Source organism: Delphinapterus leucas, chromosome 9, assembly GCF_059928025.1.
Source record: "Delphinapterus leucas isolate spDelLeu-1000000601 "Yukka" chromosome 9, BTC_Dleu_Yukka2, whole genome shotgun sequence".
Classification (NCBI taxonomy): domain Eukaryota; kingdom Metazoa; phylum Chordata; class Mammalia; order Artiodactyla; family Monodontidae; genus Delphinapterus; species Delphinapterus leucas.
The window spans coordinates 65,174,252-65,246,340 of record NC_143137.1 but is presented as its reverse complement, the minus strand read 5'-3'; the positions used below and the strand labels follow the sequence as shown (position 1 = coordinate 65,246,340).

Here is a 72,089-nt window from a genome sequence, read left to right as displayed (position 1 = left end):
TTGGGATGCTGTTCTTCAAGATTCAGTATATACTTTAAACCAAAAGCCATTATATGGTTATATTTTCTCAAAAGCTAGAATATATAGGGCTGGATCCAAGGTATGGGAATAGGGGTAGACTCTCTCATCATCACTCCTACTAAACCACTTGGGGAATGTTTGCTCAACTCTCCCACAGCTTTAGGTTCCACTGGATTAGAGGCACTGGTTTGGGAAGGGGTATGGGATGGAATGCTTCTATCAAGGGACACAGCAAGTGTTTGTTACTAAACCTACAGCTGTGGTTGCCACCTGGACATTTTGGTACCAAATGACAAGCAGGCAAAGAGAAAGTTACTATTCTGGGAAGAGTAATGAGACCTGATTATCATAAAGAGATAAGGTTGCTACTAGTAACAGAGGCAGGGAACAATGTGTCTGAAACTTAGATGGTTCTGTTGGATGTCTCTTTCTGCTTCAACATCTCCAGTGGTAACTGTGAATGGACAATAAGCCATGCACAATCAGTTATCACACTGGTAAGGAAAAAACTCACAACTGTGATGCTAGATTGATATAAAGAATTTTAAGATACTGAGAAAAAAATAAGTTTCTAAATTCAATTGAAATTTAAAGAAATTTAATTGTTATCCTTATTACTTTTCAGTATCATTATTATTATGGAATATGATTTTTTAAATTAGAAAATGGGTTATGGATAATGTACAACTAAAATGAGATAAAGGTGTATATACAAATCCACTTTCCTTTAATACCAGAACTTGTTTGAAAAGCTACAGCGTAAGAGTCTTTAATTGAAAAGTGAGAAGTTTAAGCTGTTTGTTAGAGAACATCTATTTCTAATTTCAAAGGTTATTAAAATCAATTGAGGAACTCTGTTTCCCTATATCCTTTCATTCCACTTCATAGCACTCATATTGAACCCCACAGGGCTTGGACAATCACAGCAAGTTGGTTATTATGCAGCAACATTTTAAAGTCTGTTGGCTTACTGTGTAGCCATTAAGAAGTTTAATTTTTTTCTAAAGTAATTTTCATATTTCTGATTAAACCTTCCCATGAATTTATTTTTGTGGGACAGGTCAGAGATGTATGATAAAGTAAACTAAGCCTAAGAGGAAACCTCATTTAAACCATTATTTTATATTTTATTTTAACACATTTAACTAATTTTCTCCTGTGTGATGCAGTAATTTTTTTTAGATATTCACTTATGTTTTGCTTCCACTGTTATGCTGGCTACCTTTTGCGTGTCTCTGCAGATACCTTCTCCATCTTTTTCCACGCTGTTCTGTGCCCCAGGGTGCTGAACCCAGGAGGCATCAATGATTCCCTTGCAAACAGGCTTAGGCTTCAGCCAATGAAACAAAGCCAGGAGATAAGAGTGAGTAGGGAGAGTCACGTAAAGATATTCATTCTTTCATATTTCATGTGACATCACCTCTGGTTGTTTGTGGTCTGCTGACACACCACCTTTTCTATAAACTTCCTTCTCCAGGATCTGATCATTGTTACCTCCCCTGGCCTCTTTCAACCTAGGTCCAGTAACGTCACTCTGATTGTTAGTTGCATGGACATAGCGTATCACCCCTTGATTTTTCTAAACCATGCTCTCCCCATCGTAAAGAGTCATTTTACTAAACTCTCCTTCTTGGCCAAGTTGAACCCACATGTGTGTCTTACCAGGACCCTGACTGATGTAATTACTGTAAGTATATTTCTCTTCCCTACAACAAAAATCTAGAAAAGTTATAAAGCCAATAATTGCTTTTGAATTCATAACTTATAATTACTGCACTTAACTCCCTTAGACACTGACTCCTTCACTTATAAATCCAAGATGGATGACTGAAGTTTTTCCTTTACAAACAATATACTTTTTTTCCTACTTTCTCACATCATTTTTATGGTCAATTTACCTTGAGCTCCATTTTTGTGCTTCTCTCCTCCCATCCTCTACTTCCTCCAAGTGAACCAAGGATCTATACATACTGTATTTTCTCATTACATCAGCCCTCTCTCCAGCTAAAGTCTAGAATGACAAACTCTTTCAGTCTGGAAAAATCTTAAGCAGTCTTCAAGTCGTACCTTTAACCAGTGCTCAAATGAACATGATCAGTTTATCTACTGGACGTTTTACCAAGTTATCTGACTTAATATCCTCAATTAATGTCTATTTTCCGTCTGGCTTGCTACTTTTCTTGAATGATGAATGGTAGCACGATCCTTATCAAACTAGAAACTGTGTTCATCCCCAACTTCTCAATTTTTTCTTTCTCTGACATTTAATAATAATGGTTATTACAATGATAGCACCAAGCATGTATTGATTACCCTTTATATCCAGGCTCTAAAATCAGTATGCCACTTAAATTATTTTATGTAACATTTACAATAACAGCTAATATTTATTAGGAAATTATATTTATCAGATACCACACTAAGAGTTTAATTTGTATTAGTTCAATCTTCATAACATCATTTTGATGTTAAATATTATCTCCATTTTTCCCAGGTGATACTGAAGCACAGTGAGTTATATAATTTCCTAAAGTTAACACAGATCATAGCTGGCATAACTTGAGTGCAGGTAGTTTGAATTCAAAAATCATGCTATTAACCACCACATTTTCTTTTTTCTAACTCTTTATGGGAGAAATATTATCCAATTTCACCGATGAGAGAACTGATTTCCAAAGATACTTAATTAACTTGCCCGAGATTATACAACTAGTCAGAGGGGAACATAGGTGCAACATACAATTCTTCTTCCAAAATTCCCGGAAACATAACTTTCATTAAAATTTGCTCGTAGGTCCTCCAGAATTTTTTTTTTCTAAAATGTCCCACAAACGTCACTATTTGAACAAATTTGAATGAAAAAATAATATTTAAGGGCTATTTTTTAAATAAAAATTGTGTGTACAACTTATGTTCCCCAGATACCATAAGCACCATGATTTTACAGCTAGGAAGAGGAGCAGCAAGGATTACAACTTAGACTGTCTCACAGCAAAGCCCAGCTCTTTTACCTATTTTATGTTATTAACAAATCGTATAGAAAATAACTCTTTAAATTTCCCCTATTTCCTCTCCATTTCGATAGCACTATTGCCTCACGATTTCTCTCTTGAATTACCCCAGTAACGTCATAATTGTTCTTCCTTCTTCCTTCCTCATCTCTCCCAACTCACCACCCACACTATTTTTTAAATGGTTTTTCTATAATCAAAATTCAATTGTAGGGAGAGAATATTTGTATAGCATATATCTGATAGGGGACTAGTATCCAAAATATATGAAGAACCCTTACAACTCAACAATTAAAAGATAAATGACCCAACTAAAGCATGGACATAAGATTGGAAGAGATACTTTTCCAAAGATGATGTAAAAACAGCCAAGAAGCACATGAAATGATGATCAATATCATTAGTTATTCTGAAAATACAAATCAAAACCACAAGGAGACACCACTTTCCACCCACTGAGATGTCTGTAATCAAGAGGATGGACAATAACAAGTGTCAGTGATAATGTGGAAATATAGGAATTTTCATACATTGCTGGTGGGGATGAAAAATGGTGCCGATACTTTGGAAAGAGTTTCATTTTTTCAATAATTAAACTTAGAGTTATATTACCCAGCTATCCCGCTTTTCAGTAAAGATGCAAAAGAATTGAAAATATATACTCACAAAAAACTGTACACAGATGTTCACAGCAGCATTATTCGTAATAGTCGAAAGCTAGAAACAACCCGAATGTCCATCAATTAATAAACTGACAGACAAAATGTAATATATGCATAAAATGGAATATTATTCAGCTTTAAGAGGAATGAAGTACAACACGAATGAACCTTGAAAACACTATTCTCAGTGAAATAAGTCATTCGCAAACAGACACATATTGTACAATTCTATTTATATGAAATGTCCAGAAAAAGCAAATCCATAGAGCCAGAAAGTAGATTAGTGCTTGCCAGGGGCCAAGGGGAGGGAAGAACTGGAAGTGAATGTTAATGGATATGAGGTTTCTTTTGGGCCAAGCCTTTTACTATAACTATTATAATATGTTAGATTATATTACATATACTATATTAGTCAAAATAGACTTAGCAATGCTGTAGGAAAGAACCACAGTAAAATCTAAGAAGCCTAACACAATCAAAAGTTAATTCCTCATTAATGCTGCAAGAAAGATCTCATATTTAATATCATTTACTAGAGAGAGTTCAACTCATCAAACCACTGGTGAAATGTTAGCTGTATCAAACAGAGAGTAAAAGGAAAGACAGAACTGTTTTAACGATCCTTCCATTGATAGCATCCTCAGTAAAATATATATTTACAATATAGGCTATATTTTTGCCATTTGTTTTTTTCTTTTTAAAAAAATTCTTTAACAGATAAATTTACTTAAAGCCCTGAAAATTCATTGCTCTTTAATGACCTATAATGGCTTTTGTCTTCCTCATTTAAAGATGTTTTTATGCCTAATTAAAGATAAAACAAGCATCTCTCATGCAGTTAATTTTCATAACATTTTATGACCACAAGGAATAAAATTAAATTTTGTAGTCAACAGCCTAATTTTTGTGGTTTAGTAATAAAATTTTAGCTGTAATGGAAATATGTAGGGATTTACCTTATAAATAATCAAATGATCAAAATAATTTATAAGGACATAAAATAATTTAAGGACATTATTTTTTAACATAAAGAAATTCATATTTTGTTACTCTTATATATACCTAGTCAGTGAAGACATTACTTGTTAAGCTTCAAAAGTATTCAAAAGTCCTCAGCAGCTCAAATTTCAAATTTGCTATATTTCAAAAAAATTTTAATTATATAATAAGACAGATTTTGAAGGTAAGCAATACATTCTTAACAGTAGGATCAGTTTCTTGGGTAGACAAAATATGGATTGGCCTATATGATACAGCTTGAGAATGTTTCTCCAAGGACACTCCTACTTGCTACTCTGTCTTAAATTCCAATTAAAGATTCAGTCACTCAAATATTTTTTGATTATGTACCACTTTGTTCAAAGACTTGAGAATTCAACAGAGAACAAAAATGAAGACCTTGTCCATTTTCCTGAAACCTTAGTCATTCATTATCACCTTGATAAGGTTTGCCATATATATTCATTCTGCCTATACTATTTTTTTTTTTTTTTTTTCTTTTTTTGCGGTACGCGGGCCTCTCACTGTTGTGGCCTCTCCCCGTTGCGGAGCACAGGCTCCGGACGCGCAGGCTCAGCAGCCATGGCTCACGGGCCCAGCCGCTCCGCGGCATGTGGGATCTTCCCGGACCAGGGCACGAACCTGTGTTCCCTGCATCGGCAGGCGGACTCTCAACCACTGCACCACCAGGGAAGCCCTCGGCCTATACTATTATTAACTCAATAATTTTCTTTAAAGTGATTTATTTTACTTACATCTATAAAAGAAAGAAATCAGTTCAATACATTTTAAACAGGTAGCATTTGCTCTTAATAGGCTGTAATTGTAAGGAAATTAATACAAGGAAAACAAAACAACTTTATTAATTAATAGATTCCATTTGGTAATGGCTATGACCCTGATGATTCTGAACTTGTGGAATGCTCTCTCCTTATTTAAAGGGGGAAATCAGAAACTGTTTGAGAAGTCTTAAAGGCTACAAAAAAACCTGGAACTTTTCACATAATCAGAAGAATCACTGAGTGATTTATTTTTTAATACGATGTCTCAACACTCAAATTATCATCACTTTGGAGAACAATTTAATCTCCACTAAAGTGGGTTCCTTGGCTCTATGGATTTGTCCTCCTGAGAAATCTTTTTCTTAAATACAAAATATTCTGTTTAGATCACTTGTATTGTGAAAGTAACTCTGTATTTTAAGTGACCTCATAGGATAGGAAGTCTTCTGAGGTATTAAGACTCTTGAGTAGATTATAATGGAAGAGACCCACTGTGCTCAGGCCTCAAACCTCTGAGATTCTAATAAACGGGAAAAGTGGAAAGAGTTCAAAAGTAAGGAGAAGGCAGATTTAACCTTCTTCACAACTTTGCCTTTGAATCAGCTAGAAAGTCAAGATAGGGCAAATAGTAATTCTCATTTTCAATTTATAAAATGGTTTAGTTCAGTGAGTAATTAATAAATTCTTAAATAATTAATATATTCCCAAATTAAACTTCACTTTAATTACTTAACTGAGGTGTAACAAATATTACACCTGTGTGTTGTAAGTTTATTATCTCATTTGAGAAAACAATAAGTCCAAGCTGAAATTATTATTAAGGGAAAAAAAAACTGTCATTGGTGTGCTGGACAGTCTTTGTTTGCCCAACTAGAGATTACTCCTTATTTATTATCTCCACCCTACTCTGTATTCTGGAAGACTGAACTTGTGTGGATTACATTAGCAAGTTCCCTTGTCCTCTGACATTCTATTCAATTGGGTAAGCCCCAGAAGGAGGTTAGAGGAAAGGAGGAAAATGAAGTCTGAATGTGCTTTTTCTTCGACTTCCTTCCTGTGGGGTGAAATGGGTTGGCAAGCCCCTTGACTAAAGATCTCCGCTCCTGTCAAGGAATTCCTCTCAAAACAGACCTTTCTGTCTTTTTGCTCCTTCTGTTCTAAGGGTGGTATTAGTGCCATGATTCACTAGTCTCAAGGTACAGTACTACTTCTTGTGGTTTCCCTATTCTTTGTCCACATAGTTTTAAAAAACAGTCATTTTATTAAACACTCCTCAAAACACCCAATTTGAATTTATCACTTTTTTTTCCTCCTAGGCCCCTGACTACCTCAAACAGTCATTTATCTTCTCAAGAACTTTGATGGTTTGGGGCCAACTATTCACCACATAGAATTAATCTTTAATAAGAAGACCTAGTTCTTTTTTTTGTTTGTTTGTTTGTTTTTTGGCCATGCCACCTGGCATGTGGGATCTTAGTTGCCCAGACAGGGATCAAACCCACGCCCCCTGCATTGGAAGCGTCGAGTCTTAACCACTGGACTACCACGGAAGTCCCAAGAAGACCTAGTTTTAAAATGACATTTTCTTGTAATTATTTTATATTTCAGAGGAAACAGACATTCTGCATTATTATTTAACATTTGAGTTCTTGTCCTCTATTCCATTACATCTTACAGTCTTTAGGGAGAAAAAGGTTGTAGACTAAAATACAAAATTTCAAAAATAGCTAAAATGTTATATTATCTGATTGAAAATACGTATTAAAATAAAAATATGTTTTCTCTTGTAAGAGATACGTTTTTAAATTTTAATGACTGGTTTTGGCTACCGTGGAGTAGCTAGGAACAGATTTGAACTCCTATTGTGAATACAATAAAAACTGGAAAAAATTCTAAATTTAAAAAACAACAATTTTTAGGCACTGAAAAGCTACCACCCAGGGCTATCTATGATCCTTGAGAGAAGTGAGGAAGATGAGGTGAGCCCTGCACTCACTGGCTTTTTCACTGAGGCATTTTCCAAACTGTTGTTAGCCAGGAAAATAGAGCCCAATCAGACAGTACAGTCTCACTGGGTGAAGAAAACAAAGATCAGAGTTCAGGATTACATAGTCAGTGAGATTTGAGGATCAGAATACTAAAGAGAAAGAGGCCAACACAAGGAGGCCAAAAATATGCATAAAAATTTCCCTCTGGGACTTCCCTGGTGGCACAGTGGTTTAGAATCCACCTGCCAATGCAGGCCACACAGGTTTGAGCCCTGGTCCGGGAAGATCTCACATGCTGCAGAGCAACTAAGCCCGTGCACCACAACTACTGAGCCTGTGCTCTAGAGCGTGCAAGCTGCAACTACAGAGCCAGTGTGCCACAACTACTGAAGCCTGCATGCCTAGAGCCTGTGCTCCGCAGCAAGAGAAGCCACTGCAATGAGACGCCCACGCACAGCAAAGACGAGTAGCCCCGCTCGCCGCAAGTAGATAAAGCCCATGCACAGCAACGAAGACCCAATGCAGCCAAAAATAAATAAATAAATTTATTTAAAAATATATATATACCTCTGGTCATTGGCCAATACATAAGGTTTGCATGTTTATTATGAAGCACTGGGAGATATACCAGAGAATAGCTGTTGGGATACTGAAAGGTTGATTAGAGATTTTAGAAGCTGCACAGACTGGATTTTGGGCCCACTAGAACAGAAAGTCCATCACAAACAGGGCTTTTAGTCTAGGAAGGTCAGCCTTACAAGTGAGGACAAAAAACCAGGAGTAAGAATATAACCAGCATAGATCAGGGCCACACGTCCTTAAATTAAGTCATTCAAAGTAGGTGCTGGTAATTTACTGCTTGCCAGAGCAAAATATGACAAAATCTAGAAGAGTATATAATATAATCAAGAACTCCCACATACAAGAATTCACACTGTTTAACATAAAATTAAAAATTACTACACAAGCAAAAACAACAACAGAAACAACAGGTAATCACTTATATTCGAGATGTAAAATAGTCAATAGGTCCAGACCCAGATATAATTAAGGAAATGGAGTTGCAGAAAAAGACTTCAGAATTACTGTGAATAATATAATAAAGGGGGAGACAGACCTTCAACATGGCGGAACAGTAAGCCATGGAGATCACCTTCCTCCCCACAAATACATGAGAAATACATCTACATGTAGAACAACAACTACAGAACACCTACTGAACGCTGGCAGAAGGCCTCAGACCTCCCAAAAGGCAAGAAACTCCCCACGTACCTGGGTAGGGCAAAAGAAAAAACTGAGACAAAAGAATAGGGACGGGACCTGCACCAGTGGGAGGGAGCTGTGAAGGAGGAAAGGTTTCCACACACTAAGAAGCCCCTTTGTGGGCGGAGACTGCTGGGGGCGGGGTCGCGGAGATTCGGAGCCAGGGAGGAGAGCGCAGCAACAGGGGTGCAGAGGGCAAAGCAGAAAGATTCCCGCACAGAGGATCGGTGCCGACCAGCACTCACCAGCCCGAGAGGCTTGTCTGCTCACCCGCCTGGGCAGGCGGGGTCTGGGAGCTGAGGCTCGGGCTTTGGAGGTCGGATCCCAGGGAGATGACTGGGGTTGGCGGCGTGAAGACAGCCTGAAGGGGCTAGTGCACCACAGCTAGCCGGGAGGGAGTCTGGGGAAAAGTCTGGACCTGCCTAAGAGTCAAGAGACTTTTTCTTGCCTCTTTGTTTCGCAGTACATGAGGAGAGGAGATTAAGGGCACAGCTTAAAGAAGCTCCACAGATGGGTGTGAGCCGCGGCTATCAGCGCGGACCCCAGAGACAGGCATGGGATGCTAAGGCTGCTGCTGCAGCCACCAAGAAGCCTGTGTGCACGCACAAGTCACTATCCACACATCCCCTTCCCAGGAGCCTGTGCAGCCTGCCACTGCCAGGGTCCTGTGATCCAGAGACAACTTCCCCGGGAGAACGCATGGCGCGCAGCAGGCTGGTGCAACGTCACACAGGCCTCTGCAGCCGCAGGATCACCCCACATCCATACCCCTCCCTCCCCCCAGCCTGAGTGAGCCAGAGACCCCGAAGCAGCAGCTCCTTTAACCCCGTCCTGTCTGAGCAAAGAATACACGCCCTCAGGTGACCTACACGCACAGGCGGGGCCAGATCCAAAGCTGAACCCCAGGAGCTGTGTGAACAAAGAAGAGAAAAGGAAATCTCTCCCAGCAGCCTCACGAGCAGCAGATTAAATCTCCACAATCAACTTGATGTACCCTGCATCTATGGAATAACTGAATACAAAAAGAATCATCCCAAATTGAGACAGTGGACTTTGGGAACAATGATATATATATATTTTTTTCCTTTTTCTCTTTCTGTGAGTATGTATGTGTTGGCTTCTGCATGTCATTCTGTCTGTATAGCTTTGCTTTTACCATTTTTCCTAGGGTTCTGTCCGTCCGTTTTTTTAGTACAGTTTTTAGTGCTTGGTATCACTGGTGGATTTGTTTTTTGGTTTGGTTCCTCTCTTCATTCTTTTTTTCTTTTTTTTAAATTACTTTTAATTTTTTTTAATTTTTAATTATTATATTTTAATACCTTTATTTTATTCTATTTATTTATTTTTTCTTTCTTTCTTTCTTTTTTTCTCCCTTTTATTCTGAGCCATGTGGATGACAGGGTCTTGGTGCTCTGGCCAGGCATCAGGCCTATGCCTCTGAGGTGGGAGAGCCGAGTTCAGGACATTGGACCACCAGAGACCTCCCAGCTCCACGTAATTTCAAATGGCAAAAATCTCCCAGAGGCCTCCATCTCAATGCCAAGACCCAGCTCCGCTCAACGACCAGCAAACTACAGTGCTGGACACCCCATGCCAAACAACTAGCAAGACAGGAACACAGCCCCACCCACTAGCAGAAAGGCTGCCTAAAATAAGGTCACACATGACCTGCCCACCAGAAACACAACATCCAGCCTCATCCACCAGAACACAGGCACCAGTCCCCTACACCAGGAAGCCTATACAACCCACTGAACCAACCTTAGCCACTGGGGACAGACACCAAAAACAACGGGAACTACAAACCTGCAGCCTGCGAAAAGGAGACCCCAAACACAGTAAGTTAAGCAAAATGAGAAGACAGAGATACACACAGCACATGAAGGAGCAAGGTAAAAACCCACCAGACCAAACAAATGAAGAGGAAATAGGCAGTCTACCTAAAAAGGAATTCAGAATAATGATAGGAAAGATGATCCAAAATCTTGGAAACAGAATGGAGAAAATACAGGAATGTTTAACAAGGACCTAGAAGAACTAAAGAGCAAACAAACAATGAGGAACAACACAATAAATGAAATTAAAAATTGTCTAGAAGGAATCAATAGCAGAATAACTGAGGCAGAAGAATGGACAAGTGACTTGGAAGATAAAATAGTAGAAATAATTACCACAGAGCAGAATAAACAAAAAACAATGAAAAGAATTGAGGACAGTCTCAGAGACCTCTGGGACAACATTAAACGCACCAACATTCGAATTATAGAGGTCCCAGAAGAACAAGAGAAAAAGAAAGGGACTGAGAAAATATCTGAAGAGATTATAGTTGAAAATGTCCCTAATATGGGAAAGGAAATAGTTAATCAACTCCCGGAAGCACAGAGAGTCCCATACAGGATAAATCCAAGGAGAAACATGCCAAGACACATATTAATCAAACTATCAAAAATTAAACACAAAGACAAAATATTAAAAGCAGCAAGGCAAAAACAACAAATAACATACAACGGAATCCCCATAAGGTTAACAGCTGATCTTTCAGCAAAACTCTGCAAGACAGAAGGGAGTGGCAGGACGCATTTTAAGTGATGAAAGGGAAAAACCTACAACCAAGATTACTCTACCCAGCAAGGATCTCATTCAGATGCGACAGAGAAATTAAAACTTTACATAAAAGCAAAAGTTAAGAGAATTCAGCACCACCAAACCAGCTCTACAACAAATGCTAGAGGAACTTCTCTAGGCAGGAAACACAAGAGAAGGAAAGGACCTACAATAACAAACCCAAAACAATTAAGAAAATGGTAATAGGAACATACGTATTGATAATTACCTTAAATATAAATGGATTATATGCTACAACCAAAAGACATAGACTGGCTGAATGGATACATAAACAAGAACCATATATATGCTGTCTAAAAGAGACCCACTTCAGTCCTAGGGACACATACAGACTGAAAGTGAGGGGATGGAAAAAGATATTCCATGCAAATGGAAATCCAAAGAAAGCTGGAGTAGCAATTCTCATATCAGACAAAAGAGACTTTAAAATAAAGGCTATTACAAGAGACAAAGAAGGACACTACATAATGATCAAGGAATCAATCCAAGAAGAAGATATAACAATTGTAAATATGCACCCAACAGAGAAGCACCTCAATACATAAAGCAAATGCTAACAGCCATAAAAGGGGAAATCGACATTAACACATTCATAGTAGGGGACTTTAACACCCCACTTTCACCAATGGACAGATCATCCAAAATGAAAATAAATAAGGAAACACAAGCTTTAAATGATACATTAAACAAGATGGACTTAATTGATATTTATAGGACATTCCATCCAAAAACAACAGAATACACTTTCTTCTCAAGTGTTCGTGGAACATTCTCCACGATAGATCATATCTTAGGTCACAAATCAAGCCTTAGTAAATTTACGAAAATTGAAATCGTATTAAGTATCTTTTCTGACCACAATGCTATAGGACTGGATATCAATTACAGGAAAAAATCAGTAAAAAATACAAACACATGGAGGCTAAACAATACACTACTTAATAACCAAGAGATCACTGAAGAAATCAAACAGGAAACCAAAAAATACCTAGACACAAATGACAATGAAAACACGATGACCCAAAACCTACGGGATGCAGCAAAAGCAGTTCTAAGAGGGAAGTTTATAGCAATACAAGCCTACCTCAAGAAACAAGAAAAATCTCAAATAAAGAACCTAACCTTACACCGAAAGAAATAGAGGAAGAACAAAAAACCCCAAAGTTAGCAGAAGGAAAGAAATCATAAAGAAAAGATCAGAAATAAATGAAAAAGAAATGAAGGTAACAATAGGAAAGATCAATAAAACTAAAAGCTGGTTCTTTGAGAAGATAAACAAAATTGATAAACCATTAGCCAGACTCATCAAGAAAAAAAGGCAGAAGACTCAAATCAAAAGAACTAGAAATAAAAAGGACAAGTAACAATTGATACTGCAGAAATACAAAGGATCATGAGAGATTACTACAAGCAACTCTATGCCAATAAAATGGACAACCTGGAAGAAATGGACAAATTCTTAGAAAAGCACAACCTTCCCAGAATGAACCAGGAAGAAGTAGAAAATATAAACAGACCAATCACAAGCACTGAAATTGAAACTGGGACTAAAAATCTTCCAACAAACAGAAGCCCAGGACCAGATGGCTTCACAGGCGAATTCTATCAAACATTTAGAGAAGAGCTAACACCTATCCTTCTCAAACTCCTCCAAAATATAGCAGAGGGAGGAACACTCCCAAACTCATTCTACAAGGCCACCATCGCCCTGAAACCAAAACCAGACAAAGATGTCACAAATACGGGCTTCCCAGGTGGCACAGTGGTTGAGAGTCCGCCTGCCGATGCAGGGGACACAGGTTCATGCCCGGTCCAGGAAGATCCCACATGCCACGGAGTGGCTGGGCCCGTGAGCCACGGCCGCTGAGCCTGCGCATCTGGAGCCTGTGCTCCGCAACAGGAGAGGCCACAACAGTGAGAGGACTGTGTACCAAAAAACAAACAAAAAAAATGATGTCACAAATAAAGAAAACTACAGGCCAATATCACTGATGAACATAGATGAAAAATTCTCAACAAAACACTGGCAAACAGAATCCAACAGCATGTTAAAGGATCATACACCATGATCAAGTGGGGTTTATCCCAGGAATGCAAGGATTCTTCAATATAGGCAAATCAATCAATGTGATACACCATATTAACAAACTGAAGAAGAAAAAACATATGATAATCTCAATGCAGAGAAAGCTTTCAACAAAATTCAACACCCCTTTACGATAAAAGCCCTCCAGAAAGTAGACATAGAGGGACTTACCTAACACAATAAAAGCCATATATGACAAACCCACAGCCAACATCTTTCTCAATGGTAAAAAATTGAAACCGTTTCTACTAAGATCAGGAACAAGACAAGGTTGCCCACTCTCACCACTATTATTTAACATTGTTTTGGAAGTTTTAGCCACAGCAATCAGAGAAGAAAAAGAAATAAAAGGAATCCAAATCAGAAAAGAAGAAGTAAAGCTGTCACTGTTTGCAGATGACATGATACTATACATAGAGAATCCTAAAGATGCTACCAGAAAACTACTAGAGCTAATCAATGAATTTGGTAAAGTAGCAGGATACAAAATTAATGCACAGAAATCCTTGCATTCCTATACACTAATGATGACAAATCTGAAAGAGAAATTAAGGAAACACTCCCATTTACCACTGCAACAAAAAGAACAAAATACCTAGGAATAAACCGACCTAAGGAGACAAAAGACCTGTATGCAAAAAACTGTAAGATACTGATGAACTTAATTAAAGATGATACAAAAGACAGAGAGATATATCATGTCCTTGGTTTGGAAGAAGCAACATTGTGAAAATGAATATACTACCCAAAGCAATCTACAGATTCAGTGCAATCCCTATCAAACTACCACTGGCATTTTTCACAGAACTAAACAAAAAATTTCACGATTTGTATGGAAACACAAAAGACTCTAATAACCAAAGCAATCTTGAGAACAAAAAACAGAGCTGGAGGAATCAGGCTTCCTGACTTCAGACTATACTACAAGGCTACAGTAATCAAGACAGTATGGTCCTGGCACAAAAACAGAAATACAGATCAACGGAATAGGATAGAAAGCCCAGAGATAAACCCAGGCAGATATGGTCACCTTATCTTTGATAAAGGAGGCAAGAATATACAGTGGAGAAAAGACAGCCTCTTCAATAAGTGGTGCTGGGAAAACTGGACAGCTACATGTAAAAGAATGAAATTAGAACACTCCCTAACACCATACACAAAAATAACCTCAAAATGGATTAAAGACCTAAATGTAAGGCCGGACACCATCAAACTCTTAGAGGAAGACACAGGCAGAACACTCTATGACATAAATCAAAGCAAGATCCTTTTTGACCCACCTCCTAGAGAAATGGAAATAAAAACAAAAATAAACAAATCTGACCTAATGAAACTCAAAAGCTTTTGCACAGCAAAGGAAACCATAAACAAGATGAAAAGAGAATCCTCAGAATGGGAGAAAATATTTGCAAATCAAGCAACTGAAAAAGGATTAATTTCCAAAATTTACAAGCACCTCATGCAGCTCAATATCAAAAAGCAAACAACCCAATCCAAAAATAGGCAGAAGACCTAAATAGACATTTCTCCAAAGAAGATATACAGATTGTCAACAAACACATGAAAGAATGCTCCACAACATTAATCATTAGAGAAATGCAAATCAAAACTACAATGAGATATCACCTCACACCAGTCAGAATGGCCATCATCAAAAAATCTAGAAACAATAAATGCTGGAGAGGGTGTGGAGAAAAGGGAACACTCTTGCACTGCTGGTGGGAATGTGAATTGGTTCAGCCACTATGGAGAACAATATGGAGGTTCCTTAAAAAACTACAAATAGAACTACCATATGACCCAGCAATCCCACTACTGGGCATGTACCCTGAGAAAACCATAATTCAAAAAGAGTCGTGTACCACAATGTTCTTTGCAGCTCTATTTACAATAGCCAGGAGATGGAAGCAACCTAAGTGTCTATCGACAGATGAATGGATAAAGAAGATGTGGCACATATATACAATGGAATATTACTCAGCCATAAAAAGAAACGAAATTGAGTTATTTGTAGTGAGGTGGATGGACCTAGAGACTGTCATACAGAGTGAAGTAAGTCAGAAAGAGAAAAATAAGTACCGTATGCTAACACATATATATGGAATCTAAAAGAAAAGTGGTTCTGAAGAACCCATGGGCAGGACAGGAATAAAGTTGCAGAACTAGAGAATGGACTTGAGGACATGGGAAGGGGGAAGGGTAAGCTGGGATGAAGTGAGAGAGTGACATGTACATATATACACTACCAAATGTAAAACAGATAGCTAGTGGGAAGCAGCCACATAGCACAGGGAGATCAGCTCCGTGCTTTGTGACCACCTAGAGGGGTGGGGTAGGGAGGGTGGGAGGGAGATGCAAGAGGGAGGAGATATGGGGATATATGTATATGTATAGCTGATTCACTTTGTTATAAAGCAGAAACTAACACACCATTGTAAAGCAATTATACTCCATGAAAGATGTTAAAACTTATATATTAAAGTTAGTGAGAAATAATAAGGAAACGAATGAAAAATGAATGATTTTTGCAGAAGTTTAAAATCTATAAAAAATATCCTTGGCTTCCCTGGTGGCGCAGTGGTTGAGAGTCCGCCTGCCAATGCAGGGGACACGGGTTCGTGCCCCAGTCCGGGAAGATCCCACATGCCGCGGAACGGCTGCACCCATGAGCCATGGCCGCTGAGCTTGCGCGTCCGGAGCCTGTGCTCCGCAACGGGAGAGGCCACAACAGTGAGAGGCCCACGTACCCTAAAAAAACAAACAAACAAAAATCCTAATGGACATTTTAGGACAATGGAACAGCAAAATATAGTATCTGAATTAATAACTTATCGAATAATTTTAACAGCACACTGACCGGAGGAGAAGACAAGTTCAGTGAATGTAGAGATAAAACGTAAGTAAAACCCAGGAAAAGTATGGGGACCCTCTGTAAGACTGTGGACCTCAGAAGTCTCTCCGTCTCACACTAGTTTAGGTCTGCCTCCAACAGTTCATCGAAGTGACATTTAAGTGTCCCTACCAGTCTCTAGCTACAGCAGCTCCTGCTCCTGTAAGCAGAAAATCTATTTTATCTATGATTCTTTATATTTGCTTATCTCTCCAGATTTTGCATGGTGGTTTGTCCCGTAACCTCAGTTCTCCAATAAGCCCAAGATAAGTCATTGATTTTCAGATTATTTTTCATGATTTTTCTTATGAGTGGTGACTTCTAATTTCCTTGCATGTCAGAGTTAAAACTGGAAATCTGCAGACATTTTTAAATAAACTTTTTATTTTAGAATATTAATATACATTTTTCAGAATTTATCTCTTAATCCAAAACCAAAATGTCCCTAATACCAAATAAAGAGACATTTTTCAGAATGTCCCTGTTTCTCTTTCTTTCTTTCCTTTTTTTTTTTTTTTTTGACAGGTTCAGTCTCCTCCAAAGGAAATGCTATGTCTGTAATTGGTCCTTGCATGTGTCTCAACTGCAGCTTCATAGATGACAATCTTCTCAATAATGGCACTGGATCAATTGGACTACACATATTTATCTTTAAAAGAACCTGGACCTGTATTTTATACCACATACAAAATTACTCAGATATTGGTCATAGACTTATGTGAAAGCTAAACAACGAAGTCTCTACATAAATAAAAATAAAATACATCCATGCAGTAGCCATAAAAATACTGACATTTGTTAAAATTAATAACTGTTCAGTAAACTAAATTTTCAAGAGAATGAAAGGTAAGATAAAACTGAGAGAAAATAACCTCAATACATATGTATCAACAGAACATACAAAGAATTCCTATTAAATGAGAAAAAGAACATTCAATTGCTAATGGGTAAGATTTAAACAAAACTTCCTAAAAGAGAATATCAAAATAGACAATAAATATATAAAAAGATCCTCAAAATATCAGTTTTCAGAGGACTGCAAGATAAAACCACTCTATATCCACCAGAATAGCTAAAATGAAAAAGACCAAAAAAGGATGTGTGCGGGTGTGGAGCAAATAGAAGTTTTACTGTTATCACCAATTTGGGAAAATATTTGCCTTTTCCTACAAATGCCATACATAATTATAATCCTTGACCTACCAATTCCTGCACAGTAATAAAAAACAACTTATTACTGATACACACAACATGTATGAATCTGACAAACTTAATGCTGAGTGAAATAAGCCAGACACAAAAGAGTACATGATGTATGAGCCTATTTACAGGAAGTTCAAAAAGAAACTAATATGGTGATAAAATCAGGATACTGGTATGTGTGTGGTGGGGATTACTGTCTGGGTAGGGACACGAGGGAATCTTCACGGAGGTCTAGAATGTTTTATATCTTGATTAGGGTAGCGGTTACACGAGTGAATCAACACATACAATTTTTCAATCTATATATTTAAGATCTGAGCACTTTAGTTTGTGTAAGTTATATCTCTATTTTTTAAAAAGACATATTCTCCTCTCCCATCCAAATGAACTCAATATAAGGTTGAAATCTTTGCTCCTCACACAATCAACCTTTTGTCCTGCTGCAAGGACCAAACAGCAATGTTACGTTCAAAATATAAACATATTTTCCTTTAAAATTTAATTGTTAATGTATTTTTCATAATAATAATGTTAAGCTTCCTTTTGATTGTTCATGTTTTAAAAAACTGAATCAGCCTGCTGCCAAGTATATACAGAATCATCTAGTCCAATGTTTTTGTGACATATTGAGTAGTGGGAATGTGACACTAATCAAAGATCTAAAGCAAACATATTTTTAGGGTTGAATGGATGTTTCTGCTGCATATTGTCTCCCAAGTAAAATGTCTAATTTGGGGGTCCCTTCATTGTCTAGTGACGATCCTTGAATTAAGAACAAAAGACTATACCTACCAGTTAACGCTTTATATATAGTTTTCCTTAGGTTTGCAGAATATTTGCTTAGTACTAGTCAGTCAATTCCAGTTAAACCATTTAGCAATAATGTAACAAACCAGGAGTCTAGAGATATGGAACCGGGGAAAGTTTACACTAGTTTAACAGAAATATAATCTGTACGTAATATCAAGTATCTTTTGGGGCATTTGTATTAATGATGGATCAGCCATTTGGGAGTGATTATAGCATAAAGCTCCTTGTATTAGGAATCTGGCATCAACACTATTTAATCATGGACACTGGCCGAAGCTCTGGGTCTCAACTTACTTCTACATATAAAATAAAGGGTTATTTCTAAAGTTCTTCCACTCTATTGCCTAAGAGAAAGTCCCACAATAACTTTTTCATATACTATATTATGACTTTCTCCATACTAGTCACTTACATATGTGAACTTATTAGAAATTTAATCATTTTTTGCACTTTATATATAGATCAGTGCTTTGCTAACTATGAGGAAAAGAGAGCCATTTTGATATATGTGGCAGTACTACTTTAAGAAAACGTCATGGTATGCATTAGATCTCCATTCTCTCTCCCCTTTTCATTATGTAGCATGAAAATATTCTATATCTTGATTAACGTAGAGATTGACTACACTATGCTCATCGCTGCATACTGTACCTGATTACAGAAATACTCATCTGAATCATCTGAAAATATCTGAAAATACTCATCTTATTCATCTGTAATGTCCTCTCAATCCTATACCAAAAATTGTACCCAGGAAAGTTGGGAGGGCCTTGTTATATAATCAGGTCCAGCCCATCCAAATATAAAAGATACAATAAACAAGACAACAAACTGTTAAATAAAACATTTTCTACCTTTGTAAAAACAAATATACCTTTACAGTATTTTTTTTAATGTGGTAAAGGAACAGTAAAATGCACAGCAGAGTTTCAAAATTACTTTCTTGCCAAAAACACCGTGACGCAAGGGGGGTTGCAACTCCGTGGGGACGTTGCATTCTAGGGAAGAGCTCCCCGAGACTTAACCTCCAGAGAAACAACCTAGGACAAGAGACACCCTTGACTACTAGTGTGAACCTCTCTCTGACCTGAAGCTTCTCTTCCAAAACACAACCAAAGGGCTTCCTTGGTGGTGCAGTGGTTGAGAGTCTGCCTGCCGATGCAGGGGACACGGGTTCATGCCCCGGTCCGGGAAGATCCCACATGCCGCGGAGCGGCTGGGCCCGTGAGACATGGCCGCTGAGTCTGCGCGTCCGGAGCCTGTGCTCCGCAACGGGAGAGGCCGCAACAGTGAGAGGCACGCGTACCGCAAAAAAAAAAAAAAAAAAAAACCACAACCAAAGTGTAACCAGGGATATTAGGGCCAGAGCAAAGAGCCTCGACATCAGGTCACATTTGCCTACAGGCAAAAGACCTAGATACCTTTATTTTTAGGAAAATTTGACATGTGACCGTTATTCTCTCGCTAATATTTGGGCCAGGTATATTAAATTGTCTAGTGTCCTTTGTCTCCAAAAGGTAAGGCAAAAGGTGGTCACTAGGGATACAAAAAGTTAGAGCTGAGGCCTTGGGACCATCAAACATACCTAAAAGTAGCTGGGGAGAAGTCCTGCTTCTCCACCCCGCGTTATGACAACACCCATACTTAGCAGGAAGCAGTTACAGTAAACAACCTGTGCCCATCAGCGCCCCTCAAGAATGAGGAGCAGGACAAAAGGCAGAGGAGGGATCTGTCACCGGCAAAGCCCATTAACAATTCCCAGGAAATAAAAACAGAATGTGGGCAATAAAGTCAAGTCTAACCTTTTTTTTCTCCTTTGGGCTTAGTCCGGTTTCATTTGCTCACAGGGGGCCGCATGCAGAGTCCACACACCCAGCACTTCTGACCGGAATTCCCAGAGCCGAGCATCTGCGCCTGACACCTCAGCTTGGCTGGCTGTGCGCAGAAGAGCCGCGCATGACCCCGCAGTTCAAGATGGCGGTGGTGGGCTGTGCGCAGACGCGCTGCACCGGCACTGCCGGCTGGAGCCGTGAGCAGTACGCCTGCGCCAACCCGCAAGAACTTCGCCCTCTCCCCCGCTGACAAGACCCGTAGAAAGGAGCCCTGCCACGGCCTGTCAGGGAGAGCATGTACTGGGAAAGTAGGAGGTCGTACCTCTCCATTCTTTGATCAAAGAATAAAGATTTCCTTTGATCCTGAACAAAAAAAAAAGAAGGAAGGGAGGGAGGGAAGGAAGAAAAAGAAAAGAGAAAGAAATAAGATTTCTCTTTATGCCACCTGGTCCATGCCTGGAATTCTCTGCCCACTTGATGACCCCCAAGCCCTACCTCCAGGGCTCTTCTTTAAAAGTCTTGGAAGAAACCTGAGGCTGAGGCAAGGTTGTTTTTTTTTTTTGGCTGCACCCCACCGATCGAACCTGTGCCCTCTGCAGTGGAAGCGCTGAGTCTTAACCGCTGGACTGTGAGACAAGGTTTTAATCGAGACTTTTCAGAATTTTCTTTGCTCTACAACTGAATGTGATGATGGCAGGTCCAGCTGTTTCCAGCTGTCCCCACTCCACCATCCATTCCTCATCCCTGTCTCTTCCCACCCCAATATCACTCCACACTTGAGGGGTCTGCAATGCCCACAGGCACCCTCACAACCAGGATCCATAGACATCTCTGCTAACAGCATTTCTTTACCCTTAGGGTCTAGGGAGGAAGACACCCACTGCAAGTAGGCCAACAGGAAGAGAGACTCCAGGAAAGAGCTCCCATGGGGATGAAGAGTGGGCTCAGCGCTTGTGGAACAGACAATCCAGAGTCCCAGTTACCATGGTATGGTCTAGAAGGCGGAACACAGTCTCTGGGTGGCCACATGCCCTTGGTCCTGTCGGAGTGACGTGGAAAATGGCACTGCTGAAGCACCTGCTGGGGTAGAGGCCCCTATTGTCCAAGTCCACTCCCAATACTACTGGAGTGACAAAATTTAGTATGTTCAACAGGGTGTAAGGATGTAAAAATATTAACTGTGTGCAAAATGTCAATGCTGTAAACAAAAAGCAGAACATTGGCAAGAATACTCAGTGAGTGGAAAATAATCCTACGACTGATGCTTATAGGCCATCACATCTGGTCCTAGGCAGAACATAAAGCATGTGGGTTTTGTATTAATGTCCTCCTACCTCTCCATGTCCCTTCTGCCCTCTCTCAGGATGAAGAACCTGTTCAAAACCTGGTACAGTGTTATCCCACTCAGAATTACTCTCATCAAAGAGGTAACATTATTTTTACTTTCCTTCTCACCCCTGGAAACTCCCTTGGTCTTGAGGAAAATGATGTCAGCTAGGTGAAAGGGGAAAAGCAAGGACAATAAGAGCACTCTTCAGCAGAATCCTCTCAAAGGATTTTTTATAGATGAAACTCACTGGAAGAAATGAATCTTTCATTGGTGGAGATTGTGGTATTACACGCAAGTTTGTTGAAGACATTGTTTGGTCTGACGCATTCTATCTTTAGTTACCCCAGTTGAAATTAGGGACAATATCACAATCACAATGGTGCATTTTGGAAAATATAATGAAAATATACAGGGTTCTGAAGATATTTTTTTAACCTAGGAACATTAAAAGTATTATCACATTGCATAAATAATGCTGGTGATGGAGGGGAAGATGGAAAGGCAGAATGGAAGATGTATGAAAATATACAATTTCTATTAAGAGATAAATTAAACAGAGTAAACATCATTATAATTTCTTCATAGTGAAAAAAACAACTAAAATATTAGCTGTCTCCTTCCTAAGAAAAAAAATAGCAAGTGTTTTTTCAAACTCTTTTTAGACATTTAAATCTTAAGGGTCTCTTCCAGATTTTCATTTTTCTACTTTACAACTTAGGAATGGCTTTTTAGAGGTACTGTTAAGGACTCCATTCTTTTTCACTAATATGAGATTATAATTATTTCATTAGAAATCACCACTATATATTATTTTATACTTATTTCTTCCATAATTTTCTTCATGTATTAGTCTCATACAATACCTACCTTACAGGCTATTATAAGATAAGAAATTGCCAAGAGAGATTTAATGTAGAAATAACAATGGTATATGGTGTCCCTACTTATTCATTTATGCTTACATAATTTTGGAGGTGCTCAAGGGTTCCACAAATATTGAGTCATTAAAGCTTAGTGACTGTGAGGTGCACTTGGCTATTATCATTATAGTTTATTATTATTCAGGCAAATCAAGTTTCCCCTGGAGTGCTGAATGGCTCCTGCAGAAAACGTAGACTTTTTAGTGTTCTGTGTCTGAGAGTTCACATTACAGGTTTATAACATTAGCTCATTTTTCCTAGGATTGTCTCTTGTGAGTTACTGGCCATTATCCACTTCAGGCAGCATAGCAGAAATAGGGCTCAACCAGCTTTTATTTATTTATTTTTAAAAATATTTACTTATTTAGGCTGTGCCAGATATTTGTTGCCACACGTGGGATCTTTAGTTGAGGCATGCATACAGGATCTAGTTCCCCGACCGGGGATTGAACCCAGGCCCCCTGCATTGGGACCACGGAGTCTTACCCACTGGACCATGAGGAAAGTCCAGCACCCAGCTTTTAAAGTCTTCTAGGTGAAGGCCATTTCGCTTTCTTCCAGAGATAGGGAAAAGAGGCAAAATAGTTGAGGGATGGAAAGTTATCAGTGGGTGGTTTGCTTTCCAACACCACCAAACAATGCTCCAATTCTCCGTGAACACGTACTGAGTATCCTACAGATTTAACTGAATTCTGACTCTACCTGGAGATAGTGTCACCCATGCTGTGCAGCCCAGGCCGCAGACCTGTTTTTAACCTTGTAGCCTAATTGTGTTTTATCAACAGGATGCCACAAAGGCCCATGAAAAAACCAAACTGAACTGGCTAGATCCAAGATAGTGGGCCAAGTAGGCTAAAGGTCATCACTTTCCTTGCCTTGATTTATCTCTGTGTCTCCATACCAACCCCTGAGAGCTGAAGGACATGCCCTGATTCATCTCTGTGTTTGTTTCAGCTGTACCTGTGTTTGGCAGAGATGCTTTGCAGCTATACTTGGAGAGATACATGCTTTCAGAGATATATAGTGGTAAACCGCCCTGAACCGGCTCTGATTTGACCACAGGAATACCCTGTGCAGAGGAAACCTGGAGCCTGGAAGACTGCAAATGCCCCAGATGCCCCCAGATGCCCCTGTGTTCCTGGTGAATTTAAGGTTCTTGCTTCGTTGCAAAAGAATTCGGAGATGAAGTGATAGGTAAGAAGTGGATTTATTTAGAGAGAAACACACTCCACAGACAGAGCGTGGGCCATCTCGGAAGGCAAGAGGCTTCAAAATATGGCGTGGTTAGTTTATATGGGCTGGGTAATTTCGCAAGCTAATGAGTGAGAGGATTGTTCCAATTATTTTGGGGAAGGGGCGGGGATTTCCAGGAACTGGGCCACCGCCCACTTTTTGACCTTTTATGGTTGGCCTCAGAACTGTCATGGCGCTCCGTGGGTGTGTTATTTAGCATATGCTCATGTTTTACAATGAGTATATAATAACGCTCAAGGTCTGCTGGAGGTCGAATCTTCCACCATCTTGGACCCAGATGGTTCTAACCAGTCTTTCTCATGTACTATGGCTATATCTTTCTTTTAAAGGTTGTGCCCTGCTCCCTTCCTTCCTATTTCACCTGGAAATCCCCACCCTTTTCCTAGAGCCCTGATGACCTGTCTGCCTCTCACCCCTTAAAAGTCCCCCACTTTCGTCCCTTTAGGGAGGAGGTGCTTTTAGAGCATGAGCTTCCTTTCTCCATTCGCTGGCCATTGAATAAAAGCCTGTTTTGCTTGCACCAAACTCAGTTTTGTTATTGGAAGCGTGAACCTGAGCAGAATAGAACTCCCTCACTGAGCCAGGAAGGCTTCGGTTCAGCTAGGACTCCAAGAGAGGGACTGTCTAATTCAGTAACAACAGAATCAGATCCAACAGGTTAAGGGCTCAGTCCCATAAGACTGCCCCTACTTTAGACACTAACTGAAGTCCAGCTTGTCATCTGTACTTCTGACTCACTGGCTAAAAACTGGGATTCTCATGACCTCTTCCTTGAATTCAGTAATTTGCTAAAATGGCTCACAGAGCTCAGGGAAACATTTACTTACGTTTACCAGCTTATTATAGAGGATGTTATAAAGGATACAGTTGAACAGCCTGATAAATTCATTCACTGGGTAAGGTCCAAAGGGTCCTGAGTGCAGGAGCTCTGGCCTGTGGAGCTGAGGTTCGCCACCCTCCCAGCATGTGGATGCATTCACCAACCTGGAAGCTACTCCAAACCTGTCTTTTGGGGGTTTTATGGAGGCTTTATTACATAGACATTATTTATTAGATGACTGGCCACTGGTGATTGAACTCAATCTCTAGCCCCACTCCCCTCCCTAAAGGTCTCAAGGGTGGGGTTGAAAATTCCAACCCTCTAATCGGCATAGTTGATTAGAGACAACTGGCCCCCATCCTTAGGGGCTTTTCAAAAATCACGTCATTAACATAAATTCTGGTGTGAGTGAAAGAGGCTTGTTATGAATAACAAAAGGCAGTTTTATTACTCATCACTTAGGAGATGTCAAGGGTTTTATGACCTCTGTGTCAATTATGCAATGAAGACCAAATATATCTTTCTTATAAATCACAATATCACAATGGATGACAAGGAAATTATTGGTACATTTGCTAACATTTATTGAAAAATATACCGTGGACCTCAATTATGCTATATTCATTCTAGAGACAAGGAAACTGAGGCTTTGAAAGGTTATATACTTGCAAAAGCACAGCTCCTTAAGGGGCAGAGCCAGTTCTAGACCTCTGGTCTTCTGACAGCTAGCCCAATACTCTAACTTCCATCCCTGAATTTCCCAAAGTGTGACACATTTGTTAACAGCGTCACAGGACTTAATTTTCCTCTATATATAAATATATTTAAATTTAGTGATTATATAATTTTAAAACAATATGATTTCCCAATCAAACTGTGATATTATGGAAATTATTGCTTAGGAGAAGGCTAGAGTAGGTAGACTCTGTGGCTGGGGTCAGTGGTGTCAACAAAAAATTAATCACTCGATCTAAGAAAGAAGTGGAAAATTTTATCACGGCCACATTGAGGATTATAACTCAGGGATAGCATCTCAGAAAGCTCCGAGAAGTTTCTACCCATTAGAAGTCAAGGCACAGTTATATAAGTTTTTTGAGACAGAGGGCTGTACCTTAAATGATGTATTATTGACAGTTTTACAATCCTGATTTGATCTAAGCATCATTGTGGCCCCTTGTAAGATTAAGAAGGAATGTTATCTTTTAAGGAGTCCTCTTTGCTGGTGTCAGGAGAATATTGCTCTTTATGGTTGAACTGGCATTTCTGCTGATGGGAGGTGTGGTTGATGCATAATGCAGATACACAGTGCAAAGTAGGAGAGAGGAGGCCAAAGGGCAGAGAAAATTTTTTATGTTTACTTGTCTTGCCATAAAATATGAATTTTACTTCCACAGTGGGAATGATGACAATCGTGAAAGTGGTACATCAATGCCTAACGTTCAAGAGACCTACTGTGTACCATTTCATAGGCTTTGTTTAAAATGGGAGCTATATGGGCTTCCCTGGTGGCGCAGTGGTTGGGAGTCCGCCTGCCAGTGCGGGGGACGCAGGTTCGGGCCCCGGTCTGGGAGGATCCCACGTGCCGCGGAGCTGCTGGGCCCGTGGGCCATGGCGTCCAGAGCCTGTGCTCCGCGGCGGGAGTGGCCACGGCAGTGAGAGGCCCACGTACCACAAAAAAAATAATAATAAAAAAATAAAGTGGGAGCTATAGTGTAAAGGGGGGTACAGTTGGAATAAAAGGATAAAGAGGAGGGTGGTAACTCTAGTTTTTTTTTTCTTTGCTTATTTCCTGTTTTAAAAATATTATTTGTATAACTTACCATTTACCTTTTCCAGTGAAATTATATTAATGCCAAAAGTGGAATGGGAAATGATGAAAAGTGGCATTGCTTTGAACATGATCTCCCTCTGGCAGGTTCTTTAAATGTGAGCCCCAATGTATCTTTTTTTTTAAACTGACTTGTTTATTTATTTATTTATTTTTGGCTGCATTTGGTCTTTGTTGCTGCCCGTGGGCTTTCACTAGTTGCGGTGAGCGGGGGGCTAATCTTTGTTGTGGTGCGCAGGCTTCTCATTGCGGTGGCTTCTCTTGTTGTGGAGCACAGGATCTAGGCGCACAGGCTTCAGTAGTTGTGGGTCGCAGGCTCTAGAGCGCAGGCTTCAGTAGTCGTGGCACATAGGCTTAGTTGCTCTGTGGAACATGGGATCTTCCCGGACCAGGGCTTGAACCCATGTCTCCTGCATTGGATTCTTAACCACTGCACCACCAGGGAAGCCTGAGCCCCAATATTTCTTACTCCAGGTTTTGGTGTTCACTTCTTGGGAAACCTTTACAGAAGGTCTGCAGCATGACGGGCCTGGGTTTGGGGATTCACAAATGAACTCCCAAGGGACATTCCTAACCCAGCACCATGTTGAATGACCTTTGTTTCTCTTATTCCATCTCTAAAGTTCTTCCTTTCTTTATGTAGATACAAATTTTTGACCTATATCTTCTCTTTGAAGAAATTATTTTAACATTACTTGCAAGGCAGGTCCTATCAGCAACAAATTCCCTCAATGTTTGTTGAGAAAGTCTTTATTTCTTGTTCATCACCTTCAGTGTTGGTTTCTAATTCATGGTTACTTCATAGTCTGAAAGAGCTGCTAGAGCTCCTGTCATTTAGTCTGGGTTCAAGGCAACAGAAAAGAGGATGAGAGAGAACAGCATGCCCTTTTCCTTCAAAAACTAACCATGAGTCCCATATACAGTGCTTCCACTTACATATTATTGGCCTAGATTTAGTCATATGCCACATCTAGCCACAAGGCAGGCTGGTAAAGGTAGTCTTTTACTTGTTGGCAAGGGACCCACCTAAAACTCTAAAAGGAAGAGAATGGATATTCTGAGGCAACAAGTTGTCACCAACAGAGGAAGAAGTAACATTATCTTTATGAGGAACTTTGCCATTAGAATCATGAGTCCCAATAGATAGATGACTAATGCATAAAGAAGCCATTCATACAAAGGGCAACTGACTTATTAGTCCTTTAGCTGCTTTGTACTTTGAGCACACATAAATCCAAACACTATAATCACCTCTATCGTGTCAGCACAATTCACCTGCATTACATTGTTTGTATACAATTCATAAATGACATATTTGTTTCAACAAGCTTACTCCATGTAGATTGGCTAAGCAATATCAACTTAATTTCCATAATCTTAAATTGTGTAGAAAGATACTTGCTCCATGAAATTCACTAATATGGGAAACAAAACATTAAACTGTCTTCATTTAGAAAATAGATTTTATGATAGGTATGTTTTATGTACTATATTGCACTGAATAAAATAAAACTGATTGTAGAACCTAAGTGACATATTAAATATCTCTATGCAAAATTAACATAGACTGTATAGTACATTTGAATTTGCTCTCAAAATAATCACTAGCAATTATAAAGTTAAGTTTTAGTAATAATGTTGTTCCACTGAGACTAAAAAATATGTATGGTTGAAATGACATCTTTTTAATTTAATTTTTTTTTTTTTAAGCACTTCAGATATCTTTCTCTGGAACAATTCTGACTCCTACTGTGTGAGTATATTTCTTGTTTTAATTATATAATTGATGCTATTTAATTACAAAAAAAAAGAACTATAAATAGTGTTGAGGAGGAAGAAATTTTCCTCTACCTACGCAGGTTCTTCTGGCTGGTCTAAGAATTAAATTGACATGAGACAGATTAACAGGAGAAAATCAAACAAAGTTTAATAACATGTATACATAGGAGAGACCTAAAAAACTGAGTAACTCCCCAAAATGGCCAAAGCCTTCACCTTAAATACCATCCTCAACTAAAGATAAAAAAGGAAGTTGAGGGTAGGGAGAGTCAGCTATGGGAGGTTACCAGGAAAAGCACAGTAAACAGGGTAAGGCTTTTTTGCAGATTTAAGTCATTGCCTTCTCCTGGGACAAGAGTTTCTAGAAGTTTGGTGATCTTCCTCTTCCAGGCACAGAGAGGGAGACACCCTTACAAATGGAGGTTTCCCTTACAAATGTAAACAAATGTTTCTTTAAAAAGGGCAATTCCTACTTGGTTTTCAGAGCCCCTCCCATGTCTGCTGGTTCTCAGAAAATGACCAGCTTGAAACAGTTAATATGCCAAAGAGACATTTTAGGGTGGTAAAATTCTGCTCCCCTACAGGATCCAGAGCAGGTCTTCACTGCATTAAGGGATGGCAGGATTCTACACTTCTAAGAGACTGCTTGCAACAGAACAACCAACTGCTTAGGAACTGAACATAGTGAGAAGTAAACTTTCATTGTGAAAAACTACTGATATACTGGGATTATTTGATATAGCAGTTAGCCTACTATAACTAATAACTATAACTAACCTTCCCAGACCGGGGCACGAACCTGTGTCCCCTGCATCAGCAGGCGGACTCTCAACCACTGTGCTACCAGGGAAGCCCTCACATTGTTTATTTTAGTGAACAATGTGAGGCACGAATTTAACCTTTTTTCCCCAAATGAATAATAAATCACTCTGACACCACTTATTAAATAGTATGTCTTTACCTACCAGTTTTAAAGGTAAAGGACCTCGAGGTAAAGGACTTTTATGAATCTGTATTCAGTTCCTAAAACCTATTTTTCTACTTCTGGGTCAATAATAGGCTGTTTTGATTTCTATAGTTTTGAAGTACAATCTAATATATGATCTAATAGCTTGTATGGCAAACACACTTTCTGCTTATTTTTCAAAATTTTCTTGTCTAGTCTTGCCCATTTATTATTCCATCTGAGTTTTAGAGTTAGCTTGTCAAGTTCCATGACAATTTTTGTCAGGATTTTGATTAGGATAACACAGATGAATATATGTGTTATTTGTCCTAGTTAGAGTTCCAATTAATTCTGGATACAGCCAACTGGCCTGGCTAAACATCTGTAGCTCAACTGGAATCCTATGAGAGTGAAGTGTCCAAAAACTTAAATAGGTAGTTTGTAAATCAAGTCAAAGTGGCACCCTGCTGTTGGGATTTGGTCTACAGTTCTAGATAAACTAAATAAAAATGCTTACCACTTAGAGCAAGTGTCCGTGAATACTGTATTTCTACAACTGGAAAGTGAAAAGAGGATTTGAACAAAGCTACCAGCATTTAAAGTCATGTTGTTTCAAAAAGAATGTTTTAAGTGACTCATTCTATATATTCATTTTGAACTTCTTGTAAATCAGTATGTGTCTACACCCAGAATTGACATATAAGATGGTGGTCCTCAGAAATCATTTTTACCTTCACATTACTTAGAACTAAGATTATATATGTATTATTTATATAATAGCTATATCTCTGCCTTTAATAAATCATAAAATGATAAAAGCAGACCTAAGTTGAAACCCAGAGTTGACTTAAGGGAAAATATTAATAATACTATAGTCTATTCTAATGAAAGTTTGGGAAATATGCCACATGCTTCCCGTCAGAGCTAATAGGATTAACAAAAAATATTATTTTGTTCATCATTTCCTTCAACTACAGGGCTTCCCAACATTTTCCCTCCATAGCATTCAGAGAAAATGTTTGTTCAGTCCATTAGGACAAACTAACAAGAATGCTCACAGCTTGAGAGGGCAAGCAGCCCCAGGTCACCCGCTGCTAGAAGGCTGGCACACCTGTAACCAATCTGCAGTACACTAATTGGAAAGCTATGCTTAGACTCCCATGGTCTTCCTTAGGTATCCCATTCTCCCAGTCCCCCAAAATGCTATAGTTGTACTCCAACTCTATTCTCCACCACAGTACTGAACTGAACACTGAAGAACAGAGGAGGATGAAGTGTCCAAGAGATAAAGGGGGGAACCACTTTATTCATAGCCACTAAACTGTCTGTTTTTGAAGTTGGAACTGTATTACTTTCATCTTTTTTATCCCCTTTAGTACCAAATGCAGTGCCTTATACATAGTTGTTGCTCAAAGTTTACTGGATTGAAACTTTCAGTACCCACCACATCATATTTAGTCTTGCAATTCTAAGTATCATACTTACGTCTTTAGATATACTTTTAAATATATGATAAAAATATTTTCCATAAGAAGGAGACTGTCATACTGTTAACACAATACATGTGCCTTTGATAAATCTTAAAATGATAAAAGCAGACCTATGTTAAAATCCAGAGTAACAGGCATCAAAAGCAATGCACTGCTTTCCTGACATTAATAAGTTATTTTTTGGTTGAAAGTTCAAGTCAAAATTAAAACACCAGTTGATCTAAGCTTCACTTTTCTTAATTGTAAGATGAAAAATAGCAATAATAGTATGACATCATAAGTCTGTAAAGATTTCATAAAATAATGCATAAAGAATGCTCATTAAGTGCTTGAAAGAAATAGCTCTTAACATTTTAGCTCTTACTCTGATGATTGACTTTACTCCATTAAACACGTTGGCTCCTGAGATAACTTTTCAGTCTGTTATGTGACACATATTTCTTAATAAATATTCAATAAATACAAACATTACAGAGTACCACTAATTAAAGAAAAAGTCTGTAAATGCATGGCTTTGTGTGTGAGCTGCACAATTTTCCCCTAATGTAAATAAATAGCACAATGTACTTTTTCCATTATTTTTCCTTCCATAAGAACCATAAGCTTTCTGTTTAAAATTCAAAGAGTATCAAAATACAGACTATTTAAATGAATCACTGTGGTCTTCCATACAATCTTTTTCATACATTAAACTGTCAGTTTGACATACAGTAGAAGAATGCATAGAGCCTGAGCTGACTTTTTAATACAACAGCAATGTTTTGGCCTCCTCTCTTTGAATCAAGTCACAGATGCCACTCTTGAAATTACTAATGGTATAGCAATGATGAAACACACACTATATATCTAAACAACATTTTCATACTGACTATTACAAATGAAAGACCCTGGAAATATTAAAACTTTTTTTAGATTCTATAAAAATCTATGTTATTTCAAGATTTTCTTTCACTGGCAAATATTTGAGTTCTAAGTAATTTGAGTGGTAGGTGAATGAGTGCTGCAGCAGTTAATAAAATAGACAAGAATCCCTGTTCTCATTATAGGGATACAGACAATAAACAAATAAATCAGTAAATATGTATAGTATTTCACATAGTGACAGGTGCTATGGGAAAAATAAAAGGCATGGAAAAAAGAATGGGAATTCCATGGTTCAGGGGTGTTGAAAGCACTCTTATCTTTTTTAAACCAGGCAAAGGCTTATAAAATAGTCAGCTAGTATTTTAGGAAGGAAAAGATATTGGTTGAAGAAGGTAATGCTTTTAAAGTTACGTGTGATAAACAACATGAATATTCAAAACGTAATTTTAGAAAATTCTATATTGCTTAACTCAAAAAGCACAAAATTTATCCATAAGGACAAAATTAAAATTAATATATAAACAAGTAAGGGTGTAACTTTAAAATACTACAATTTATATGCGAACAAATAACTTCTGGGATAAAAGACTTTATCCCAAATATAATATGAAAGTTTACATTTGAGTAAACACTCCGTATAAAAAAAATCTGACTTTAACCTCATTCTTAACTTTACATAGGTTTTTACAGATACCATTTGTTTTTATTCTAAACAGTAGAAATAGTTATTTACAAATTATCAATAAGACAAAACAGTCAGTTTTATTTGGAATGTGTACCCTTTAAACTTTAAGAACTAAATATCTGGGGCTTCCCTGATGGCGCAGTGGTTACAAGTCCGCCTGCCAATGCAGGGGACGTGGGTTCGAGCCCTTGTGGGGGAGGATCCCACATGCCACGGAACAACTAGGTCCGTGTGCCACAACTACCAAGCCTGCGCTCTGGAGCCTGCGAGCAACAACTACTGAGCCCACGTGCCACAACTACTGAAGTCTGCATGCCTAGAGCCCATGCTACGCAACAAGAGAAGCCACCGCAATGAGAAGCCCACACACTGCAACAAAGAGTAGTCCCTCACTCGCCACAACTAGAGCAGCAGCAATGAACACCCAATGCAGCCAAAAATAAATTAAAAAAAAATAAAGTATAGAATCTAAAAAAAAAAGAACTAAATATCTGAAGCAGATTTGGAATCAGAATTCTTCATAGTTCTAGTCTCCTTGAGGGCATTTTTTTCAAAAATGTTATTATCAATATATTCTATTAGAATCTGGAATTCATGAAATGAAAATGTTTGTTCATTACAAAATCACTTTAAGATGATACACGTTGCCCAAAGTCTCAAACTTTCTTTTAAGTTCCCTTTGAAGACTAACAATCTGAAATATATGTAAGAATGGAAAATAACTAATTAGAAAATAGGAATTAATTTGTTTTTCCCTTTATGGTCATTTTCAAAGCTATTTATAAAATATAAACATAAAATATAAATTTAAGCTTATATTTGCCCAGTTATAAAATATGTTTCAGTCATAAACCAAAGCAGTTTTGTTAAACTGCACTAAGTTATCATTAAAGAAGTGACTATATCACACTCTAGACCAACGGCTTCAGGGGCTATTGGGGAAGATGAGTAGTGAAGGACTGCGAGTCTTCTCCCAATGAAATCTAAGTGGCTACATTTTGTCACACATTGGGGTTCTATGTAAGACATTGTATAAAAAATAGGTTTTACAACTTAAAAAGAAATTCTGAAAGCCACTGATCAAAGGAACAGAAATCTATCAGGAAAAAACCCTCATGAATTTGCTAATGATTCTTCTTTCTTTCTTGAGAAACTGGCAAGGTAAAGCACATGCATATAATAAATCTTTTTTTCACCCCTATCATTCTACCAAGATATTTTTTATCACATTTCATCTAACTTCAGATCATTCTACTTGATAAAAGATTTTTAAAACCTTAATGAAAATACTAACGCTAAGCGAGCAAAATGTATTTGAATAACTAATGATTAAAACAAAAGTTTAAAACAAGTTTTCAGTTCAGTTCAAAACAAAAAGCTAAAGTTCAAAAACAAAATCAAAAATCTTCTTTGTGATTAGGCAATTCTTTTCAAAGTACACATGTGGAAATGTCACCAAATGTTTCAGTAAGTTTTGAGGAAGAGAAGGAGAGCGGGGAAGGACACTTGAGCTGGGTGTTGGAAAATAAGTAAGATTGGGAGACTAAAGAAATGGTTACATAATTTTCTAGGAAGAAAGGAACAGAATGAGCAAAGTGTGGATAAAAGAAAGAACTATTTCCAAGGAATGGCAAACATCTCAATTTGCCTGGGACATAAATGAGGGGCAAAGATAGGAAATAAGATTGTGAATTTAGGTTGTGGCCAGATAACAAAAGATTCCTAATACCACAGTAAGGACTTGGGCTTTTTTCCGTAAAAAATTAGGGGGTAGTAGCAACAGACATTTCAACTATGAGACAGATTCCAGAGATACTAGAGAGGTAGAATAGATAGAATTAGGCAACAAATTGGAAGCTAAGTAGATGAAAGAAAAAGATATAAAATATGATGTTAAAGTGCAGTTTGGCTAACAACTGTAAGAACTTAAAAGCTTTAAGCTGAAGAACTTTTAATATTTACACTGATTTGTTTATGTCAAGAGAATTTCAAAAGCATAACCAAGACACTTGACTGATACAAATTTTATTTTTCATGCTAAAATTTTTACAAATTTGATTCTGTCATACACAATTATAAGAGGAACAGTTACAAGTGAATTAAAAAAATAGTATTTGGGGGCGCTTCTATTCATTTTACTATCATAAGCGTGTTTTGTTACAGGTACAGCAACAATTGTTACAATTACAGAACTGCTCAACTTGGAAATTTAGTAAGTATGTTATGATGGAGGGTAATACCTAATATAAATGAAGAGTAAGTGCCCAAACATAGTCTCACGCTCTACATTATTCTTTATTCCACAATTAGAATCATGGGTTAGAGTCTACTCAGCAATGCCATCATTCAACTATCTGACCAAGCAGGTCAACTTGGAAAGCATTTAAAATCATTTCCCAAAATCTTACTTAATTTAGTTCTATAAGGAAATATAAGACAAAACACACAAGACAAGGCTTGCTGATATTTTATGCCTAAAACAAACCATTATACAATGAAATTATGCATCTTTTGCAATCTGGCATTTTTTCCCATCTCACACAGTAACAAAAGATGAACAGTACTTACAGCATTTAGAATCACCAGAGTACAGCTGATACAGCATCTCCCAGACTTCTAGTTTCTAAAATTCTGGGGGAAGTGGGACAATTTGAACTGTAACAGTCTACAAGGTAGTAACGTTACCTCTTGGCCATTGGCCCAATACTAACCCTGTTTTTTTTTCAGTATACAAAATATGCTGAAAACATTTCTCTTAAACACATTTCAATTAATGTAATTAAACAGAAGGCAACAACTTCCTTCTAGAAGAATTAGCTATAGCTATGAAAAGCTTGCCATATATTTGTTAAATTAATTTATGGAATACTTTTTGGGTCAATACAGACCATAGTGTATTTTTTAATTTAAAGCCTCTACTAAACATGAGTAAAGAGAACTAAAAATATAATCACATTGGTAGTTTTTTTAAAAATGAAAATTACCATTTTTATCCCTGTAGTATATAAATATATCACTTGCTTTTATCCAAATTAAAGGTAAATTAAAAAAAATCCACTGGGGCTTCCCTGGTGGCGCAGTGGTTGAGAGTCCGCCTGCTGATGCAGGGGACACGGGTTCGTGCCCCGGTCCGGGAGGATCCCACATGCCGCGGAGTGGCTGGGCCTGTGAGCCCTGGCAGCTGAGCCTGTGCGTCCGGAGGCTGTGCTCCGCAACGGGAAAGGCCACAACAGTGAGAGGCCCGCGTACCGCCAGAAAAAAACAAAACAAAAAATCCACTGTGAAATTTACATTCTAAGCACAAAAATAAACAAATATTAGTTCTAATCAGGAATTTCAGCTGACAAGTGAACATTTTTACTTTGAAATATGTAGATCTGGGATATAGAAGTGAATGTTTTGATTGAACACATTGCAAATATATCTTGTTTTCATGTAAAAATACATTTTTTAAAGAAATAATGTTTCACAGTCTTTTTATCCCACCCTCTCAAACAATTTTTCCTTAAAATAGTTTAACATCTCATTTAAAATCTGATATTACAAAAAAGAGAGAAATAAAATTAATTCTTCTTAGATGTATTTGAGCCAAGTAGTTACTGTTTCCAGATGTTATGAGCTAAAAATCATGACATTCTGGTGAGTAACCTTTGGCTTACAAACTAATAACTTGAAATTCCATTCATACTGCTTATCAAGGAAGCCTGATATATATTTGTAAATTTAAATTTTTATATCTTTTATAAAGAAAAAAATCCATCTAACAGATAAGTATTAATAGCTAAAAAAATGATAAACATTTTTATATTAAAGATCTACAAAATAATAAAGCATCTTAATAGTATTCTTGAAAATACTATCAAAAACCTCAGTCTTCTATATTAAGTGCAATATCCAACACATTTTTATGACTAAAACATTTTCAAAGGCTAGAAAGAAAATATGCTTATTGTAAGAACAATGATGCTTGAGTCAAACAGACCTGTTTTGAATCTCTAATCTGCCACTTTCCAACTTATACATACTCCTTAACTTCTCTAAAACTCAATTTCCTCAGAGATAAAATGGGGGGGGGGCAATGACAGTAACTACCTTAAAGAACTCTTCTGAGGGATAATAAGATAATGCACATGAAAGGTTAGTACAGTACAGTATGTGACATAGTAATTAAACAATAAATATTAGCTATACTGAGCAGTGACTTTGGGGTCAAGTACCTAACAAACCGTTTTCTTAAATAAGATATACTCATTATACAAAGAATTGTTTAAAACTTTTAAAAAACAAACAAAATGGCATGAGAGAAAATTGGGGACATGTCCTCCAATTAAACATCCAGAACTATATTGCAATAATGATAAGGCTAAGAACCACAAATGATTCATTAGACTGACATTTGAAGTCTCCTAAGTTACTTTTATCGTGTTTTGGCAGTCACTTCCTATCTATTTGAACACCACACTGTGTTATTCCCAAACTACAATTCAGAAGATCTGAAGTGAATTTTATTTTCTTGTCATGAATTCTTAGAGAAAATAATTACCTCATTGGCTTAAACAAACAAAAAAAGCATGGAAAAAATGAACACAAAACCACAGCCATTTACATGTTATGTAGTACAGTAAAGATGGTTATTTAGAAATTTCAAGCAGTTTATCTGATATCTCTTATTTTCAAACTGTCACTGTTTCAAATCTCAATCCACTAATCTCTATTATTTATAATTAGTCTACTCTGAAACATATCTATTATCTTTACTGGAATGATCACAGAGTACTAAATTTTAACAGAAAATTAATCTACAGATCATGCTCCAAAATATTTTACATTTCCCATTTAAAACATTTAAGGTACCAGTTTCAAGATACCCCAAATCTTAGTCCATCAGTATTATTCTGATTGTCACCATTACCTACGTGAACGTTTTCTCTAATTTTTATTTATACTAACCTGAGTCAACAGGGCTTTCCAATGGGTGTTTTAAATGACAGAGCACAGATATGGGTGACAGGAAAACTAGGTCTGGCCTCAATGAAACTATTTACTAAATATGAGATCTTCAGCAAGTCCCTCAACTTCTCCATGCCTCTTTTTCCTTTTCTAAAAGAGGAGGATCCTACTACCCTCATTTTCTGACTCACAGGACGATGGCAAATGATATGAGAAAAATATATGAAAGAATTCTGAAAAGGGCACAGTGCTATATAAACGTAATATGAAAACATGTAGGCTGGTTACGTATTAGATTTGGTTAGAATGACCAGTTTACTTAAGATGCAATTTATGAGAAATTTATTCTTGGAATTATCAGAAAAAAAAATTGTAACATCTTTACCACATCTTCTGAATAAGGTCTGAGAGCCCTTTTAAAAAAATCCTATTACCACATAAGAAACTGCATTGGACAATGACCTAAGAAAAGTTAAAGCCTCATCCATCCTTTCCAGATTTTTTTTTTAATGGCTATAAATCTGCTTCACCTTAATGTGCTTTTGTAGTTTTATTAATTTACAGCCTGCTTTGCTCTAGGGTTCTTCTGGCAGTTACTTAACCGTCTTTGAAAGTAGTCACAGGTGATCTTTATTTTTCTACTGCTGGTTTTTCTTAACTTATTTTAAATTCCAGTTTTTTCTCACTTGAACTCCACAGAAAGTAGGTGTAATAAAGAGTTTTTAATTTAAAGAATGAATAAAAAAATTCAAAACTAAATCAGTAAAAGCAAATGTTCTCTCACTTTTCTGTCTCTTCAGCAGATACTCTGCATGCACTCTAAAAGGATATTAAAGCTACACATCAACAGAAAAGTCCATTTAATTTACACTATATAGTTTTCCAAGGTTAAAAGATACAAAGCAGGGGCTTCCCTGGTGGCGCAGTGGTTGAGAGTCCGCCTGCCGATGCAGGGGACACGGGTTTGGCCCCAGTCTGGGAAGATCCCACATGCCGCGGAGCGGCTAGGCCCATGAGCCATGGCCGCTGAGCCTGCGCGTCCGGAGCCTGTGCTCCGCAATGGGAGAGCCCACAACAGTGAGAGGCCCGTGTACCGCAAAAAAAAAAAAAAAAAAAAAAAAAAAGATACAAAGCAGGAAAATAAATCAGGATTGATTTTTGAAGGAGGCATATCTGAAGAATGATTTTGAAGAAATGGGACATAAGGGCAGGTGAGAACAAAACATGATAAAAAATTTTTTAACAATGTTTGATTTTTACACAGTCACTGAAATACTGTTATCTCTAAGGCATTAGCTAAATGAGAAACTAGACAGGTTACTGTCAGGTATGTAGAAACAGCTAGAAGCCTTAATATAGGTGATTGCTGAAGATACAGGAGTAGAAATTTTGAGGCAGAAGAGGGTCTGGATACTACTCATTAAAAGATATCAAAAGATAGGAGAATGAGAAAAAATGAAATGAGAATGACATGAAAAATACAAATAGAACACACACATTAGAAAAGTGCAATTTCAAGGAGAAGGGGAGTAGTCAAAAAACATAGCAGAAAAAATATTAAAGATTGGGTTGGACTACAAAATCCATAATAAATTTAAAGGGGTGATTTTAGTTTAATAGTAAGGATGGATGAGTTAGTGATGGATTAAGGGAAGACTAAGTAGTTAAAAAAAAAAAGAAGTTAGTGCATTTCACCCATTTAAATGTTCACTGAGGAAAACTTAGAGAAAGTAATATGAAAGCTAAGTAAGGGGAAACCTGAGTAGGTTTAAAAGCAGAAAGGAGGGCTTCATTAGCTCTAACTAATTAAATAAAGCTCATGTTCTATAGTTGAGAGAGTCAGACTTACAATAAGAATGTTTCAGACCCATGTTAGGCACTTTGGGAGTAAGGAGAGGGGTAACCTGATCTCTGTCACTAGGGAACATAGGAAACTACTCTCAAGCCACTTACTGCTTTTGGTATCACAGTCAGCCCCCATGCTCAGTGGTAGGTATTTAAAAGGTACTCAGAACGTGGTAACCAAAAAGGCAAAAAGCCCAAATGCAAAATGGTATTAAAAATATAAAATAGCAAAATGAATACGTCAATAATTTACACTTGAAAACAATTTTAAATAAAATCCAAACCAAAAGTAGAAACCTTTAAAAATGTAACTGCTAGGGGCATGATATCCACGATGTGCAAAGTAATTTTTAAAAGCATAATATAGGTTTTATTTTGCTATAGCCACCATAATTTAATAACAGGATTTCTTGGATAATTTTACCAAAGAAATAACTTCCTCCTCTAAAACATTCATAAAATTGATCATTTGGGTACCTAACAGTTCTGAAAAGTAAGTGTATTCATAATTCTTTAGTATGAAAAGCAACATTAAAAAAAGTGGAGCATCAAAATATTTTATTTCAAATCTATGTTATGCCTGATCTAATATGTAATTGGAAACACACATTCTAGAGGTTTCTGAATATCATTTTCCTTTCTTTACAAATTTTTATGAGCAACTTACTATATTTTAAATCTGTATCACTTTATTTGACATTTATTAAAGCTACATAAAAGCCATGCAGAATTTATTTACAATACTGTACATTAAATGATGTTTGAAGATTACATAAAAATTTCACACAACTATAACTAACATGGAAAGACATGTGAAACACATTATTTAGGGGTTTTAAAAAATTTTAGGTACAGAATTCTGCAAAGATTATTTTGGTTTATTAAGTGTTATGCAAGCAATAGCTTGAAGTAAGACTGACAAAAACATGCAAATGAGTAGATTTCAAAATGAAAAAATAAAAACATTTAGCTAAAAGCTAAAATAGCATATAGCTGAAATACTACCAAGTAGCAAAGGGAATTTATAAAACAGGAAAAAAAAAAAAGGTTACTCTTTAAATGTCTTCATGAATAGGCCCACAGTAATTTTCTATAAAAACATTCAGAAATAAAGTTTCTCAAATTATGTTCATCACATAATTATATTCATCACAAATCATCAATTATGTTTTCAGTAGTGATTAGAGCTATGAATTTTAAATAATTATTTATCCTGTAGGAGAAGTCTTAGTTTTCCCCTTTGGGGACCAGGAACAAAGAAAACCAATCAGTAAATTTAGATTCAAGTAAAAGATCCTGGTACAAATATCATGAACACAGAGTAGAGAGTTGTAATAACCTACAAGTCCACATACTCTTAGCTGTACTTTTAAAACAGAAGTGTAAACTTTAGGTTGTTCAATTTAAGATCTCCTATCAGGAAGTAAGTACCTCATCCTTCAGAGTTTGGAAAATGTCAATAGGTATTTCTTCTCCAGGTGCATCTCTCAGTTTTCATTGCTGTGGCTGAAGTACATTTAGATATTCAGACTGCCCCAACTGATAAGTTGTGTTCCTTCCACAATCAACGTACTGGTACCTTTCCTGGGATATCTGTTCTGAGTGTCCAAAGTAAGTTGTTGTTACAGTAACTCTAAAAACAAAATAAATGGGGAGAAACACTGAAGAGTTATATATAAAAAAGCTTTCTAAAGTGAGAACACTTTATATATCAAAATTCTCTCCAGGGAGAGATTATTTGATTAATGATAACTCAATATTGTGGACATGGGCCTTTTAGGGAATATTTCCCCAATAGACAACAGGAATGCTGGCTGAGAAAGCCCTATCCAAAAATAATTATATACAAAAATGTATTTTTTCAAAACACCAATCTTTAATTAAAAATATATTTAGTTCAGTTCACTTTTAAAAATAATCACACAGTTCTCTCATCAGAGGAAAAGGTTAATCAAATGTTAGCTAATGGCCCAAATACCCAACCTATAACCTACAGTGTTTTCATGGCTTAGGATAACACCTGATTTGCAAACCAATAACATTCCTGGTCTTCACTACTGTTACTGCCGACCACAGGCAGCAAGGAATTGGATGTTGAGCTCATCCTTCTCTCTATCCCAATTTCTACCATTTTCCCAAGTTCTTGCAAGGTTCAGATTCACTATTTAGCAGCTGTGTGATCCTTCACTACTCCTCTGAGCTCCCATTTCCTCATGTGTAAAGTGGGATACTATTTACTTCACCTCACTGCACTCCTGTAAGGCTTAAAACCCAAATGAGACAGCATTTATAAATATGTGTATACTTTAAGCCAATGTTATACATATAAAGTTTTTAAACAAAGAATCTCTCAAAAAAAAATTTGTACTTACTGCATCATGAGTACTATGTTATGCACTTTGATGGATGTCAGTGTACAGAAATCACTGTTAAAGAAAAAACAATGTGAATAAATACAAACTGACATTATAAATTTAAAATAGTTTAATTACAGTTCCTCTTCCTATGTTAAAGCTAACAGAAATACTATTAAGAAGATATAATAAATAAGCATTTAATGGTTGAGCATTTTCTGTATCTCAAATGATGATTAATATTTTCATGGCTTCTTATTCTATGCCTTCATACTACAGCAGTTGTAGAGTTGTCTACTTATTATTTTTACTTTTTGTTTACCTTTTGAAATTTTAGTAGCCAGTTTATTAGTTACTCAGAAATTCTATATCAAGCTGACATCAAAAGATGATAAAAATTTATCACTATTTTTTACTTAACAAGAGCTAATAATCATTTAGACCTAATTTAAAAGCTTTACAACTTCAAACCAGCAATAGAGTTCTAAACATCATTAGCATTTTTAGTCCTCCTATACTAAATCAGAAACAAATACTAGAATATGTGAGATTATGATTCTCATAACATAGTAAATAAAAAATGCCATGGTGTATATGATCCTAATTCTGAAAATAAAATTATGTGTATACATATATATACATTAACATTATACATGTTGAAAGGGGAGAAGAGAAGAACAGAGATGATCAGAGGCCGGAAGGAATATTCCAAAATGTGGTCTTGTCACTTCTAAGATGATGGGAAATTAAACATATATATATATTCACACCTACACATACTTACTCTTTATAATTTAATGAGAGAAAATAATTAAAAATCAGAACTTACAACATATAACTCATTTCTTCTGCTATGATAGTAGGTACTGTATAATCAATCTGAAAGGCAAAAATTAAAAATAAATCAATAGAGAACAGGATCAAAACATCAAGTATTTCAGATACATTTTGTAACTTCAAAGAGTTTGGAAATTTCTCCCTTTATGGGTTTGATTCTAGGACTTTTTCTTACACATGTATGGGATACAATTCAAAGTCTAGTTCTTTAAGAAATCCCCCATCTCCCTCAAGTTAATATGATACACAAACTCGAGACTTGTTTAACTCCTCCAAAGTATTTCATGAATGAAGCTTACCTGTTTCATATCCAGTGGACCAATATTGGTAATGTTGTTTAAGCGTGCCTTTCCAATAACTGTTTTTGAAAACTGAACTTGTGCAGTGATGTTTTCAACTTCAACAGAATAATAGTTATTGTTTGTTATATTTAGTGTGTTCTGAAAAAGAAAGGAGGCACAAAATGTACACGTTATCTTAGAATAAGCATAATATGAATCAAAATTAATACAGAAGATGACTCTCCAGCTGTGGCTATGCTTAATTTATTAGGAGGAAGGAAAGTATCACCAAAAAATGTCAAGAACATTCAATGAACCAATTATATGGTTTTATGCATGAGTACTATGTTTTTTGTTTTGTTTTGTTTTTTTGCAGTACACAGGCCTCTCACTGTTGTGGCCTCTCCTGTTGCGGAGCACAGGCTCCAGACGCGCAGGCTCAGGGGCCATGGCTCACGGGCCCAGCCGCTCCGCGGCATGTGGGATCTTCCCGGACCAAGGCACGAACCCGTGTCCCCTGCATCGGCAGGCGGAGTCTCAACCACTGCGCCACCAGGGAAGCCCATATGCATGAGTACTATGTATATAAAATGCCTACAATGAACACATACTTTTAAAAAGTAGGCTCAGAAAATGTATAGTACAAGAATACAGAAAAATGAATGTTAGAAAATGTATTTGTAGCCTTAGCAAAAATTCAATAAAAAATTCTAAAATTTCATCAAAAATTTTCTAAATCTTAACATGTACAGCTTCACTGACTAAGCTACTTCCGATTCAATTAAATACAAAGACAACATTTTAAAATGTTAAACACAACATTAAATAAACTTTCTATTTAAAAAAACTGGTATTTTAACTACATGAGTAGAGATTTCTAGCAGGTCACTTTTGAGAAGAAATGGGATAGATTCAAAACTGGCTGGAAAGAAATGCAGTTGTATCATTTCTATACTTAACAGCTGGGGCCAACTTTTGCAATTCTAACTTAAAACAATTGTTTCAAATTATTTTAGAAAATAGTCAACAAAATAAAAAAGAAAAATGTTAAATCAAGAAATAACAGATAGGGCTTCCCTGATGGCGCAGCGGTTAAGAATCCACCTGCCAAGGCAGAGGACACGGGTTCAATCCCTGGCCCGGGAAGATCCCACATGCCACGGAGCAACTAAGCCCGTGCAACACAACTACTGAGTCTGCGCTCTAGAACCCGCATGCGACAACTACTGAAGCCCAAGTGCCTAGAGTCCATGCTCTGCAACGAGAAGCCACCACAATGAGAAGCCCATACACCATAACGAAGAATAGCCCCTGCTCGACGCAACTGAAGAAAGCCCGCGCACGGCAATGAGGATGCAACACAGCCAAAAAAACCCCACACAAATTAATTTATAAAAAACAAATTTTTCTGAATTAAAAAAAAAATTTTCAATCAGGTTGATTGAATCCATGGATGCAGAACTGGTGGATACGGAGGGCAGACTACATGTTAATAGTCAGGCCTGGATAGAAGTAAAGATATACATTATGGTATTTTTCAAATGTCTTATCATGATAATTAAACATTTTCATAATTAGACAATAAATATTACTAAAAAAGAGTAGTAATATATACTACTCATTTTAAGAAACAAAAGTAATACTATATAATTACATTTCTCAAAATACTGATAGAAAACCTACAGAAATCTCACTTTTTTTTTTAACATCTTTATTGGAGTATAATTGCTTTACAATGGTGTGTTAGTTTCTGCTGTATAACAAAGTGAATCAGCTATACGTACACATATATCCCCAGATCTCTTCCCTCTTGCGTCTCCCTCCCTCCCACCCTCCCTATCCCACCACTCTAGGCGGTCACAAAGCACCGAGCTGATCTCCCTGTGCTATGCAGCTGCTTCCCACTAGCTATCTATTTTACGTTTGGTAGTGTATATATGTCCATGTCACTCTCTCACTTTGTCACAGCTTACCCTTACCCCTCCCCATAACCTCAAGTCCATTCTCTAGTAGGTCTGTGTCTTTATTCCCGTCTTACCCATAGGTTCTTCATGACATTTTTTTCCCATTAGATTCCATATATATGTGTTAGCATACAGTATTTGTTTTTCTCTTTCTGACTTACTTCACTCTGTATGACAGACTCTAGGTCCATCCACCTCACTACAAATAACTCAATTTCGTTTCTTTTTATGGCTAAGTAATATTCCACTGTATATATGTGCCACATCTTCTTTATCCATTCATGCAATGATGGACACTTAGGTTGCTTCCATCTCCTGGTTATTGTAAATAGAGCTGCAATAAACATTTTGGTACATGACTGTTTTTGAATTATGGTTTTCTCAGGGTATATGCCCAGTAGTGGGATTGCTGGGTCATATGGTAGTTCTATTTGTAGTTTTTTAAGGAACCTCCATACTGTTCTCCATAGTGGCGGAACCAATTCACATTCCCACCAGCAGTGCAAGAGGGTTCCCTTTTCTCCACACCCTCTTAAGCATTTATTGTTTCTAGATTTTTTGATGATGGCTATTCTGACCATTGTGAGATGATATGTCATTGTAGTTTTGATTTCCATTTCTCTAATGATTAATGATGTTGAGCATTCTTTCATGTGTTTGTTGGCAATCTGTATATCTTCTTTGGAGAAATGTCTATTTAGGTCTTCTGCCCATTTTTGGATTGGGTTGTTTGTTTTTTTGTTATTGAGCTGCATGAGCTGCTTGTAAATTTTGGAGATTAATCCTTTGTCAGTTGCTTGATTTGCAAATATTTTCTCCCATTTTGAGGGTTGTCTTTTGGTTTTGTTTATGGTTTCCTTTGCTGTGCAAAAGCTTTTAAGTTTCATTAGGTCCCATTTGTTTATTTTTGTTTTTATTTCCATTTCTCTAGGAGGTGGGTCAAAAAGGATCTTGCTGTGATTTATGTCATAGAGTGTTCTGCCTATGTTTTCCTCTAAGAGTTTGATAGTTTCTGGCCTTACATTTAGGTCTTTAATCCATTTTGAGCTTATTTTTGTGTATGGTGTTAGGGAGTGATATAATCTCATTCTTTTACATGCACCTGTCCAGTTTTCCCAGCACCACTTATTGAAGAGGCTGTCCTTTCTCCACTGTACATTCCTGCCTCCTTTATCAAAGATAAGATGACCATATGTGTGGGGGTTTATCTCTGGGCTTTCTATCCTGTTCCATTGATCTATCTTTCTGGTTTTGTGCCAGTACCATACTGTCTTGATTACTGTAGCTTTGTAGTATAGTCTGAAGTCAGGGAGCCTGATTCCTCCAGCTCCATTTTTTGTTCTCAAGATTGCTTTGGCTATTTGGGGTCTTTTGTGTTTCCATATAAATTGTGAAATTTTTTGTTCTAATTCTGTGAAAAATGCCAGTGGTAGTTTGATAGGGATTGCATTGAATCTGTAGATTGCTTTGGGTAGTAGTCATTTTCACAATGTTTATTCTTCCGATCCAAGAATATGGTATATGCATACAGGTCTTTTGTCTCCTTAGGTAGGTTTATTCCTAGATATTTTATTCTTTTTGTTGCAATGGTAAATGGGTGTTTTCTTAATTTCACTCTCAGATTTTTCATCATTAGTGTATAGGAATGCCAGAGATTTCTCTGCATTGATTTTGTATCTTGCTACTTTACCAAATTCATTGACTAGCTCTAGTAGTTTTCTGGTAGCATCTTTAGGATTCTCTATGTATATCATGTCATCTGCAAACAGTGACAGCTTTACTTGTTCTTTTCCAATTTGGATTCCTTTTATTTCCTTTTCTTCTCTGATTGCTGTGGCTAAAACTTCCAAAACTATGTTGAATAAGAGTGGTGAGAGTGGGCAACCTTCTCTTGTTCCTGACCTAAGTGGATATGGTTTCAGTTTTTCACCATTGAGGATGATGTTGGCTGTGGGTTTGTCATATATCGCCTTTATTATGTTGAGGAAAGTTCCCTCTATGCCTACTCTCTGCAGGGTTTTTATCATAAATGGGTGTTGAATTTTGTTGAAGGCTTTCTCTGAATCTACTGAGATGATCATATGGTTTTTCTCCTTCAATTTGTTAATATGGTGTATCATGTTGATTGATTTGCAAGTATTGAAGAATCCTCGCATTCCTGGAATAAACCCCACTTAATGATGGTGTATGATCCTTTTAATGTGCTGTTGAATTCTGTTTGCTAGTATTTTGTTGAGAATTTTTGCATCTATATTCATCAGTGATACTGACCTGTAGTTTTCTTGCTTTGTTACATCCTTGTCTGGTTTTGGTATCAGGGTGATGGTGGCCTCATAGAATGAGTTTGGGAGTTTTCCTCCCTCTGCAATATTTTGGAAGAGTTTGAGAAGGATAAGTGTTAGGTCTTCTCTAAATGTTTGATAGAATTCGCCTGTGAAGCCATCCGGTCCTGGGCTTTTGTTTGTTGGAAGATTTTTAATCACAGTTTCAATTTCAGTGCTTGTGATTGGTCTGTTCATATTTTCTATTTCTTCCTGATTCAGTCTTGGCAGGTTGTGCATTTCTAAGACTCTGTCCACTTCTTCCAGGTTGTCCATTTTATTGGCATAGAGTTGCTTGTAGTAATCTCTCATAATCTTTTGTATTTCTGCAGTATCAGTTGTTACTTCTCCTTTTTCATTTCTATTGAGTCTTCTCCCTTTTTCTCTTGAGGAGTCTGGCTAATGGTTTATCAATTTTGTTTATCTTCTCTAAGAACCAGCTTTTAGTTTTATTGATCTTTGCTATTGTTTCCTTCATATCTTTTTCATTTATTTCTGATGTGATCTTTATGATTTCTTTCCTTCTGCTAACTTTGGGGTCTTTTTGTTCTTCTTTCTCTAACTGCTTTAGGTGCAACGTTAGATTGTTTATTCGAGATGTTTCCTGTTTCTTAAGGTAGGATTGTATTGCTATAAACTTCCCTCTTAGAACTGCTTTTGCTGCATCCCATAGGTTTTGGGTCGTCGTGTCTCAACTGTCATTTGTTTCCAGGTATTTTTTAATTTCCTTTTTGATTTCTTCAGTGATCACTTCGTTATTAAGTAGTGTATTGTTTAGCCTCCATGTGTTTGTATTTTTTACAGATCGTTCCCTGTAATTGATATCTAGTCTCATAGTGTTGTATCGGAAAAGATACTTGATACCATTTCAATTTTCTTAAATTTACCAAGGTTTGATTTGTGACCCAAGATATAATCTATCCTGGAAAATGTTCCATGAGCACTTGAGAAAAATGTGTATTCTGTTGGTTTTGGATGCAATGTCCTATAAGTATCAATTAAGTCCATCTTGTTTAATGTATCATTTAAAGCTTGTGTTTCCTTATTTATTTTCATTTTGGATGAACTGTCCATTGGTGAAAGTGGGGTGTTAAAGTCCCCTACTATGAAAGTGTTACTGTCAATTTCCCCTTTTATGGCTGTTAGTATTTGCCTTATGTATTGAGGTGCTCCTATGTTGGGTGCATAAATATTTACAATTGTTATATCTTCTTCTTGGATTGATCCCTTGATCATTATGTAGTGTCCTTCTTTGTCTCTTGTAATAGTCTTTATTTTAAAGTCTATTTTGTCTGATATGAGAATTGCTACTCCAGCTTTCTTTGGATTTCCATTTGAATGGAATATCTTTTTCCATCCCCTCACTTTCAGTCTGTATGTGTCCCTAGGTCTGAAGTGGGTCTCTTGTAGACAGCATATATATGGGTCTTGTTTTTGTATCTATTCAGCCAGTCTGTGTCTTTTGGTGGGAGCATTTAATCCATTTACATTTAAGGTAATTATCGATATGTATGCTCCTATTCCCATTTTAATTTTTTTGGGTTTGTTATTGTATGTCTTTTCCTTCTCTTGTGTTTCTTGCCTTGAGAAGTTCCTTTAGCATTTGTTGTAAAGCTGGTTTGGTGGTGCTGAATTCTCTTAGCTTTTCCTTGTCTGTAAAAGTTTTAATTTCTCCATGAAATCTGAATGAGATCCTTGCTGGGTAGAGTAAACTTGGTTGTAGGTTTTTCTCCTTCATCACCTTTAATACGTCCTGCCACTCCCTTCTGGCTTGCAGAAGTGGGGGTTAAAGGAGCCGCTGATTCGGGGGCTCTGGCTCACTCAGGCCGGGGGGAGGGAGCGGTATGGATGCGGGGCGAGCCTGCGGTGGCAGAGGCCAGCATGACGTTGCACCAGCCTGAGGCGCGCTGTGTGTTCTCCCGGGGAAGTTGTCCCTGGATCCTGGGACCATGGTAGTGGAGGGCTGCACAGGCTCCTGGGAGGGGAGGTGTGGAGTGACCTGTGCTCGCACACAGGCTTCTTGGTGGCAGCAGCAGCGGCCTTAGCGTCTCATGGCCATCTCTGGGGTCCGCGCTGATAGTTGCAGGTCATGCCCGTCTCTGGAGCTCCTTTAAGCAGCGCTCTTAATCCCCTCTTTGCGCACCAGGAAACAAAGAGGGAAGAAAAAGTCTCCTGCCTCTTTGGAAGGTCCAGACTTTTTTCCCTGACTCCCTCCCGGCTAGCCGTGGTGCACTAACCCCTTCAGGCTGTGTTCACGCCACCAGTCCTGTCCCTGCAATCCGACCGAAGCCCGAGCCTCAGCTCCCAGCCCCCGCCCACCCCGGTGGGTGAGCAGGCAAGCCTCTTGGGCTGGTGAGTGCTGGTCGGCACTGATCCTCTGTGCGGGAATCTCTCCACTTTGCCCTCTGCACCCCTGTTGCTGTGCTCTCCTCTGCGGCTCCAAAGCTTTCCCCCTACGCCACCCGCAGTCTCCGCCCGCAAAAGGGCTTCCTAGTGTGTGGAAACGTTTCCTCCTTCACAGCTCCTTCCCACTGGTGCAGGTCCCATCCCTATTCTTTTGTCTCTGTTTATTCTTTTTTCTTTTGCCCTACCCGGGTACATCGGGAGTTTCTTGCCTTTTGGGAGATCTGAGGTCTTCTGCCAGCGTTCAGTGGGTTTTCTGTAGGAGTTGTTCCACGTGTAGATGTATTTCTGATGTATCTGCGGGGAGGAAGGTGATCTCCGCGTTTTACTCTTCCGCCATCTTCACCCCGTGAGAAATCTCAGCTTTTTTCTCACTGTCATCCAGTTAAACCTAATGTTTATCTATATAATAAACCTATTTCCTATTTAATGTTCACACTTTCTCAATTTAGTCAAGTACTAGTACCCCTAAAAGTGGGAATTCCTGAATAATTATTTAAAATAAAGTAAGATATTTACATTTAAATATGCTTTCTGGTATCTAAAAGGGCCCAGCACATAAATTTTATTACTTTTCATTATAAATTTACAGTTATTTAATACTAAAACAGACTCTGGAGGTTGGCCAAAAATATCCGCCCACTGTTTTAAACCCCACAGAAAAAGGGAAAATTTGTTCCTTTTTCCAAATGGCTGTTACAGTGGAAAAATACCCAACAATAATTCCCCAATGATAGGAAATGATTTACAATTAGTACTGTGTTATGTTTTATGCATATATATTTTTTCCATGTATATAGTTTTTTTCTCGGCTGCGCAGTGCAGCTTGTGGGATCTTTTTTAAAAAATATTTATTTATTTAGGCTGTGCCAGCTCTTCGTTGCAGCACGTGGGATCTTTAGTTGCGGCATGCAGGCTTCTTAGTGGCAGCATGTGGACTTCTTAGCTGTGGCATGCATGAGGGATCTAGTTCCCTGACCAGGGATCAAACCTGGGCCCCTTCTGCATTAGGAGTTCAGAGTCTTACCCACTGGACTACCAGGGAAGTCCCAGCTTGTGGGATCTTAGTTCCCCAACCAGGGATGGAACCTGGGCCCTCAGTAGTGAAAAAGCAGAGTCCTAACCACTGGACTGCCAGAGAATTCCCAGGATTTTAAAAATTTTTTTGTGTTTTTTTAAAGGTTGACAACGTTTGACAGTACGCCATGAGGATAAATGAATTCATGGGAGTTTCTTCCTATAATTAAGTAGTAATTCCACTTTAACATACATTCCATTTCACTTCCTGTCCCTGTAAATCCCCCTCCTCCCAACCAGCACCACAGGCATCTCTACCTCAACCTGAAGCATACCAACCACCTCTTTGAATAAAACCAACTGAAGTCCAATATCTCTCTTCCAAACAAATCACTGCCACACAGATGTGCCTTAAAGCCTGAAGCAACATATATATTCCTTTTTAATAATACGGTGGTTTGCAAACCATGCTTTTTTCAAATAAATGTTAACATGCAAAACAGGTACAAGACCTTCTCTGAGGTGTTTGTTTGTTTGCTTGTTTGTTTTCAAGTGTGGGAAGGCTGTAGAGTCCTAAAAACCACTGTCCTGAGAAACACAGATTTTCACACATACTAATTTGCAAGAGAAATCATTCACTTGTTCTCTACCTTTTAAAACAAAGGAATGGTCTGTTAAAGATGGCAAAAATTGTGTTTCACAAAACACAAGGAAATGAAAATGTTACATGTATAACATGTATTGAACTAACTATGTTGACATCTGGCTAGAAGCTATTCAGAGTCAAATGCTGAAAAGTAAATAGACTGTAATTACTTTTTTCCCAGTAATTAATTGTTTTGTTTATTTTACCCTCCCAAAGGCATCTTCAAATGCGAAATGATTCTGAATACACAGAATTTGCCAATTTGCCATTTTCAGCAGAATCAGAAATGACAGAAAAGGTCAATATAGCAGACATACAGAAAGAAAACTGAGTGTTACCTTTAATGTTCTCTCAATAAGGACAAAGGTGCTGCTTAACATGATAAAAGAATGAAGTCAGGGCATCCCTGGTGGTGCAGTGGTTGAGAGTCCGCCTGCTGATGCAGGGGACACAGGTTCGTGTCCCGGTCCGGGAAGATCCCACATGCCGCGGAGCGGCTGGGCCCGTGATCCATGGCTGCTGAGCCATGGCCGCTGAGCCTGCATGTCCGGAGCCTGTGCTCCGCAACGGGAGAGGCCACAACAGTGAGAGGCCCGCATACCGCAAAAAAAAAAAAAAAAAAAAAAAAGAATGAAGTCAAATATTTTTAATATAAATATGTACTTACCGTGATATTTAAATATATTGTACGCTTTGGAACATCATAACTGACGTATGCCGATTTTACACCAATGTATTTCACGTCGATAGAGCGAGGGAAAAGGAAAAACACAGCCAGTCCAGAAAGAAGCAGACAGACAAACACAGAAGCCATCACATACAGTTTTCTGAAAAGGAAAATGGAATATTTAAATATACATGCATCAAAAATTACATAATGAAACATTTAGAGAAGACATTTTCATTTTGAATTTTTCCCTTTTATACCAGCAGGAAAAGATGTATGATTTTTACCAACTTTTTACATTATAGAAGTATCGAACAGAGTTAGTTTGGAATCTATTAAGTGTTAAAATGGTCTCCTTAAAAGACATATTTACCCTTTTTGGAGACTAGGATTTCAGGCTTATTATAGATAGAACATTTACTGTGGTGATTCCCAAACCAGGCTGCTCATCAGAATCAAGCTGGGGAGCTTTATAAAAGTATAGATTTCAAGACTCCCTGATGAATTCACTGAAGCAGAATTTTCACATATGAGTTTTGGCATTATATGATTACTTAAAGTGACTGCTCATCAGAACCACCTATGAAGCCCTTAAAAATGTAATGACATAACCATATGCCTCATCAGTCTCACTAAGACAGTCTGTTTTGAGTTTCCTCACCCAAAAGTATTTATGTACTCCTTTTTACTTATTTTTAAAATAAATTATTTATTTTTGGCTGCATTGGGTCTTCGTTGCTGCGCATGGGCTTTCTCTAGCTGCGGTGAGCAGGGGCTACTCTTCTTTGTGGTGCACAGGCTCCTCATTGCAGTGGCTTCTCTTGCTGTGGAGCACAGGCTTTAGGTGCGTGGGCTTCAGTAGTTGCAGCATGCGGGCTCAGTAGTTGTGGCTCATGGGCTCTAGAGCGCAGGCTCAGTAGTTGTGGCGCACAGGCTTAGTTGCTCCACAGCATGTGGGATCTTCCCGGACCAGGGCTCCAACCCGTGTCTCCTGCATTGGCAGGAAGATTCTTAACCACTGTGCCACCAGGGAAGTCCCTGTACTCCTTTTTAAAAATATTGTTTACATTAATCATGTCTGCTTTGAAGATGCTGCTAAACTGTTTCTTTAAAATCAAGAAAGGGGATATTATTATGCAGAGATAAGACAAGGAAAAAAAAAAAAACTCACGTGACTTTGCTATTCATCTACCTCCCAGATGGAAGTGTTTCTCTTCCATCTCTCACTCTTTATTTCCATAGATGAAAACTGCCTCTTATCTTTAGGTTTACCAACAAAACTAGAGTTTCAAGACACTGCAGTCGGCCCTCCAGTATTTGTGGGTTTCTAATCCCTGAATTCAACCAACCATGGATCAAAATTTCCCTCTATGGTTGGCTGAATCCACAGATTTGAAACCTCAGATGTGGAGGGTCGACTGTACTATGCCATTTTATATGAGGGACTTGAGCATCAGCAGATTTTGGTATATGCGAGGGCTCCTGGAAGCAATCTCCCCATGGACACTCAGGGATGAAAGAATTTCCCTGGTTTCTCCAATAAACAGCACTCTGTCAAAGCCCATAGCACCCTTCTTTTGGCTTCTTTTTCTGTCTTGCATGTCACTTAGTTTATCTTTTCCTTAGATTCTAGCCATCCAAAAAATTCTTGTTTTATCCTTTCCTCCATCCTCTCTTCCCTAAAGAGAGATTTGTACCTAAATGCCCTGATGGATCTCATCTTATCCCTCACAACAGTTATTTCAAGTACTTCTTGCAGATGTTTTATAAATGTTTCTGAGTATTTTAAGTTGTCCAAGTTAAGAAAAGAGAGCAAAATTGTTCATCAAAAAACAAAATAGGGCTTCCCTGGTGGCGCAGTTGTTGAGAGTCCGCCTGCCGATGCAGAGTACACAGGTTCGTGCCCCGGTCCGGGAAGATCCCACATGCCGCGGAGCGGCTGGGCCCATGAGCCATGGCCGCTGAGCCTGCGCGTCCGGAGCCTGTGCTCCGCAACGGGAGAGGCCACAACAGTGAGAGGCCCGCGTACCGCAAAATAAAATAAAATAAAATAAAAAACAAACAAAAATTCACTAAATCATTACTACTTGACCTGTACTGCTGTCTGGAGCAAAGAGAGAAGTTCCCACTCACTCACTCTGGACTTCCAACCTGAGTAGGGTGGTGATCACTACTGGATTACCTAACAGGTAGGTTAATCACACACTTATAGTGCCCATTATACACCAAAACACCTTAAAAAGGTATAAAAAGAGTTTAAAAATCATGATAAAAATGTGAACATTGTTGGATTTTTTTACACTTTAGTGTTTTTATTTCTCATGGGCAGGTGAGCCCACCACACTCTGGTACCTAGGGCCTGTAAGTCAGCTCTAGGTGTGAATATATGAATCAGTATTCTAAATTACTTTGTGCCCAAAGCTTACAGCCATAACAAATATTACTAAACCTGGTGGGACAATAAAATAACATTCCACTTAGTATTTCATACCAAATTGAAAAATTGGCTAGTTCACTGATGAAGTACATAGATCTCCATTACAAAACTCATCAGTAATAATTTTTCTTATGGCTCTAGGAACAGTAACAGAATCCTGCAAAGTATACAGTACTGATGAAGTTATGAAGGTTGTGCGGTTTATTTGGACTCAAGTTACAATTCTATATCTGCCATTTCATATTTGCAACATTTTAGGTAATTTACTCTTTTCCTCCATTTTAAAACCTGTAGGTTTGTTTTGAGGATTAAATGACATAGCTAAAGTATGGAGACAAAAGCAATTAATAATTTCTTGACTACCCCATCACAACTCCAACTTATAAAGAACCACAATTTTCCCAAAATATTATAATTTTACTACATATTGAGAGTTACTGTTTTTTATTACAAATTTGAAACTCCTAAAAATTCTTGAGGAGCTTCCTATAAGTTCTCAGATTTCTTAGTTTACTACAGGTGCCAGGATCTGGTCCTTGTTATTTTCTCTAGCCTCATCTGTACCACTTTCCCACAGCGCTGTTTACTTTAGCCATACATCTGAAGGCTGGACCACTCCTCTGGCCCTTTCAGGTGCTATTCCCTCTGCTTGTTAGGGTTAGGAAATTAACCCTAATTTCTTGCACATTCATAACTGTCTATATATTATATAATAAAGGGTCAGACTGACTGTTTATAAACTGCTGGGTTCATTTTCTTTCCATGATGACTTAGACATGCTGTTCTACTGCTTATGTGTTTAAAGCATTGTGGTCAAGAAGTAACATGCCAATCTGATTTTCTATCCCTTATAAATTAATCGATCCTTTGCTTGGATGCTCAAAGGGGCTTTTCAGTTTTCTGTTTTTACCTTTGAAGTCCAGTAATTTCACTAAGAAGGTTGATTATTTCCAAAATTATGGTATGTCTTTTCTTTTTTTAAACTTTAAAAAAAAATATTTACTTATTTATTTGGCTGTGCCGGGTCTTAGTTGTGGCACGCAGGATCTTCTTGCCTCATGCGAGATCTAGCTCCCTGACCAGGGATCAAACCTGGGCCCCCTGCATGGGGGGCACAGAGACTTAGCCACTGGGCCACCAGGGAAGTCCTTGTCTTTTTTTTTGAAGATGTTGGGGGTAGGAGTTTATTAATTAATTAATTAATTTTTGCTGTGTTGGGTCTTCGTTTCTGTGCGAGGGCTTTCTCTAGTTGTGGCAAGCGGGGGCCACTCTTCATCGCGGTACGCGTGCCTCTCACTGTCGCGGCCTTTCTTGTTACGAAGCACAGGCCCCAGACGCGCAGGCTCAGTAGTTGTGGCTCACGGGCCCAGTTACTCCGCGGCATGTGGGATCCTCCCAGACCAGGGCTCAAACCTGTGTCCCCTGCATTGGCAGGCAGACTCTCAACCACTGCGCCACCAGAAAAGCCCAAGTCCTCGTCTTTTCAATATGTGGATTCACGTATTGCTTTACTTCAGGGAAGTGATCTTGAATTAAATGTTTGCTATTTGTTCAGTTTGCCTCCTTTGATTTTCTTCAGGGACTCCAATTACATTTATGCTCAATTTCCTTGGCTTGTGTTCTACACCATTTCTCTCAAGTACTTTTCAAGAACTTACCACAATCAGGAATCCTTTTTTTATTTAATGACATAAAGTATATGATGGTATAACTTAACAACCTGCTAGCATTTCTCCTTTGAATAGTTTTAATTAAAATATTTACTTATACATAATATAAAAAGCAAAAAATACAAAAAAACTGCCATTTTCTTATAATCACTTACGTTCTTCTTGGCCTTAATCTCTGATCACTGTATGGAATTAATGCCACCAGTTGGTTTTCTTGTCCTAAAAGTAAAAGAATTAGATTTAGAAATTTATTAACATGATTAATTAAAAATATAGTGGTTCCTCATCAAAGTCGGGTTTGGAAAGGCCAGAATACTACCTGGTTCTCATCTCATTCCTTTAGTAAACTGCTCTCAACATCTTCAGAAATTATCCAGTAGCAGCTGAGTTCCAAAGCAGATATTGTGTTTTTTCATACCTAGATTTCTAGCTAACAAAAATATTATAAAGAATGAGAAAGAGTAACTCGTTCTTCCACTGAGAAAAAAATTCTAAAAAGTCCCAGCTTTCAGAAGATCTGAATTTACCAGGCCTTCCTTCACCCAGTTTTCTATTCCCCACAGTTTTCCATTAAGACTTCAATTTGATTATCTGAATGAGAGCAGAAGAAACATTTTGTTACCGCTGTCCTGAAACCCCTATAACTGCAGAGGTTCCTACACTATCTCCCCTGAAAACCAAAACTGACACATATTAAGTCTCATGCTCCAAGAAGCCCTATTTATACACAGTCTTCCAGGACTCTTTCAGGTCACACACCTCTCCACATTAAGTCACTTCAAAATTCAGTATTTCTTTCTTGGGTTGAGCATTATCCATATGCTTTAATGGATAAATGGACTTTTAAATGCCAATTTTCCAATCTTATCACAACTTGGCTCTTTGTATTGACTATCAAAGCACCGCAGTCAAGTTCTCTTTTAAAGCTTTCCATAATACTTTCATTACTCCTCCCTCCACAAGTCCCCCCTCATCTACACTCCCCCTACCATACCCACATATATATAATATGTATATGTGTGTGTGTGTGTGTGTGTGTGTACATATCCTATCTTGTTTGGTGGTATTCATCTGTCTAAACTGCAACTGGTTAAAACCAACCCTTTGGCGACTGTGCCTATATCCACACAGCTAAAAGTAGATAAAGAAACACAAACAACTATGCTCACTAGTCTCATTTAGATTACTATCTCAAGTGGCCCTTAATAATGCCACCTATATTTCTCTAGTTCATACTCTCAATCTGGGGAATTCCCTGGTGTTCCAGTGGTTAGGACTCTGTACTTTCACTGCCGTAGGGCTGGATGCGATCCCTGGTCAGGGATCCCGCAAGCCGTGTGGCACAGCCCAAAAAAAAAGTGCATACTCTTAATCTGACTCTCCCAAACTACAATTTCATAACTTCCACTTTCTCTTCAAACCTCCAATATCTTCTCCCCTATCCTTACTCTCAGCTCATGATGTGGCAAAGAGAACTTCCACAAGCTACGACCACATCTACCCTCCCACCCACTTGCCTCTGTGTCCATATACTCTACCTTCCCTTCTACTGCTGGGAGCAAATTGCCCATGCTTCTCTGGAGGAGCAGCCCTCTGCACTTGTGCACTAGATCTAATAATTGTCCTCTGTTGCCTGCATTATCAATGTTTTCTCTATGGAAAAATCTCATCAGCATACAAACATATTATTCATTCCATCTTTAAAAAATTCTTCTCCTGATGTATAGCCCCCTCTAGCTACCACCTCTCTTCTCTCCTTTTCCTCTGAAACAGCAAAACTCCTCAAAAAAGCTATTTTCTGACTGTAACTTTGCTCCTTCTATGCACTCCTGATCCTACTCTACACATGCTATACATTCTTTTGCAGACTACCAAAACTGCTCTTTTAAAGGTGGCCTCTAAATCACCAAATCCCATGGCCAGTTCTCAGTCCTCACATTACTTGATCAGGTCTAACACAGTTGATCAATCTCTCCTCTACCAAGGAGTATATCTTCTTCATTTATCTTCTAAGACACCACAGACAAAGGGATTTCCTACTTCTACTCTAGCTGCTCTTTTTAGTGTCCTTTGCTAATTCTTTCTCATGTCACTGACCCAAAATGTTGCAATGCCCCAATGTTCAGTGCTAAAGTCTCTTCTGTTTTCTATTCACATTGACAGCCTTGGTGCTGTCATCCAACTCACCTGAAGTATCATCTATACACTGATGACTCCAGCCTAGGCCTTGCATCTGAATTCCAGGCCCTTATTATAACTAACTTCCTATTGAACATACCCATTTAGATGTCAAATATGCATCTCCAAACTTACATATCTAAAACTGAGCTCCTGATCTCTCACCTGACACATACACTCAAACCTTCTTTTCTCTATTTTAATAAATGGCTACTCCATTCTTCCAGTTGCTCAGACAAAAAATACCTCTGAATTCCTCCTCAATCTTACTATCCACAATGTACATCCAGGCTGCTAAAAATGCCTACTAGCTATACCTCAAAAATATAGTATCCAGATTGCAAAAATGAGACTCCAGCCCTCCCCCTGCCTCCAGCCTGGTGCATTAATACCTGTAACTACAATAATCCTTTTATTCTCAAATACCTACTACCTCTGCAAGATAAAGCCTTATACTGTCATTTTGTCCTACCCTCGGGGTCTCTCCAGGGTCAAATATCAATTCAACCAAGCAGAAAATGAGAATAGTACAAGGTACTTTTACTATTGCTACTTATTGCCATTGCTACTAAAGTAGCCTACAAACAGCAGGTGGAGATTACTCCCTACTGACTTCCCCTATGACATGCCACAAACTGATTTTTTTTTCCTATATGGCTCATCTTCATATACCATTCCTCTTCATGTAGATTCTTTAAAAAATAACTAATTAGTGCATGACCAACTTATTATTATTCTTTAAATAACAAATCAGAAATATTAGGTCACCACATTACTTAAATTGTCCTAACACTCAATACGGCAAGGTGACTGTGATATGACTTCTACTGATGCCAAACAGGACTAAAAGTTTACAGTCAAGAGATGCTGCATATCTGCTATAATTGCAGGTGGGAAAGAAAAGATACTGGAGGTAGAAGAGTGGTTTTCATTATTGCTTTAGGACCCTAATTAAAATCTTTATGTTTGTTTCTTTGTGTCCTTTTGACTGAAGATAACTGATATGAAGTTTTAACTGTAATTCTAAGTCTTTTAAAACATAAAGGGTTGTGCTCAGACCCACGGATTTCATAGTATTTGTGCAAACACTTGGAATCATTCTTCAAAGAAAAAACAGTGCAATAACACATACCCCTAGGAATTCTTCCTGTTCCTTGACAAGTGGGGCAAGTGACACTGTCTCTTCCTGTAAATTCCACATATGGAAACTGAGAGACATCTCCACTTCTTCCATCTTCATTATGGACTTCACTATTAACCAATCCAGTCCTTATATTTTCAGTTGATGTGACTCCATCATAAGCATCTTCTTTATTTGAATGTAAAGGCAAATGAGAAAAAGACTTTCCCATGTCTAAGAAAAAAAAACATCTTACAGTAAACTTCAGTCAAGATGTATACTCAAGAACATTATAGGATATTTATACCGATCAAATTAATTTAGAACAACCTTCAAGGGAGCGTTCAAATCACTATCTGGATTAGAATTATACTCAATCAAAATAATGTCTGAAACAAGGGAGCCATTTACTAGAGTCCAAAAGTGTTTTTCTAACAAAATATTATGAAATGATATATCAGAGTTATGATAAGAATGGGCTTTCAAACAACATTAAAATTTGACAAAAGTCTCCACTTTCTTAGAGTTCTCTGAAAAGAAACACATGGACTTCACTTTTCTTGGAATAAAACAAAAACACATTCTACCTTTAAATCAATTAGCACTGAAGGCAAAAGTGGCTTTGGGCAGATTACAACTAGGTATCACCAGGAAATATCAAAGTAGTATTTTTCAGCCTTTTAAAATTCATGCCCCTATGTGATAAATAAAATCCCCAATCTTTCTCATCCTCACATTTCTTGCTTTAAACATTTAAATACTTGCAACAAAAAACAGCTCAAAAAACCTCCAGATTTTTCTTTCATTCAACAGTTGGTGGAGTTAAAATTATGAAATTAATATTCTAAAATATTGACTATAATTCACCAATACAAAGCAGCAAAATTTAGAACATTAATTTCAAAATTTTAGGATGACAGTATCAAAAATACAGGAGGAAAATTAAATATAAATTTAAAGACCAATAAAAATAAATAATTAGTGCTAGTACCTATATCAAAATAACCTCTGTAGATAGGTAATGCAATAACACTGCAGTTTAAGCCACAATTTTAAGTATTAAAAAACCTTAAAAAGTCATATATTCTAATCAGTTGACATTCTGAGGACAAATTAACAAAGCAGGAAAGCTGAATTTAAAAATAATACATTCCTTCTCTTTCTAAATTTGACCATATATTTTTTATCAGTTCCTAAAAATAGATTATTAAAGACATTCATATAAAGAGACATATTTCTTTAAAAAATTCGAACTGATGTGAATGAGGAAAACTGACACTCAAAATAATTCAATTTATCTTATGCTATGAAGAAAAGTTTGCTTTTTAAAAGTGGCATGCCATCCATGTGTTAGGGTCACCCAAACACACTGTAAACAGCAGGATAAAAAATTATACGACTAGTAGACAAACTTACTTCAGAATGATGAATAAAGATGCTGATTTTTACTATTTTTAAAAAATTTATATACACATTGCCCATTAAGTTAAAAAACGTGAATGATTTATGCATTATTTTTCCTTGATTTTGCTCAAAGACATTATATGCAAGCCAAACCAGTACTTGCCAGTCACAGGTGGTTCAGGGGTGAATTAACATCACTGTCCCCACACACTTTGACCTTGGGGCCTATGTGGAATATTAGATGAGCTGGGCTCAATGGGCCTCAGTGGCACCCTTTTACCATCTCAGTTAACAGAGGTATAGGTTGCCTCCCACTGGAATGCCTTAAGAGGGGAAAAGACACAGAAGGCAAGAACAAGTGGCTCTCAGTCTGGGCCTGCTTTCTATACTTATGTAACAGTTGCCTTGATACAGTCGGCCTTGGACTAGTGTTTGTTTTATCAAGGCTAATGGACAAGTGCCAGACTTCGTCAGGTACTGGGCATCCCTGCCCTCCCTACTGGATTTTCCCCAGAGCACTGCTAAGTTTAACAACTTTTATTCTTGGAGACTCCTTAGTTTATAATAAAGAGGTGCTAGGCCCCTGTGCTCAATATTTTTATCAAAATTCCTTAATTTACTTAAAACCAACCAGAACTTTGGACTCCTTACGAAAAAAGGAAAAAAAAGTACATGACTCCACCCAATTTAAATGGGTCGTGATCTTCCGAACGAAGGAAGTCGGCGCCTTTCATAAGCTGCATCAACGAAACCCAGGATACAGCCTGCCTACTTTGGAAGGGTTAAAGATAAAATACAGGCAGTCGGGCAAGAAAACTCAAAAAGAGAAAAACCAGGGGCCACCTGGCCACTCAAGGTGTGGGGACCTGGAATCTCTCCCGTGCGCCCGGCTAGAGCCGAAGCCCGGAGCCCCTAGGCAGGAAGCTGGGCCCGGATAAGAGGTGATGACACACCTCCATAACCCAGCCCAGAGCGCCTCCCCGGTCTCCGCGCGTGTCCAGCGGCCCTGTAGCCTCCCCTCCTCCACCTCCTCATCCGGCTCGGCTCTTCCCAGGGTGCCCGCTCGGCCCCGCTCCCTAAGGGGACCTGGAGGCTGCGCGTCCCGGGTCGCTCACCGGCATGCGGGGTGCTACGCAGTCCCGAGTTGCTCCGGCGCGGACAGGCCCGAAGACACGGTCACGGAGTCCTTAGTGCCGGGTGCTGGGGCTAGAGCAACGGGCCTGCAGCGATGGGTCGCCGCTGGGTCCGGGTGGGGGAGGGGCGGCACAATAACCACAACAGCTGAGGCCCCTCTCTGCTGCAACCTGCGCCCGAGCCTGCGCAGAGCGCTCCCGGAGAGGAGGAGGTGTGGCCCGGAAGCGTGCACCACGCATGCGTTCTTCCTTCGTCTTCCTAAAGCTCAGAAGGGAGCTACGTAAGGTGCGTTTGTGCTTGTGCGCTCTCCGTTTTGTTACCTTGGTTTCCCAAGACTTAGAGGTGAAATTTGGCTGCCCTATCACTGGAAGATTTGAAAATACTAGTCCCCCCTCCGTTTTGCCCTGTCCGGCTATTTCCCTTTGCAGAGGGGAAAGACGTGTACTGCCTGCCTCAGCCCTGAGCTGAGCAGCTTCTTCGTCCACGCCCTTCAAGTGGTCCTGACACTCGCGACGCTGGGAAGTGAGATAAACTGGTTGGTAGACACATGTCTGGTAGCCGAAAAGTCACATATATTTTAACTTAGAACCTCTTTATTACTAGAAGGAAACAGCCGCTGTTTTGTTTTGATTGTTTTTGTTTTTGCACGTGGTGTCACCCTCCTCCCCCCAGTGCTTAGGGAGATCCTCGCTCAAATCCCGGTGTTTCAGCTCATCGCTGTAGACTTGGGGCTACTCTCCCTAACATTTCAAAGGGTGGGTAATCTCATGGAGAAAATGAAAATAACAATACAGAGTTGTTTTGAGGGTTAAATGAGATATTGGGAATAATTGTCAAACATGGACTAGACTCATTGCCTGCAGAGAACTTAACGTTTAATGAATGAAAGCTGTTGTTACAATCACGGCCACAAGGTGCATAGTAACCAAGGAAGAAAGTGATAGTAATTTATTTCTGTGTTCTGACAGGATAGGTGTGTTTGGCCAATAGAATATGAAGATATGTAAAAATAAGAAATGCAAGTTAAAAACATACAATTTAATATCTAAAATTATTACATACATGTGTAAGACAATGAGCCTTCTCACACTATGTTGGTGACGATGTAAACTCATACATTTCCTGGCAAGCAGTTAGGCAATATGTAGCAAGAGTATTAAAACTTCAAATTTTCACATCCTTTAGCCCCACAATCCCACCTTTTGGAATTTATCCTAAACCTAATGGGAACTCTAATAAGATTTCAGTACAAAGTGCATTCATTTAAATAACTTAAATGTCCAACAATGCAACGTTGGATAAATCATTCCCTGACCTCTCCTCTTAGCCCATGTCTTCTGTTGGGACGTTAATTAAATCATTTAACCCCTCATAATTAGCCCAGGCCTTCCAAAGTTGAGGAGAGGGGTGGGCATCTTTCACTAACATTGTTTGAAATTTCAGAATAAATAGTATGGCTAAAACAAATCAGAATCATGGGGAGAAAAAAAGAAAAGCAGCTTCCAAATCTATTCTGACGGTCTATGTGTATGACCCTACCTTTCATAGAATTACAAGGTTACTTAAATATGGAATAGCCATGCAATGAGATCTTATAAAGCCTGTAAAAGTTATGTAGTAAAGATGTTTTGTTACATGAGAAGTGATGATAATAATATACCACTAAATAGAAGCAGTATGCAATAGATAGTATATGAAGTATTATTAAGGCTGTAAAGTATATTCACATTTAGAACATATAGATATAAATGGAAGGAACTATACAAAATATAAACAGTCATTTGTAGTTTGAGGCTGTTTTTATTTTCTCTACTATATACATTTTTTAATTAGCAAATGTTTCTATAATTTAACATGTACTATTTTTCAGTTTAAAAAAGGTATTTTTTTTTTTATTTCTCAAGGGATACTTAGTCATTATTCTCTCAACTAACTTTACCACTTAACTTTAAAAATTCTGGCTGGGCAGCATGTCCTCATCCAAATAACTGGAATTCATATAGGAGTGAGTCTTTCTACAAAAAGATCCCTGTAAGAAGCAATTTAGTGGCATGGTTAGGAATATAGCCTTTAGAGCCAGATTACCTGAGGATGAGCCCAGCCTGACTGGGATATATAGAGTGTGTGTAACAGTGGACAAGATACTTAACCTTCTTTATTCCTAACTTGTATTATCTGTAAAACAGAGATGGTAATAATGCCAGTCTCAATGGGTTGTAGCCAGGAACTGACACCTTAAGTTACCTAGTAAATATTAATGACAAACTTATTGCCCATGTAACAATGAAGTATTTTTAAAAATAGATATTAAATGCTTGATGCTTTTGCCCCGTACTCTGATTTTCACCATTAAAGCACATTTTTTTTTTTTTTTTTGCGGTACGCAGGCCTCTCACCGCTGTGGCCTCTCCCGCCGCGGAGCACAGGCCCCGGACGCGCAGGCCCAGCGGCCATGGCTCAGGGGCCCAGCCGCTCCGCGGCATGTGGGATCTCCCCGGACCGGGGCACGAACCCGCGTCCCCCGCACCGGCAGGCGGACTCGCAACCACTGCACCACCAGGGAAGCTCTAAAGCACATTTTGGAAGGAAAATTTTCTGAAAAGCTTGCAGTTGTTTGGTTAACAATGATTTCCTGAGTTCTGTTTCAGTCTCTGTGCTATCAGATATGAAGGCCATATGCTTTATTGAAGAGTCCAGGATAACTATGTTTTTTTCTTAAAAAAATTTATTTATTTTATTTATTTATTTTTGGCTGCTTTGGTTCTTCATTGCTGTGCACGGCTTTCTCTAGTTGCAGCGAGCAGGGTCTACTCTTCGGTGTGGTGTGCGGGCTTCTCATTGTGGTGGTTTCTCTTGTTGCGGAGCACAGGCTCTAGGCACGCGGGCTCAGTAGTTGTGGCGCATGGGCTTCGTTGCTCCGCGGCATGTGGGATCTTCCCCGGCCAGGGCTCAAACCCGTGTCCCCTGCATTGGCAGGTAGATTCTTAACCACTGCACCACCAGGGAAGCCCCCAGGATAACTTTGAATAGGTGATAATTCTTCTGTAATGATTTCTGGTTATATTCACCATTGATGCTGAAGCTAAATGATTTTTCTATGTTTAATTAACTTTTGAAAACTTAGCCTTGCCTCATATTCCAGTTTTCTCTTTAATCTACTGTAATGGTAAATCACCCAAATCCTAATAGCTCTCAACCATATTGCAAAATTTACTTCAAAAGAAGTTTGCTTAAAAAAGAAGAAGTTTGCTTTGAGTTTGAGACCTCTCAAACAGTGGAATCTGTTTTTAGAAACTGAGTGGATTTTTGTGACCTTCCTGATGAGCAGAAAACAGCAGAAGTCACCCTCTTTGACCTCCTGTGAGGTCATAAAAGGCAGTGTTTCCACCTGGCTTTCTCTCTCTTGGGATGCTCGTCCTTGGAACCTAGCCACCATCTTGTAAGGCAGCCAAGTAGCCACAGGGAGATGCCTCACGTAGGTGTTCTGGCTATCTGACCCAACTGAGGCCTCACTGATCTCCAGACACATGAGTGGGCAGGCCTTCAGATGATGACAGCACCCAGCTTTCCAGCTGGGTGACTACTACAACTGTCACCAAGCGGAACATAGAGGACATCCCTGTTGAGTCTTACCTAAGTTGCAGATTTATGACCAAAATAAATGTAACTCACAGTTTTAACCCACTAAGATCCAGGATGGTTTTTTATTCAGCAATAAATAACCATAACATGAGCCCACTGAAGCTCCACAACCCTTTGATATATGTATAATCTCCCCCCTTTTTACAGATGAGAAAACTGAGGCTTAGTGAGGTGAAGCAACTTGTGTCCCACATCACGCAGATAATGAGCAACACAGCTAGAATTTGAGTCAAAGTGTGTCAACCTCAGAATCCACATTCTTTGTTGATGAGATGATCAGCAGGTCAATCTAGAGGGTATAGAATGTTTGGGTTGGGAAAGAATGGGGAAAAAAAGAGAGAGATAAGCCAAAGAATGAGCTTAGAGAGGGACCAGGGAAAGCTAGAAGATATAAGCAGATTTGCCATTGGACTTAAGATCATTCAAGGCTACTCTTTTCACCAGGGTCAGCTAGGGAAGCTCCCACCTATGCAAACACCAGAAGGGAATCTGGTGCTTGGCACTCCATAGCAGGTCAGAAGGCCTGGGAGGGCTCTCTTCATCTTCCTACCTCTTCAACAGGGAACTGTTGGCAAGGATGTGGAGAAAAGGGTATCCTTTTGTGCTGGTCGTGGGAGTGTAAATTCGTTCAGCCACTCTGGAAAACATTATGGAGTTTCCTTAAAACTAGAACTACCATGTGATCCAGCAATCCCACTTCTTCAGTATATATATGAAGGAAAGGAAAACAGGGTCTTGAGATATCTGCACTTCCATGTTCGTTGTAGCATTGCTCACAATAGCCAAAATATTTAAACAACGTAAGTGTCAATGGATGAATCAATAAACAAGATGTGGTGCATATATATATATGGCATATATAGACACATATGTATATATACATGTATATGTATACATATGTATGTATACATATATATGTGTATATACATATGTATACACACACTCACAAACACACAGGAATATTATTTGCCAAAGAGAAAGAAGGACGTCCTGCTGTTTGTGGCAACATGGATGTAATTTGAGGGCGTTATGCTAAGTGAAGTAAGTCAGACAGAGAAAGAAAAATACTGTATTATATCACGTTATACATGGAATTTTACAAAGCAGACTCATAGAAACAGAGACTAGGATTGTGGTTACCAGGGGTTGGGGAGTGGGAGAAAACCAAGATGTAGTACAAACTTCCAGTTACAAGATGAATAAGTTCTGGGGACCTAATGTACAGCATAGTGACTATAATTAACAATACAGTATCATATACTTGAAAGAGTAGATCTTAAATGTTCTCACCACAAAAAAGGAATGGTAATTATGTGACATGATGCAGGTGTTAGCTAATGAATGCTGTGGTTGGTATCCTTTTGCAATAAATGAGTATCAAATCAACGTGTTGTACACCTTAAATTTACACAATGTTATACATCAATTATATCTCAATAAACCTGGAAAAAAGTAAAAATAATTAAAACTAGTTAGTGACTTTAATTCATCTGAATCTTTTGTAGGATCTTTGTCTTAATCATAATTTCTAATAAGAATAATTTTAGGAGTTTGAGAAAACTATGCTGGATGAATGAATTTATTGTACCAGGCATTCTTTACATCACCTCGTTTAACTTTTTTTTTTTGGCTGTGCCACTCGGCTTGTGGTATCTTAGTTCCCCGACCAGGGATTGAATCTGTGCCCTCAGCAGTGAAAGTGCCGAGTCCTAACCATTGGATCACCAGGGAATTCCCACCTCATTTAACTTTTATAGAAACACTTTGTATTAGGTTCTACTATTATCCCACATCTTTATTTTTAAATAGAGGAAATAGAGGATTCAAGGTACTATGACTTATTTATGGCCACAGAGCTAGTAAATAGCAGAACTGGAACTCAGATATTCTGATTTCAAAGCCTAAACTATTAACCACCATAGCAGAAGTGTATGTGTTTAACTAGAAAGATGGATTTTTGTCTGAAAAAAAGGTTAAAATACATGAACACTGAAAGGTATATGCTAATATAAAAAATAATTCTTAAACTTCATATCAGAGACTGTGATGGGAATAAAACTGCTATGGGCTTTCATGGAAGAGAATGCTAAAAGCAGCAAGAATAATTTTTTTTTTTTTTAGGTTTCTTAGAGAGGTAGGATCTTAAATATGCTCAAAGGCTTTTCTAATGTTTTTTCTAGATATTCTTCCCTAATAGATCAAGAATTTTACTGCTCTTTGTGTTTTCAAATCTTAGTCTAATACTTCACATATGAGATGATAGGTGTTTTGTTTTGTTTTGTTTTTTGCCATACCACATTGCTTGCAGGGCTTGCAGGATCTTAGTTCCCTGACCAAGGATCAAACCTGGGCCCCCAGCAATGAAAGTGCTGAGTTCTAACCACTGGACTGCCAGGGAATCCCCATGATAGGTTTTCTTTAACAGATAACAGGATTCATTAAGAGGTAACAGGATTCATCATATTAGCATTCATTTAAAATACATTCCAAAGCAGTGATTGTTAAATTACTTTTAGGTCACAGGTCTCTTTAATAATCTGAAATATGATATGAACCTTCCTCTCCCAAGGGGAAAGAAAAAGAGACACAAAAACATTTTGTATACATTTTCAAAGGGGTCACAGATTTCCTAGAAGTCTGTCCATGAGGACCAGATTAACAACTGTTTAAAGACTTCGCATACCATGAACAACTAAGCCTGTGCACTGCAACTACCGAGCTCGCGTGCTACAACTACTGAAGCCCACGCGTCTAGATCCCGTGGTCCAAAACAAGTGAAGCCACCGCAATGAGAAGCCCACGCACCACAGCGAACAGTAGCCCCCACTCACTGCAACTAGAGAAAGCCCGTGTGCAGCAACGAAGACCCAATGCAGCCAAAAATAAATAAATAAATAAATGTATTTAAAAAAAAACCCAATTAGACAAAGATGGCTCTATTTAGACCTTGGTCATTACAGCAATGGTGTTATATTTGCTAGCCATAATTTCTTCTCATTTTCAAAAGTGGCTTTGCGAAATAGTAATTATGATTTAGATATAGAGGCAATATTCAATTGTGGCATATCAATACTAGGTGACTCCACATTTCAGAAAACCCTGAAAAGAGTCATCTTTTTTTTTTACAGTTTTTCTATTTCCTCTCTTTAAAAAGTATTATCATTGTTTAAATTGCAGTTTAACATTTAAAGGGGTGAGTTTTTAATTTTTTTTTGTGAAGTAGGACATAGCTTTGGCACCCTGGATTCTGGCTTTTTAAGTGTTCTTCAAATTTGCCTTAGTGATCAACAAGGTGCAGAGTGGTGGGAAGATGTCTAAGTAGATTCATTGTTTTATGGATTGTCATTTAAAAAATATCAATGCCCTAATCATATGAGTGATATTCAAAATATAATACAGTAAATTTAAAATAAGAGTGAATTAATAAAAATCAAATTAATTTAAAATCTTGGGGCTTCCCCGGTGCAGTGGTTGGGGGTCCGCCTAACGATGCAGGGGACGTGGGTTCATGCCCTGGTCCGGGAGGATCCCACATGCCACGGAGCGGCTGGGCCCGTGAGCCATGGCCGCTGAGCCTGTGCGTCCGGAGCCTGTGCTCCGCAACGGGAGAGGCCACAGCAGTGAGAGGCCTGCGTACCGCAAAAAAAAAAATTAAAGTCTTATGAGAGCTCCTAAATACTGAGATCTTATCAATTTGACACCTAGTATCCCCCAAGCTCAAAATGATGTTTTAAAAATCTAGTTAGAGTTTGTAATTAAATGAATTTGTTCTTTCTCATTAAATATTAAATCTGAAATAGGAATTGAAAGTAGATGAGAAACCTGAAAATATCTGAGTAGAGATTCCATATATATAAATTACCCAATGGGCCTCCATAGTTCTCCCATCTTCCAGAGTCAACCTTTCTATTAGTAGGCAAATAAAATAACATGAACCCTCTTTTCCAGGGGCATGTACTCCCCAATTTTTCTAAAGATTTTTGAGAAGGAAGGCTTACAACTTTTTGCTGGTAGTTGACTGTCATTATTTTCTGTGCTCTGCTCCTGGCTCAAGTCTTGATCACTTTGTGCTGTCTTATCACTACTTATGGATTCTTTGTTGCTCTCTCTGCATCCCTTTGTCACACATTTAAACATGGTTCCTTTCTATCATACCATAAGTCAGCATAAATAGAAAGCTGTATGTATAACAGATAAAATGGTTTAAGTACAAAAAAACCCTGAACAACTTAAAACTGAATATCCAACATTGATTTTTGTTTTTTGCATTAAAAAAAAATTTTTTTTATTGGAGTATAGTTGATTTACAATGTTGTGTTAGTTTCAGGTGTACAGCAACAACATTGATTTTTATTAGAGTTCAAAGTTCATTTTCTGCCAAGAGTTATATTGTAGTGATCCCCCTTCTTCCTGAGCCCAGTCAGCCATCAGTTCCCCAGGAGCCCACTCTGATTCTCCAATGAGATTTTTCCCAAATGCTTTCCTATAAGTCCAGGGACCCAGACTCCCCTTTTCTCAAGCTGCTGCAATGAAAATGGAAAATTCCACTTATACAGGCCCATGTGGCTCTACCTTTATCTCAGCATCTCTGTTACAAGACTAACCTTGAGACTTCTTTTTTTTATAACCAAAATGCCAACTTATGTGTGTTCCCAAACACAGCAGTATCCTCCCAACTTTTTTAGAATGCAGTGACATTTGCTATTAAAATCTTCTTTTGTTCCTTTATTCAAATAGAATGACTACAATGTAAAGGACTAACCTGTAGGTATGAAAATTCTTCCTCTGAAATGCCAGTTATCAGTTCAGCCATTGGATGAAAGTGTTTATTCTCTATAAACAGTGCTGTTCAGCAAAAATATAATTGAGCAACAAATGCAAGCCATATATGTAATTTAAAATGTTCTAGCAGGGCTTCCCTGGTGGCGCAGTGGTTGAGAGTCCGCCTGCCGATGCAGGGGACACAGGTTTGTGCCCCAGTCTGTGAAGATCCCATATGCTGTGGAGCGGCTGGTCCCGTGAGCCATGGCCGCTGAGCCTGTGTGTCCGGAGCCTGTGCTCCACAATGGGAGAAAAAAAATGTTCTAGTAGCCACATTAGATAAAGTAAAAAGAAATGGGTGAAATTAATTTTAATAATCCAGTATATCTTAGACATTATTATCTCAACATAAATATAAAGATAAAAAATTAATGAGGTATTTTAAATTCTGTTTTTCATATGAAGATAAAAAATTAATGAGGTATTTTAAATTCTGTTTTTCATATGAAGTTAAAAATTTGTACAATTCAGTTCCGAGTAGCCACATTTCAGGTACTCAATAGCCATATGTGGTTAGGATGTATTCTTTTAGATAACAGAGTTCCATACAATAACATAAAACACAAATAGAGTTCTTAGGATTTTTGGATTACATATAGCTAGAAAATTTTAGTCTAAGGGAGAAAAGAATACCATTTACCTCTCATCTTAATGTCTATTGAGACTTTTGTGCTAACCCCAAACTTTCCTTTAATTTTCACTATACTTGTTTTCTCTCCCTGTCGACTAAAAAATACATTCACAACCTAAAAGTTGAGAGTTATGTTTTATTCGGCAGGAATTTTTAGGACTTCAAGCGGGGGAGGCAGCGCCTCAGTAACCCTGAGAGAACTGCTCCAAGGAGGTTGGAAGGGTGGGGGAGAGGCAGGCGTGGGCGGCCAGTATACATAGGAGTTTTGCAACAAAGGGCAGGTAGTCTGAACTTCAAAAGATTATTGTTAGTTAAAGAAAACCAGATATGTCAAGTTAAGGAATTTAGCCCTTTTCTATATATGGGAAGATGTAAGAGTCTGGGCTCACTGAAATCATTCCTTTGATATGGACCTCAGCTATCTGAGGCCAGTATCCTGTGTTTTCATATCCTGAGTTTCCTCAGGGCTCACCGTGGGGAGTGGCTGTAATTTGATGGCTGCGAGATGGCAGGTATTCTTTCCTTCCGAATTCCCTGAGAGCTCACCATAGGCTGTGGCTGCAATTGCTGATGACTGTGACATCCTCTGTTTACTGATATGGCAGGAAATATTCCTTTTCTCATTCCTAAACACTGCTTTCTAAAGCTCTTCCCCACTATGACTCCTAAATTACGACAGCTGGATACAGCCTGGCCAGTAATCATTATTATCTTTTATGTTTCCCAGAGTGAAACTCCTAACAAAGTTTCTTGAGAATTTCCATGAGTGACAGATATGCACAGGAGGACCAGGTTAGTTTTAGATTGAAGACAGAGGAGTCAAATAGGAGCTGGCATATCTACAGGATGTGTGTCAAAGGATATGTGTTTAACTTTCTGATTTCAACTTTTCAAAATTCTTAAATATCACTGTGAAGATGTTAAATTCTTTTCACATTAGTCTTCAAATTTCAGTCATTAGTAATTAATAATGATAGCCTTAACAACAAATAGTATATAGACATAAGCATGTGGACAAAAAATGTTGCCTGCCATTTTGGTAAACACAGAATGTTGCCCCACCATCAAGCCATCGGCCACTGCAGTTGTCCCTGAGGGTGCAGCCTGAGGGGAATTCAGGATAGAGAAAAACAGGATATTGGCCCTCGATAGTTCAGATGCATATCTAAGAAATAATTTCAATGAGCCCAGACTCTTGCATCTTCCCATACATAGAAAAGCACTAAAATCATTAACTTGAGATGTCTGTTTTTTGTGATTAGCATTAATCTTTTGATGTGTGACTACATGGGTGTTATTGTTTGTTTGTTTGTTTTCAGCAAAAACTCCTATATATCCTGGCTCCCCCTTTACCTCTTTGAGCAGTTCCTCAGAGCTATTGCTCAGAGCTATGGCTATCTCCCAGGCTATAGTCCTCAGTAAAGTCCCCGAATAAAACATAACTTGCAGCTTTTAGGTTGTGCATTTTTCTTCAGTCAACAGGCATCAGTACAGGACAATGTCCATTCAAGGCACTGCTCTACCTTGAATAGAACCAATGTGTGTTTTCGGAGAGGGTGTGTCTTATCTCTAAGAAATCAGTCTCAAAAATAATATCACCGTTTATACTGCTTAAAATCTAGTGAGGTAGATAGGTAAATCAACAAAAACAACGAAATATGATAAGGTGTATGAATGAT

The 72,089-nt window shown here is 38.2% G+C and overlaps 1 protein-coding gene across 1 annotated transcript; it reads right to left on the bottom strand.

Annotated features, from left to right (window-relative positions):
- Window positions 1-34,097: 34,097 nt before the first annotated feature.
- On the bottom strand, window positions 34,098-61,532 carry TMEM106B (transmembrane protein 106B). Its single transcript, XM_022587198.3, has 8 exons — window positions 61,298-61,532; window positions 58,791-59,012; window positions 55,636-55,699; window positions 51,374-51,533; window positions 42,374-42,514; window positions 42,067-42,116; window positions 41,256-41,309; window positions 34,098-40,516 (listed from the first exon to the last, which is right to left on the bottom strand). Exons 2-8 carry the CDS (start codon window positions 59,008-59,010, stop codon window positions 40,378-40,380), a joined length of 828 nt encoding a protein of 275 aa, XP_022442906.1. The 5' UTR covers window positions 59,011-59,012; window positions 61,298-61,532; the 3' UTR covers window positions 34,098-40,377.
- Between the last annotated feature and the right edge of the window lie 10,557 nt (window positions 61,533-72,089).

Excerpts from the sequence above, each read along its gene's own strand:
- TMEM106B (XM_022587198.3), bottom strand. The coding sequence starts at position 59,010 with ATGGGAAAGTCTTTTTCTCATTTGCCTTTACATTCAAATAAAGAAGAT. Across the intron at positions 55,700-58,790 it reads AACAGGAAGAATTCCTAGGG|GACAAGAAAACCAACTGGTG; the intron begins GTATGTGTTATT and ends TTTTACTTTTAG. Across the intron at positions 42,117-42,373 it reads GTCCACTGGATATGAAACAG|ATTGATTATACAGTACCTAC; the intron begins GTAAGCTTCATT and ends TTTGCCTTTCAG.